Below are 72,089 nucleotides of genomic sequence, written 5' to 3' on the forward strand. Positions count from 1 at the left end.
TCGGTAAACTATTTTGAAAGATATACAAAGATTTAACATGCCCGTTTGATTTTTTGATGACATCATTCTTCTCTCATGTTTATTTTGGTCCTTTTATTAACCTTAAATATTTACTTTGATTCATAGTCCCATTTATTGAATCTTAATGAGTTATTTTCAATACTTGTTAAATAATAATTTTGTATTAACTATTCAATCTGAATTGATATCTTGTTGATCTCTTGAGGGGAGTTAAACTCAATAGGACTTGGTATTAGATTTTAACCTAATCTTAAATGATGCATACTTCATCAAAGTGATAATAGTTCATCTTAGATAGATTTACTGATTGTCTCTTAGGATTGCATTAACATTTTAAGTGATTGATAGGAATATGATAAATAATCCATTGGTTAAGGCACTAGTCTACTGATTTTTGGTTGAGTGTTCATGTTGATTATAGAAAGGAAACTGATCCAGGTGACAAAGATCTTTGTGTTGGAAATATAGATGAAGTAACTGAGAGGGGAGGGGTGAATCAGTTACCACAAAAATAGTTCCAAAAATCCCTTAGACATCTATAATATTTATTTACTGCTGATACTCGATAAATAGTGCAGGAATACTGTAACTTGGTAGGTTAACTAATTACTAATCATCTAACTTTCATAGTTATTATTATGCTTGCAAAGGTTAAAATAAATGAACACAAGAGACACCAGATTTAACGTGGAAACCCAATATGGGAAAAACCGCCAAGTAACTAGTCACCAATTTTCACTCTTCTGAAGTGAGCCATGTTAGGAGTCAACCCTATTAAAGGTTATAATGCACACTGTTAGGTGTGACCTTGTTAGAGGACTTAATCACCCTGTTAGGAGTGGCCTGGTTAGAGGTCTTTAGAACAATTCAACTGAACTGTCACCTTGTTAGAGGATTTACAAAATGGTTGTTAAACCAACTCTGTTAAGAGATTCTAGATTCACTATTACAATGATTAGAAAGCAACAATGAGGTGACCTGAATGATATGCAACTTATCTTTTGCTGATTACAGATCTCTATTTAACTTCACTGGATCCTTACTGATCGAATACAACTTTGCAGCTCCTCCAAGATATCTAATCCTTCATCAGAATTTGCTCAATATTTGCTTATTCCATCCTCATCCATATATTCACACTCTTTTTTTTAATTCACAACTTGAACATCTAAATATATACCTTTCAGATTATCAAGTCAGCTCAAATATAAGTTGCAACAACTGAAAAAATTATTCCATCAGTTAGCTGCATGAAATAATTGAACTTAATACCAAAACAATAAAATCCTTCGCTGGCCGACCCAGCTCGGTGATCACTGCTCCAGAATGGTTTTCTAGTGTTAACCAAGTGAGGCTCGGTGAACACTGCAAACCTTGCAAAAAATCCTTTGGAGATCGAGTGAACTCGATTAGCACTGACCTTCCTTTGCTGACCTTGTGAGCTCGGTAGACGTTAACTTTTCTTTGTTAACCTTGGGAGCTTGGTTAACACTAACTTTTCGCTACAAAATCCTATGATGCCCAAGTGAGCTTTGGTAAACATTAACTTTTCTTCATTAACCTTGGGAGCTTGGTTAACACTAATTTTTTGCTACAAAATCCTTTAATGCCCGAGTGATCTCGGTAAACATTAACTTTTTTTCATTAACCTTGTGAGCTCGGTTAACACTAACTTTCTGCTACAAAATCCTTTGATGCCCGAGTGAGCTCAGTAAACATTAACTTTTCTTCGTTAATCATGGGAGCTCGATTAACCCTGTAAATTGCTTTGTTGATCATATGAGCTCGGTAGACTTTGTCTGATGACTAGTATGACATTTGTGTAACATCAAAGACAATACACAATTAACAATTGTATCCAACAATCTCCCTCTTTGGAATTGATGGCAACACAACATGTCATAGCAGAATGAAATTTGAAAACAAGTCTAACAAGCCTTTTTCTATCAGAACAACTTTCTCTATTAGATAGCAAATTCTCCCTCTTTCAGTAATCTCCCTCTGTGAAAGAATTTCATAGCAAACTTTTCTTCTCAAACAAATTTCAAAAAGATATGATAGTAAAACTCTCCCTCTTTGACAACATGTGCCAAAGACAACACAACTTAAATAAATTTTAATGTACCTTTAGTACTGATTCATATGCAATATTTCTTGATTGTGCTGCATCAACTGATAGATCTTCAACTTGGTATGCATTGATGCATCACTAAAACTTCATTTTAGTGAACTTCAGATAGGGGAGTGACCCCTAACTTACCTCTTAGATACAAGAATGCATCCTTAGGTAATGGCTTTGTGAATATATCAGCAACTTGTTCCTTTGTATGAACATATTCCAATCTGATCTCCTTATCTTGCACTAATTCTCTGACAAAATCATATTTTATTGCAATGTGCTTGGTTTTGGAATGCATCACTAGATTCTTAGATATGTTTATTGCACTTGTATTATCACAGAACATAACAACTGGTTCTTTGATTTCCACCTTCATGCCTTCCAACAACTGTTTAAGCCAAACAATATTAGAATAGTTTACTGCAGCAGCAACATACTCTGCCTCTGCTATAGATTGAGATGTACAATTTTGCTTTTTGCTTGTCAAAGAAACCAACCTCTTTCCAAGAAAGAATGCTCCTCCACTTGTAATTTTTTTGTACTTTTTTTGTCATCAAGGTTTTCCACCCAATCAGCATCAGTAAACACTTTCAAATCTAGATTACTTCCAAATTTGTACGATAAACCATAATCTTCAGTTTCTTTCAAATATCTCATTATTCTTTTGATTGTCATCATGTGATTTTCTCTTGGTTTTTCTAAAAATCTTGCTACAATACCGACTGTAAGGGCCCTATCTGGCCTAGTATGAACTACATACTGCAACTTTCCAATCATATATCTATACAATGTTTGATCTACTTCTTTTGATTCATCTTCCTTGGTAAGTTTTAATCCAGTACACATAGGAGTCCCAACTAGTTTACAATCTTCCATACCAAACTTTTTCAATATCTCTGTGATGTATTTTGATTGAGTGATGTAGATACCATTTTTATTCTGCTGAATTTGAAGATCAACAAAGAATTTGATCTCTCCAAATATAGACATTTCAAATTCCTTATTCATTTGTTCTGAAAATTCTTTGTAAAGATCATCATTCCCTGTGAAAATAGTATCATCTACAAATATTTCTGCCAAGAAAATCTTATTATCTGGTCCTTCCTTTATACACAAGCTACTGTTATCATTAGTTCTTTGAAAACCAATCTGAATAAGATAGTTATGCAATCTTTCATACCATGCTCTAGGGGCTTGTTTCAGACCATACAATGACTTGTGTAATTTGCAGACTGTGTTCTTTTTATCTGGATCAACAAAACCTTCAGGTTGTTCAATGTAAACCTCTTCATCTAGTATACCATTGAGGAATGTTGACTTGACATCCATCTGATAAACTTTAAATCTTTTGTGAGCAACATATGCTAGTAAGGTTCTGACTCCTTCCAATCTTGCAATAGGAGCAAAATTTTCTCCATAGTCTATTCCTTCTTCTTGAGCATATCCTTTGCATACTAGTCTAGCTTTGTTTCTTGATACCTTACCATCTTCATCCAACTTGTTTTTGAATACCCACTTAGTTCCAATCACATTTTTATCTTCAAGCCTGGGTACAAGAGTCCATGTCTTGTTTTTGTCTATCTACTCTATTTCTTCATTCATAGCCTCAATCCAACTATCATTTCCCAATGCATCTTTGATATTTCTAGGTTCAAAATTAGCAAGTAAACAAGTACCTTTCAACTTACTTCTTTTCATGGTTCCTTCAAATTTGTCTCCAATGATCTGATTTTTTGAATGATGTCTCCTGATATATTTTGCTAATACAAGTTCCTTGCCTTTTGAATGAATTTCATTGTTATCCTCTTGCACTTCAACTTTAGGTTCTTGTTGTTCTGGCTCACTAGATATTGGCTCGGGTCCTTTAGACTTGGTAGACACTTGCTTGGTAGCATCAGAATGTAACTCGGGTTGCTGTAGCTCAGTTTGAACTTCCTGTAACTCAGTTACTGATGACTCGGGAGTAGAAGATTCCTGATTGACTGGTACTGTATCAGGTTCAGTGAAAACAAACCTTCTATAATCTTCTAGTTCCCTTTTGCTTTCTTCTTTAGTCATTTCTATAAACTCATCAACTTTCACATGTGCACTTTCTATGACTTTGTAAGTAGACAGGTTCAAACATCTATATGCTCTACTTTTGCAAGAGTATCCCAAAAATATTCCTTCATCACTTTTACATCGAATTTTCTTTTTCTAGATTCTTTCAAAATGTAATATTTACTTCCAAATACTTTTAGATAACTTACATTAGGTTTATAGCCATACCATAGCTCATAGGGAGTTTTGAATGAGTCCTTTTTAAGTTGTACTCGATTCAAGGTATGAACTGCAGTGCTGATAGCTTCCTTCCAGTATTTGATAGCAATGTTCTTTTCAATCATTAAGGTTCTTGCACAATCCACGATAGACCTGTTCCTCCTTTCAGCGATTCCATTTTGTTCAGGAGTTCTAGGGGCTGATACCTATCTTTTGATTCCTCTTCCAATGCAAAAGTTATTGAACTCATGTGAAATGAATTCTCCTCCTCTATCTGACCTCAAGAATTTCAATCTTTTTCCTATTTCCTTTTCTACTCTTGCCAAATACCATTTGAATTTCTCAAATGCTTTTGATTTGTTCCTTAGATACATGATAGTCATCATTCTTGAGTAATCATCAACAAAAATAATGAAGAACTTTTCTCCAGTATATCTTTCAATTCCAATGGGTCCACATAAATCAGTATGCACAATTTCTAATATATCTTCAGACTGATAGTTTTTACTTTTAAAACTAGTCTTCCCCATTTTACCAATCTGACAATTTTTGCATAGACCGACCTCAGGTTTCTTTATATTTGGAATGCCTCTTACTTTCTAGAATTTTCTTATCGTCACCAAGTTATCAAAATTCACATGACACAACCTTTTATGCCATAACCAACTTTCTTCAACTTGAGCAATAAAACATGAATACTCACCAAGTTCAAGATAAAATAAGTTACTTTTTGTTTGAGTGCCTAATCCAATCAGTTTTCCTTTGCCATCCAACAGTTTTGCTTTTCCATGCATGAATTCTACTTTGAATCCATTATTGAGTAGTTGTGCCACACTCAACAGATTATGCTTTAGTCCTTCTACCCAATAGGCATTGTCACATATAAGTTCTTTGGTTAGAGAGATTCTTCCTCTTCCTTTTATACAACAAGGTTCATTGTTACCAAATCTTACACTGCCACCATCATAGTCTTCAAAGTACTCAAACTTAGTTTTATCACCAGTCATGTGATGAAAACAACCACTATCTACGATCCATGTATCATTTTTGCTCATATGAGAAATGAGTGCCATTTCCTCATCATTATCAGACTCATCTTTCATAGCAATGTAGACAATTTCATCTTTTTCTTCATCATTAGAATCATTAGAATCTTTAGCCATAAAGCATGTTTTCTTACCTTTATCCTTGAATGATTTGAAGTCTTTCTTTCCATTGTACTTGTAACCTTTCTTCTCATCTTTGTTCTGCTTGTTTGGGCACCTAGCAGCAATATGACCAATTTCTTCATATGAAAAATAGATTAGAGGAACTTTACCTTTATATTTTCCTCTGCCTCTAGAATATTTTCTTGCTAGTAGAGCTTCAATCACCTCAAGATCACTATCTGAACTTTGGTCTAATTCATCCTCACTTCTTGACTAAGATTCCTTTTTCTTTTTACTTTTCTCCTTGAGTGAAAGCTTGGCTTCAAATGCTGATTCAATGTTTTTGGAAGCTGGAACATAGTTGTAAAAGTTATCTAGTTCAAATGCAGTTAATCTTCCAACTATGGCCTCTAGATTTATCTTATGATTTGCTTCACATTTTCTTTCTTGAATTGCAGAAACTCTGATTGAATAAATGGGAAGTAGAGTTCTAAGAACTTTACTTATAACTGTCTCCTCCTTGATATCTCCTCTAGATGCTTTGATTGCACTAACACATGCTTTGACTCTTTCAACATATTTTGCAGTGTTTTCATCCTCTCTCATCCTCATCTGATCAAATTGTCCTCTCAAACTTTCTGCTTTGGCTCTTCTTACATTATTATCTCCTCCATAGATTTCTTTCAGCTTTTCCCACATTTCAAAAGTAGATTTTTAGTCCTTGATGTCATCAAATTCTTCATAACTCAGAGAAAATGCTATATCTATCATCATAATCTTGTGCGTCTTCTTTTCAGCAATATCACTGACAGATAGTGTACCAGCTGGTTTTGCATATTTTTCGTCAAGGTATTTTAGTCCTGTATCTCCAATAGAAGCTAGATGAAGTCTCATCAACCCTTGCCATGCTGAGAAGTTGTCCCTATTAAGTCTTAGAATTTCTCTCTTATAAGACATCCTGATCTTTGACTTAGATCCTTGAAATCTTGTCCTGCAAGCACCAAAAGCTCTAATACCAATTGTTGGAAATATAGATGAAGTAACTGAGAGGGGAGGGGTGAATCAATTACCACAAAAATAGTTCCAAAAATCCCTTAAATTTCTATAATATTTACTTACTGTTGATACTCGATAAATAGTGTAGGAATACTATAACTCGATAGGTTAACTAATTACTAATCATCTAGCATTCATAGTTATTATTATGCTTGCAAAGGTTAAAATAAATGAACACAAGAGACACCAGATTTAACGTGGAAACTCAATATGGGAAAAACCACCAAGTAACTAGTCACCAATTTTCACTCTTCTGAAGTGAGCCCTGTTAGGAGCCAACCTTGTTAAAGGTTACAATGCACACTATTAGGTGTGACCTTGTTAGAGGACTTAATCACCCTATTAGGAGTGGCCTGGTTAGAGGTCTTTCAAAAAATTCAACTGAACTGTCACCTTGTTAGAGGATTTACAAAATGGTTGTTAAACCAACTCTGTTAAGAGATTCTAGATTCACTGTTACAATGATTAGAAAGCAACAATGAGGTGACCTGAATGATATGCAACTTATCTTTTACTGATTACATATCTCTGTTCGGCTTCACTGGATCCTTACTAATCGAATACAACTTTGCAGCTCCTCTAGGATATCTAATCCTTCATTAGAATTCGCTCAATATTTGCTTATTCCATCCTCATCCATATATTCCAACTCTTTTTTTTAATTCACAACTTGAACATCTAAATATATACCTTTCAAATTATCAAGTCAACTCAAATATAAGTTGCAACAACTGAAAAAATCATTACATCAGTTAGCTGCATGAAACAATTGAACTTAATACCAAAATAATAAAATCCTTTTCTGGCTGACCCAGCTCGGTGATCACTGCTCCAAAATGGTTTTCTAGTGTTAACTAAGTGAGGCTCGATGAACACTGTAAACCTTGCAAAAAATCCTTTGGAGACTGAGTGAACTCGGTTAGCACTGACCTTCCTTTGCTGACCTTGTGAGCTCGGTAGAAGCTAACTCTCTGCCACATTTCCTTTGATAACCGAGTGAGCTTGGTAGATGTTAACTTTTCTTTGTTAACCTTGGGAGCTCGGTTAACACTAACTTTTTGCTGCAAAATCCTTTGATGCCCGAGTGAGCTTCGATAAACATTAACTTTTCTTCGTTAACCTTGGGATCTTGGTTAACGCTAACTTTCTGCTACAAAATCCTTTGATGCCCGAGTGAGCTCGGTAAACATTAACTTTTCTTCATTAATCATGGGAGCTCGATTAACCCTGTAAATTGCTTTGTTGATCATCTGAGCTTGGTAGACTCTGTCTGATGATTGGTATGACATTTGTGTAACATCAAAGACAATACACAATTAACAATTGTATGCAACACTTTGATCATTGCACATCATATACACCTATATACATTATTACAACCACAAACGTTTACCAACTTTTAAAATATTTTAAGACACCTAAAATCCCACAAGTTATCTTCTCAAAGCCTCTAGGGTGCAAGGTATAGACCTACCAGCCTTGGTCCTATAGAGCTAGAATTGCAAAGGTTCACATCCTATTTGGGTGGGACCTATCAATTGGAAAATTGCTACTAGGAATTCCCATAATTGGATCATAATTCCATAGGAAACCTAGTCCATCAATTTTGGCACCAACATGGTGGAAGACCAATATAGGTATCAGGAAGATGAGTTGACTAATAGCCTAATCTGTTATATATTCATAACTAGAGGTTTTGATCAATGTTAAGGAAATGTATTTTACTCATGCTAAAGTTTATATGTTTTCCTAAGAAATCCACATAATTATCAAGTAGATTATGTCATATCTTGGCTTTCACAACTGAAGCATAAAATATAAGAAGATGTCATTACCAAAAAAATATATAACCTCTAGAGGTATGAAGGTGGTAGCCAGCTTGACCCCAATAAAAAATCTCATACTTTGGTTATCATTATAAATAGAAAGGTGATCTTGGATCTCTATGCCCAAGACCCCTACCAACTTGAAATGATCCCCAGACAATAACATAGAGATTGACAGTTTCCAACATTGTTTCTATTAACCTCACCACCTTTCTATTGAAGACAATCCTTCTAAGAACCTCATAAAGAAATTCCCAATCAACCCTATCATAAGATTTTAGAATATCAAGTTTAAGAGCCACACCAGGAATTTTGACCTTATACATTGAGTGGATCACCTCATGCATGGTCACAACTACATCCAAAATTTGTTTACCTCAAGAAAATCCATTTTGTGAGGTACCTATAAAGTTCTATAGAAAAAGTTTTATTTTGTTAACCAATATTTTTAAAAAAAATTATAAATAATATTGCATAAATTGTTGGGTCTAAAATCAATAAGAGTTTTAGGACCCTAAACCTTGGGGACTAGGACAATAAAAGTTCTATTAAGCCTCCTATATAAATTTTAAAAAAGTCTCTATCAACTTTGGTCAAATCTTTCTTGATCATCTCCCAAAAATGTTGGAAGAAAGTAGGGGGAATACCATTCAGTCTAAGGCCTTTGTAGGCCTTCATTGAGATAATTTGCTTCTTCAATTCCTCCTCTATAACCTGACCAATGATGAGCTCATTATCATCCTCTTTTAACATACTAGGCATATATTGGATAAGATTTTTTTTTTAATCACATCTACATTCCTATTTAGACTAGCACAAGCTTCAATACAATAGGTGACAACCCACCTCCCCATCTCCTCTTGTTCTACTAGAGTATTATTGTTACTATCTCATAAGGAAGTGATATTATTTCTCTTTTTATGCTTTGAGGCTGGCCTATGGAAGAAGGTGGTATACCTATCTTTATCCATAATCCATTGGATCCTAGAGCTTTACTTCCTAGATATTTCCTCCTTTATTGAGACATCTTTTCATTGTGTCTTATAATCCTCTTCCTCCTCTAAGGTATCAATAGAAAAGTCTTCCATAGCTATGCAATTATGAAGATCATCTAATTTTTACTTAATCTCCTCAAAAATATCCCCAAATGAGGTCTTACTCCACTTGAAAACATTTTTCCTCATATTCTCTAGTTTACAAGCTAGTCTATACATTGTCATAACTTCAACTCTAATATCCCACCATTCTTAAACACACAAACCAAAGTTAGCATGTGACTACCACATAATCTCACATCTAAATAGTTTGGTACCATAGAAGAAACTCTTAGAATAGTTAAACAACATTAGAGTATGATTAGATACAATTCTAGGGAGAGATATCAAAGTAGAGGAAATGAGATGTTCCCAATCTACTGAAACTAGGATTTTATCCAATTTGACTTGAATTATCTCATGTCCTTTCCTATTATTTTCCAAGGTAAATGGGCCCCCTTGAAAGTCAACATTAATGAGATTATTAAGATTACTAAGTCCTGCATACTCTCTATGAAGTCATTCATCTCTTCCAAATTTTATAGAAGGATAAAGATAATAATTAAAGTCTCCCATGCATTAAAAATTCTTGCCCCTATTATTATTCATGAAGCTAGAGATAGCCTCCCAAGTCTCACATCTTTTGGTTCTCATGTTGGGAGCACATAGATATATATATTTTGGTTAGTAATAGTTTTTATTTTATTAAAATAATAGTTTTTACATCATAAGAAAATATGCTCTCAAGGTTAGCCTTATATTCACATATACACATTTCTTTAAACATCTCCTATCTAAGCTTTTTAAAGATTTATACACCTATTCCACTAAATCCACAATTTCAATTACATTGTTCACTATTTCATCTTCACTTTATAAAAAATAAAAACTTTCCACCAATTGTCCATCTATTCTTTCTCCATTTCTTCCACCTACAACTTGCACGAATCTCCTCCTCTTGCAAGAGGCTTCTCTGCATTTCACCAAATCTTCACTTCTTTTGTCTCTAAGAAAACAAAAAAAAATCACCATGTTCCTTCCTATTCTTCATCTCCAAAAAACTACACAAAAGGGACAATCCTAGAGCTAAGTTGTGGGATTTATTGTTTATCACTTTCCCTTTATCAGTTCCCTTGTCATCATTTATGGGTTGGTGAAAACAAAACAAAAAACCTAGACAACTTTTAGCACCTCTAACTACCACTTTATCCCATCACTCCTCCACCCTTACTGGAAATTTGACATGCACTACCCTCCATCTCCTCCTACCCCCCACACTTCTCCACTACTTCAAATGGGCAATAAGGAAACCCAAGACCTTCCTTCCCTTCTTTTCATTAAATTTACTAATTTCCTCCACTAGCTTGGCCCAAGCCACTTTGATCTTAGCTTTATAGGCATCTTTGTCAACCCCTGTTTGCCACCAAAGAAACCCAAATCTCCCAAGTTTCCTACCCTCGTCTATATTTTCATAGCATTCACTGTAGTCAAAACCCTTACCTGGCCATGTCCACTCTAGAAAGGAATCAATTCCTACAATCAAGTCTGTTGAAAATAACCTCTTCATTGCCCACTCGACCTCTTCCACAAGAAAAGCCAACTCCAAGCCCCATGCCATTACTACCACCTCTATATCAACATTGATCTTCCAATGGTGAGAAGAGTTTTGAAATGACTCCCCCACCATCTCCTTCACAACATCTATGACAACTTATGATGGGCACTTTAGCAACAATTTTAACCTTATATTTTGCACCAGGCCAAATAAAGCTTTTTGTTGCCTATTCATTTTAAAGGTAAAGGTAGCTTCCATTCTTCCCATCTATTCAATCACTTTCAAATCTATTTGATTTTCTATTTAGAATGTTAAAAATTCCTTTTTAACTCCACTATTTAAAGCATGTCATTAGTTTCCTTTCTTGTAAAACATCCCATCACCACTCAAAAAAATCATTTTTTTTTCTTGTTTGCATGCCCTCTCATGATGAATTCATTAATTATAGATCTCCCAAATCTATTCATCTTGCTTTACTGATATTCCTTTATGATGTCAGTCACCTTATGTTCACACCTTTTCTAAAAATACAATAACTTATAAAATCCTTAATCATTTTCACCAAATTCATCCCAATGGCTACATAGTTCAAAAACTGACATTCTATCCTCCACTAAACCTACCGCCCATTTTGAAAGGGTGTCTACTTCTCTATTAGCTTCTCTATAGACATGAAAATTTTGAAATTCCTCCAAAGCATTTAACTCTTCATTTATATACACTAGCAAATTTCCTTAGTGCCATGCAGAAATTGATTTGTTTCTTACAGCTTGCACTACAACCATCAAAGCACCCTCTAAAATCACTTTACCTCCTCCTACCTTTTTCACACATTTTATTTACAAAAGTGTAGCCTAAAACTCTGCTTCATTATTTGTTCCATTCGGTAATCTTAAATCTCCAAAGGCCAAAGTCTCCCCTAAATGATCCCCGATCATACATCCTACACCTGATTTTCAAAATTATTTTTTGTCCAACCTTCTATTGAAGCTTCTCACTTTGCACCTTCCTTCTTATTTGCATTAGAAGGAGATTTCTTCTTTGCTCCTGCTACCCCAATTTTTATCCCAGGCCACTTTTTTTGAATTGCTTTTTCATAACTCATAAACACACATTTTGACATTTTTTCCTAAACACTGTAGCATTTACAACTTCTTCAATTGAATGTTTTAACCTTTTCAATAGCTGGTTAATTATCTCTATCAATTGCTGAAAAATCCTCCTATTCCTTTCCTTCCACACTTCTGATATGACAATTGAGGGGCTCACCCACCGCATACATTCAGACAAGTTTCTCCTTCTCATTCTTGGACACACAATAAAGAAAGCCTTAAGAGAGGGACTCCGAGGTCTGAACCACATCACTTTTCCTTGAAGAACACTCCAACATTTAGCTGCAAAGTCACAATTCAATAGTAGATGATCAACACTTTCCTTATTTCCACATATAACACATTTTGTAGGACCCTGGAAGTCTAATTTCCTTCTTCTATCCCCTATTAGGATTATGCCTTGTATTGCTAGCCATGAGAAAGTTCCCACTTTTGGGAGTATTTCTTTACTCCAACATAAATCCCCAGCTTCAAAGCACACTTCCTAATTATTCTCAATAATTTCATAGCCAAGTTTTACTAAAAACTTACCAGATGTTTTCGTACACCAACTTATCCTATCTTCTCTATTAATGATGCATACCTTCCTTCTATTGAAAATCTCCCTTAGAGATTGTTGTTGTCCTTCAAAGAGACTATCAACTCTCCAATCTTTCCACTCCCACCTTTTACCTAGGATTCCCTCTATTTCCACAATATAGTTTATAACTTTCTTACCCCATAAATCATAGAGTTTCTATTTTAGCTCTATATCAACTCCCTCTTCATCTAAAGATTTATTACCATTCCAAGAGTCCTCCCAAAACTTTGCACGGTTACTATCCCCTACGACCCATGAAATATGGTATGTTATTCCATGCCTACATAATAGTATAAAATTCTAGATTTTGAATCGTTAAAATCCTTATGTTCTCATTAGAGTCTAAATATTTGGCCTTTAGGATCCTAATCCACATTTGATCACCATCATTTTCCATTTTCCAAACCAACTTAGCTCCTACAGAAATGTTCATAAAGTTCCAATCTTTAATGCTAGCTCACCCAAACTTTTTTGGTCTATAAATTTTCTCCCACTTAAGAAATGGCCATTTTTTTCCTCCCCTGCACCGCTCCTAAAGAATTTCCTCATCTGCTTTTCCACTATATTAATCACCTTCTTCGGGATTTTTAAACACATAATTGAGAAAATAGGCACCATCGAGACCACAAATTTTAGCATCAAAATTCTTCTTGTAGAAGACAACCATTTCCCCTCCTAACCATCCCTTTTCCTAAAGCATTTTTTGACCAGACCCTTCCACACTTCACTTCTATTTCACCCTTGAAATAAAGGGATCCCCAAATACCTAGTTGGAAGACATCCCTATGTAATATTCTGAATTCTACCAATTGCTATTCTTTTATTAAAAGGAGTATTGAAGAAAAAAAATTCAGACTTTGCCCAATTTATCTTTTGTCCTAAAACTTTTCCACAGATTTCTAAAGTATTTTTCATCAATCTTGCTTCCTATTCTGAAGCTTCACTAGTTAAAAAAGTTTCATCCAAAAACTGTAGATGTAAAATTAGGTCCACTCCCCTAGCCACTTTAACCCATTTTCGTAGATCTCTCACTCTTTTTCCTTTAATCAACCTCCCTAAAAATTTTACCAGAATTATAAAGAGGAAAGGGAATAAAGGGTCTCCTTTCTTAATCCATTTTTTTAATTTAAAGAAACCTTGGGGACTTCCATTTAACAAAATAGGGAATCTTACAGAGCTTACGCAACCCCTCACCCACCTTATCCATTCCTCATTAAAACTATTTTTTTTTAGAACTTTGAACAAAAATTTCTATTTACCTCATCATAGCCTCGCCTAATATCTAGTTTCACCATCATTTTGCTGATTTTTTTTTCCTTATTGAGTGGATCATTTCATGAGAAATAATATCTCCTTCAAAAATGGATCTCCCTAGAGAAAATCCACTTTGTTTCTCTAATATGATATCATTACGAACCCATCTTTAGCCTATTGGTAATCACCTGTAAAATGATTTTATACCAGATGTTGCATAGAGAAATTGGTCTGAAATCTTCAAAGGTTCTGCACTCTTCTTTTTTGGGAACTAACACAATAAAAGTATTATTTAATTCTTTTAGAACAAACCCCCCACTCCTAGACTCTTCAACCATCCCCCAAATTTCCTCCTCTATACAGTCCCATAGTAGTCAAAAAAAATTACATGTAAATCCATCCGGTCCTTGACTCTTTTGCTTTCCTAAACCCCATAAAGCCTTTTTAACCTCCTCTCTTGAGACTTCAACATTTAACATTAAATTCTACCTATTTGTAACACACCTCAAAATGCACTCCAAAGCCTCCTCTACTAAAGCCTTCCCCCCCCCCCCCCCCATCCTCCATCCTTCCTCTTCCTTTGAAAAACTCTATCACTTCTTTCTTAATCATCTTTGGATCACTTATCACAACCCCTTCCACATTCTTGATAGAGAAAATCTTATTATGAGCTCTTCTGATTTTTACTAAACTACAGAAAAACTTTGTATTCCTATCCCCTTTCTTCAACCAAGTTTCTCTAGATTTCTATCTCCAGAACACCTCTTCTCTCAGAAGGATTTCTTCATTTTATTTTTTCAACCTCTTTTCTTCTTGGAAATCCTCCTCCTTCATCCCCTATTGAATTATTCCTTCATTCAAAGTTTTAAGAGATTCTTTCAATTCACCTTTTCTCTTAAAAATACTTTGGAAAGACTCTATTCTAGACCTTCAACTTGTAGAATTTGATGAAAGCTAACTTCACAGCTCGCGAAGATCACCTGCATGCAAATAGCTTGCTGAAGAGAAACTGAAGGAGCAAGAGCTTGAAGGAAACAAAGCAAGAGAAAATATTTCACAATAGGAAAATAAAATTTCTATGTGAATGATATGAATTTACAATGAGAGGGAGACTGAATATAAAGGCCTCAAGGAAGCTTGTAGAATAAGATGGAAAGAGGTAGAAGATAAGGTTGACAACTAAGTATACATCCACAAAAAGATGGAACATGCTAGAAGGGAAAAAACTCTCGTGTTGTCAACAACTCATCAACTACAACTATTAACTAAATGCATTAACCTAAGTAAACTTAAGTAAAAGAATAAATAATTAATAAATAATTATTTACTCTAACACCTAAAAGGGAATCCCCAAGGTAGGTGTGATGATACTATCATGAATGTCCACTATAGAATCCACCATAGGTGCACTTGGAGATTCGATGAATGGAGCTGGAGGATCAGGCAAAGAAGAATAAGAATCTTGCTAAAGAGAGAAGACCTCAACTGGATGTGGCATGGTAGTCAAAACAAGGATCTTAGGAACAATACAAAGGTTCAAGTATCCTGACTACACCACATGATGCTCCTGTGAAAGAGAAGAGTCATGATCCGAAAATGGAGACGGTGGGAAAAAGTGCAAGAATGTGTAGAGACAGGTGGAAGAGTCAACTGTCCCTATAGCAATAAGGCCTCCTATGGCATGATGTCGAATGAAGACTAAATTTGCAATGAAGTCAACTGTCTTCCCTGATACACTGCATGTAACCTAAGAAATTGAGAGAAGGTTTGTAGACAAAGATGGAATGTATAATACATCATTGAATATACCATCTTAAATGCTAATTGAACCTTTCCCATAGACTAGTAGGGCAGTGTTATTCCCTATGCAAATATGAGGAATGGAAGAAGCCTCAAGAGTAGAGAAGACACCTTGAGAAGATGTCATATGGTGAGAAGTACCTGAATCCAGTATCCAAGGGACCTGTAAAGAGGTTGCAATGGATGCCCATAATGCATGACCCTTTCCAAGATCTGGTAGATGTTGAAGATGTTGAAGAAGATTGAAAGGCAAGCCCCTATAAGGTAGAAGAGGATGGAGAGGGAATAGTGCTCTTTTGAAGAAGAGCTTGCAAATCTACAATTTATTTCTCACAACCATCAAATCTCTTCTGAAAACAATGTGCCTCAACATGAGATCCTTTCTAACAATAGGAATAGGTAGGAGTCTGAGTTTTCTTTTTATCCTTCTTCTTAGAAGAAGATGGTGAACCAATAGAAGGGGAATCTAATATTTGCTTCGGCTTCTACTCTTAAGTATCCTTGGCAAGCAATTCCTACAACTGTGAATCTGAAAGTGAATCCATCTGAGTGATCTTGGACTGTTCATGAGTTAATCGATCACAAAATATCTCAAATGAAGGCATCCTATGTCTATTGCCCAAGGCATCTATAGTGGAGTAGAAAGTGGAAGAGAAGATCTAATACTATCCCCTCAACTTTGAGAGTATCAAAAAGATACACTCATCATCTATCTTGGTTTTCCCACATCGTTGCAAAAGTGTACACAGAGATTTGATATTCGTTAAGAAGTCCTCAATGGTGGGAAAGCTATCAACTATCAAAGAAGTCAACTCTGCATCAAGCTAAAGTGCCCAAAACTCATTCACTATGCCAAACAAAAGTCTAAAATTTGAGCCAATAAGCTCGTGGAGTGGTCAAACCTACCAAGTGAAATAGTAGACTATTTGAAATGTTCAATGCAATCGATCCCATGGCCTCATCCATTTTATTCCTGTGCTGAAGAACCTCAAAAGAGCACGTTAGAGCAGGTTGGTTCTCATCTAGAAATGAACATAAGCCTCTTGACATGAGAAGCCTTGTCATTTGTGCCTTTCAGGTGTGATAGTTGTGTGGCATTAGCTAGGTCACAGAAGGATCCGACATTGTGAGAAGAAAATGGAAGCAGAAGGGTCTATTCTGAGGTAAATTGTAGAAAAGAAAATGCTCCCCCCCATAATGCAAAAGAGATCAATTAACCCCCCCCGCCACCAATGTATGATTTGGCCACTCTATACTTAGTGCATCTACAATAGCCAATTTAGGACCTATTTCTAAAAGTAGTATTTCTATCCACAAAACCTATAATCTAATTGCAGATCTAGAAAGTAGACAAAAAAATGCACTTTCAAAAAAAATGGAACCTAATTATGTGTCCAGATGAGCCTGTACAAAGCATTTAAAGTGGCAAAAATTAGGATTTGTGAGTTGCAAAAAAAATTTAGTAACACAAATCTCAAACCTCCTGCACCAATGTGTAGATCACAAAATTCTACCCCAAAACAAAAAAAAATTGCTCGAAAAAATGAGTCTGTATGAGGGAGATATTGCTATTTGAAAATCACCTCTGTAGTTATTTTTTCTAAAGCGTCACCGTTGCACCTCCAAAAAAAAAAAAAAAAAAGACCAAAAAATGTTAGATTTGTTATTTCAAACCCTCTTTCTCCTTTTTCTCCAAATATTGAAAAAATATTCTTCCTCCCAGTTAAAGAAAAAATTACAAACAAACTAGGGTTTGTGTCTCCAAATTGCGGCTTCAAAAATCCTTCAGAGAAAGAAGCAGCATGATACCATGTAGAAGTTGATGAAAGCCAACTTCATAGCTCACCAAGATCACCTGCATGCAAATAGCTTGCTGAAGAGAAACCGTAGGAGCAAAAGCTTGAAGGAAACAAAGCAAGAGAAAATATTTCACAATAGGAAAATGAAATTGCTATATGAATGATATGAATTTACAATGTGAGAGAGATCGAATATAAAGGCCTCAAGGAAGCTTATAGAACAAGCTAGAAAGAGGTAAAAGATAAGGTTGATAATTAAGCATACGTCTAGAAAAAGGTGGAACATGCTAGATGGGAACAAACTCCCGTGTTGTGAACAAATCATCAAATACAACTATTAACTAAATGCATTAACCTAAGTAAACTTAAGTAAAAGAATAAATAATTAATAAATAATTATTTACTCTAACACAACTTACCCTTTATATGTTGTAGCTTCTTGAATATTTTGAAAGCATTATTTCCTTCCTATTCAAGATCTCAATTCACCATTTTTCTACCATCTCCTTAAACCCATTTGCTCTTAGCCACATAGTTTCAAATTTGAAAAGAAAGTGGTTAGGAGCACATTCTTCCTGAATTCTCTAGCTAATAGGAAAGTGGTATGAACCATAGATAGGGAAAATTTTAGCTTCAACCGACCAGTCCACTCTCGTCTAGTCCCCCCTTAGAAGGAACCTGTCAAGTTTTTTAGCAATATTAACAAAACCTAGCCTCCTCTTGCTCCAAGTAAATTCCCCTTGTTTAAATGGAATATTAATGAAACCATTTTCCATTACAAAGGTTGAGAAATCCTCTTGTTTGGTCGTTCTCCACCCCATTCCACCATTTTTCCTCAAGGTAGAGGATAGCATTGAAATCCCCCCCCCAAATCATAATTTCATCTTGTATAATGTCTAAAATATTTGTTAAATTCTTCCACAATTCTCTTTTCTAACACATTAATCCCATTTGAAGCTCCCTCTACTGCCACCAACTCACTATCCATACTAAACTCCTACTTCACACCATCCAAACCTTCTAATATTATCTTTTTTTCTTGTGCTAAAACCACATGTGATTTTTCTTGATCAAGACCCATCCAAATCAAGGGCATTACATCCCCTGACATTCCATGAAAAGATCTTCATCCTTTTCAGGAGGGGTTCTTCCCCCTTCCCATTTTCAATTTACTCTGGCCGCTTGCACTTCCTACAATTTGGATCAATGAATTTATTGTTCTTCCTCCCTTTTTTTGGCTCTCCCCAATATGGGCTTTATTCTTTTTAATTTCTATTTTTTCAATGGTTCTTTTTTATTTGAGGGCTATAGTCTCCTCCACCCCAAAAATCTTCTCCCCCTTCAGCCTCCCTATTAGACTCTTCCTCGGTCAAGCTTTCCTCCAAGCTTGACTCCCCTGAGCCTCCTTTCAAGTTTCTAATTGGAGAGATTTCAATGTCCTAAAAAATTTCTCCCATCCCTCTTTCTACTTCTGAAACTCTAAAAATTAACATATTTAATCCAATTTTATCATTATCTTGTAGGTCTTCAAATAAAGGGAAAATTTTCATGTCCAATGTGTGGTCCAAAGATGAAATCTCATCATTCCAAAAGTTTAAGAAAGTAGGTGTTTGATGAGTATAGGCACTTCCTCCATAGAAATCATAAGTATCAAAGTGTCAAAAAACATCTTTTCAAGGGGAAAGAAGAGACTACATCAAAGCCACAAAGAATGACACCAAACCTATGGCAATTGGAATATAATAGAATTTGAGGTACTATAACTCCATCTAATTTTTATTTTTATAAATTATATATTTGGATTTTGCTTTGTTGGCTAACTATGTAATTGATGATTGTGAAGGTCATCAAGGCATCACTGACCACCTTCCAAATGGACTAAAATTTTATTCCATAGAATTTAGTAGGCTTCCCTACTATGAGAAGCTACAAAATGTGCATTTGTTTGATACTATGTGTATTGGAAATAATGTAACAGAGAAACTGTGGAAAATATTGGATGGAAGGTGTGACAAAGAAAAACTTGCCAAAATTTGCATTGACATTTATGATTCCAATAATGCAATAAAAATATCATTGAATCAAATAGAAATGGAGATTAGATTAATGCAAGTTCCCTTCCTTAGTTATTAATGGAGCAGTAAAGTAATGCCATAAAAGAAGTCATACAAAAAATTTGATTTGCTATAGGATTTGTTGTGATTATAAGCAATTTCATATCAAAGAAAAGTGAATTTGGGCCAGGGTTGAAAACATGTGATTGGCATACCTTCATCAAGGTAAGTCTCGGTGTTTTGTATTTACAATATATGTATGAAACTACCTTCAATTTTCATTGTATTATGTTAGAAAAAGAATGAAATGATCAGTTGACAATTGTTACAGAATGTGCTACCCCTATTGCTCCCAAACAACTTCGACAATAATAGCAAACAAGTGATATATGATCTTGGAAAATACATGAGGTAAGTAGTGATATTTGTTCTATATATCAAACAAGTATTATATTGTCAAGTCTCGTATTTATATTTTTGTGTGTCTTGAATCCCTTGTAGGTGGTTTTCATCTAATGAAATCCATAAAGAAAATATAAAATATTGGAAGAAGAGAATTCATTGACTAATATGTGAAAGGAAAAAAATTTTACCTTCGACTTTTTTCAATGCACAAGAACACTACCTCATACACCAAATTAAGGAGATTGAATTGTGTGTATCTATACAACCTAGGTCAATGTAGATTGTTGAGAGACACTTAAATTTTTTGAAGGGTTTGGTTTGACAAAGAGCACATCCCTAGGGTTCTATGGTATACTAGATGATGGTGTACCTTACTCAATATCTTCCTAGTCTTGCAGCAAAGACCCATATAGATTGCATTTGGGATCTTGACTCCATTAAAAAATTCAAAGGGGAGTACTTGGTGGGGAATCGTAGATTTAGGAAAGTGAAAGGTAATAAATTATGAGATGTTATTGTAGTTAATTAATTCTTCAACTTCAAAATAAATATGTTGTAAGTCATCTACTTACTATTGTACAGTTGCTAAAGAGTGGGATGCAATACATTTGTTTATTACAAACAATCAAAGATTGGATGACGGTATGGATTAAATGATGTCAACATTATGGTCATGGATTAAAATGGAATTTTTTATTTTCATTGGTTATACAAGCTCATTGTAATGGAGATCCCAATGTTACACAAAAGGAAATGGATTTGGCATATGGTTTAAGAGATCTCTAGGTACTTATAAGTTTGTTAATCAACCATATGTTTTTGAACTCATGATTCAAAAATTTATACATTTTTGACATTATTATAGGTAAAACACCATAAGGCTATGTTATACAATCGATATAAATTTTGCATCAAAAAATTGGATGACACAAAAAGAACTTGTGATTTTGGGATAAGTGCAGTCTTCCAAGTGACCAATTTTTAATCTAGAAATGACTTACATCCTTAGGAGTCTAAAAATTGAAACTATGGCATTTTAGTTGATATACTTGATTATGATTTTAATTCCTTCAAATTAGTTCTCTTTGTCATCAAATGGTATAGACTATGAATCAATCAAAATGATCCTAACAGAATTGTTATTGAGCATGAGAATGGATTTCCAATGATTAATACAAGGTTATTTGAGCAAGTTGGGGATGAACTCTATGTTCTTCCAAGCCATTGTGAGTAGTTATTTTACTTAGAGTTTCCACATAAATTGGGTTGGTCAGTTTTTTTTATACATGATCCAAGAGGAAGGTCGATAAAGTATAATGTGATGGAAGAAGAAGATACTGAGGAAGAGGAAGAAGTGGATCACAATTGAGATTTAGTTGATGATGCTCATGATGCAAATGATAATGCTACTAATCACAATGATGATGTTTCTACTAATGATGATGATGATGATGATGATGATGATGATGATGATGATGATGATGCTAATGGTGATAAAGATGATGATGATGATGATGATGATGATGATGATGACCATGATAGTGATGGTGATGATTTTGACAATGATGATGATCCTGAAGATGAGATGGATGAAGAATAATATCAATGATGGGGGGTTTTATTAGCTAAAATTGAAGGGGGTTTTAGTTATCAATGACATGAATGAAATGTATAGTTATGTGATCAATTCCTATGATATTCAATATTGAGTTCTTGGTAGATCAATGATTAATCTAATTAACTTGTCAATGTAACTTTTAATGTTTATAATTCATGTGTGATGCTAATACTCAATGCAATTTAGAGTATATGTATCATGAATTTTTTAGCTAACATAAGACAATTGATTTACATATGCAGAAACATGAAGCCCTTTCATGAGAATCCCACACAGTTTCATGGATCATCAAGTATAAGTCAATACACCCCATAGAGATTAATGTCTTTTACCATTTGTGAAGTATCTCTCTCATTTCCCTTAGATCAATGATTAATCTAATTAACTTGTCAATGTACCTTTTAATGTTTATAATTCATATGTGATGCTAACATTCAATACAATTTAGAGTATATGTATCATGAATTTTTTAGCTATCATAAGACAATTGATTTACATATGCAGAAACATGAAGCCCTTTCATGAGAATCCCACATAGTCTCATGGATCATCAAGTATAAGTAAATACACCCCATAGAGATTAATGTCTTTTACCATTTGTGAAGTATCTCTCTCATTTCCACTTATCTCTCTTATTTTGTGGAGTGCAGGTACCGACGAATAGGTATTTGTCAAATTTTTCTTCCTCGAGTGAGGAAATTATAGGAATGAAAGAAGAAAGTGAGACATTTAGCATGCCTAAATCAAGGAGATCAAATCAAGGTCAAAATATCATAAATAAATTCAATAATACCCATGAACTTTTCCTTGCTCAAGTAGGATCATGTTCTTATGTTGATGAGAGTGAAGGCAACTCTGATGTGCCCTTTAGGTACAAACATCTACATAAATAATGGATCCCTAATGAACTTCCTCAAATAAACACTAATTTTTGTGTTGGAGAGAGGATATATCACATTGCGACATCCTCATTACATGGTTTGGGCCTATTTTCCATGGATGGCATAAAGGTCTCTTACAACAAGGTTGTTGAATTAATAGAGTATGTCGGACCTTGCTATCATTATAGTAATTGGATGCAAATTGTTAGATATAAAATAAGTATGTGTAGGTATGTACTTGAGATAAATTATATACAACAAAAAGTCAGTAAACAAAGTAATATAGTATCTATATACATTGATGAAAGGCCAAAAGCATCAGGGAATAGTGCAGGTTTTATAAATAGTACATGACCTACATCAACTAAGAAGCAACCCAATTGCATATTTGAGGCATGTGAGGGAAATCACATATTTTTATGTGTGATAAAATCATTATATGGAGGTGAAAAACTTCTTATTGATTACAATTTGAATCATATAGATAAAAACAAAGCCACTATCATGGGTGAGGTAGTATGCACTATGCACATTTAAAATCAACTTCAATCAATGAATCCAACACACCATTAAATTTTTATTTTTATTTTGTTAACTTAGAATAATAACACATGTTTTTGAACATGTTTGAATTTTTTTTTTTATAATATAGGGCTATATTATGGATCGACAATGACACAATACAATGACGATGATGTTTCTCATGGGACTTCTTCTTTTCAACAGGTAAAAATTGTTGTTGTTGTACAAATTAGATACAAGAAATATGTTAATGCATATTTTTAATGTGGATTGATTTATAATATAGTGCTAATAATATTGTTCTCACAAATGATTTTTGATTATGAAAAGAGAAAGGAACAAGTAGTCCATAAGGAGTTGCACGATGAGGAGGATCTGTTCATTATTGATTTTGTGTCAGTCACTGATCCAGTGGTTGCACTGCAAAGGTCATTTGTGCACTATCAAGAGAATTAACTCAATTTGCATCACTTCAACCTTAGTATCCTCAAATATAAATTAGAGAGGATGAGTTGATGCACCTAGCTCAGACTTATACAGTAGGTATTAATGTAGGTTTTAATTATAAGAAAAGTTCAATAATGGTTTTTATAGTATACTCTTTTATTTATGTCATTAAAAAAAATCAATATGTGTTAATTTTATAGAGGATGTAGAATATTTTAAAGGGCCATGCCTCAAATGCAAATACTTTAGGTGGTTCAAGTACATTGCATGTTTTATCCTACACTTGTGTTTTGCTCTTACAAAAAAAAATTAATAGCTCTAAAAATCTTGTTTTTATGCTCTGACAATCTTATTTTTTAGTACCTAGCATAGATCATATGTTCAGTACACCACCTGCAACAAGGAACAAAACCATAGAGGTAATGATGACTACAATTTCAGCAACACATAACATGGCTACAGATGCAATGGAAATGCCTACTGGTAAGTAGATTCCTCCTTTTATCTCTCATTTTTCATGTTTTTATTTCACTTGAACTATTATTTCTTAGGGGGAAATTTGGAATATTGGATTCATTTTATGTAGGAGGTGATGAGGAAATTCTTGGATGTACCCATATTAGATGCACGAGAACAATAAATAATTGTGATCAATTACTTGTGAGAAATGAAGATGGACTTCCCCTAAGATTACCCCAACTTCCAGGTACTTTAAAGATTGATCCTTTCTTTTACTATATAATCTTATACTTATAATCAAATACTCTAACCTCTCGTAAAGTCCCTTGCAATAACTACTAATCTCATTATTATTTTGCGGGGAATAATCTATTTTATGAAAAACTTAATGATGAATGTTTGCACATATTTGGGCTAACCATACGCATAGGGTATCATATTTTGATTTCATTGCTAGATCAGATTTCCTTTGATCCATTTCTTCAATTAAATTAAAAGGTATATTTAATTCATTTATGAATCTAACAATTTTTTTCTTAAAAGGTGGAGTTTATAAACTAAAGAGTTAAAGGATAAACTCATTGATGCTATGACAACACTTTTTGGACCCAACATCTTTCAAAAACTTAGGCTCCTTGAGAAAGTGGGCCAAGATTTAAAGTATATTAGGTACACCTATAGGACCCAAATGGAACACAACCCTTATTATGAGTGGTCCCCCTATATTCCTATTATTGAATGGAAGAATCTTAAAAAGGATGTCACTAAGAAAAGCGCAAGACATGGTGGAGAAATAGAACCACTTGAGGAAAGAAGGTATGTCATAATATTAAAAATGAAATTATGTACTAATTACTCTTAATACTTATGTGATCTAACATATTTCAAACACCACATAGGTTTTTGAACACATTAAATGCAACCGAAGAAAGAAAATAGAAGTACGGGAAACACAAGTTCAACATGGGTGGATATTCAAAACTTGTTGCATGAATTGTAAGTATAAGTGAAAGAAAAACCATATGCAAATACTTATAAATTGTAAACAATTTGTTCTTGATGAAATTCACTATTAAAAAAATTCATGATACGAAGCAAAAATGTAGGGCTCGGAGTTTTAAAAAAAAAATTCTGAAGAGGACAAAAAAGTAGCCTACAAACAAGGTTCTATAGTTGTGGCTAAATAGCTTTGAGCAATGAGTGCAGAAGGTTCTTCTGTTGGATCTATCAATTAGGTAAATAAGTCAATTAATTTTTATTTTCAAATAGAATACTTTAGCAATTATTGTATTTGATATTAAGTTCCAAAAATATAAGTTGTTATATTTATTTTAGGGAAACAATGATTATATATTTGTTTAAAACTTTAAAGTGAATATATTTATATGTATTAAAATGAATGAATAACATTTCTCAGTATTTGTCTTATATTTTTATGTATATAATGTTGACAAATGTAGTAATTATTTACATTGGATTGTAGCCTGCCAATCCTGATACACCATTTAAGCACCATGGAGGCATCGATTCAAATGTGCATTGTAGTACTCAAGGTATATATTTTCTATTTGAATTTTGATTTATGAATTATTAATACAAGTAAGAATTTTAAATTGAATTTGGTGGAGTAATACAAATTTAACTATAATATGTGTTGGGATTAAGAGAACATCTTGTATTGCAATTGCAGGAGATGTAGAGGTTGTTCTTAATGAGTGTGTTGAGGTTCAAGTCATCAAGTAAGATGATGTGATTGGACAAGGTAAAGAGCACTACACTTATGTTCTTTAAATTCTTTAAACTCTCAATTTTTTAAAATTTAACCCTATATTTATTATTGTAGAGGACCCGCCTTTCCAAAGGATAGTGAGACATGTCCATGGGTGAGAAAAAATGTCAATGATGACATGGATATGCCTCTGCAAAAATATAGGGAAGGACAAAAAAAGAAAAAGACAAAAAAGAAATGATTCTCACTTGTGTAACTTATTTGATAATGACTTATGTTTATGTCTTGATGTTTTAATTATGTGCTATTGAATATTCTAATGAATCTTATGTATTAATGAATTTTATCATTTGATAGTTCATGAATGTTATATTTTATTAATAGATGAATGAACGAATCAATTTTAGATTTTAATGGGGTATTTAGATGTTGGTGGGGGGTGGGGGGCAAATGAGCTTCCACCTTCACATGGTTGGCCTTGATTAGTAGAGAATATTAAACTATTCTCCAAACCAAGTGAAGCTCAACATTAACCTATGATTTCATGACAACTAACTATGTCAATCTCTTGGTTTTAGGTAATACAAAAGGAGGCCATAGTTCAATATGCATTCTCAATTAATATGCATAGGACATCAAATGGAGCTACAAAATGCAACAAGTTTTCATTTTTTTTAGAGGTCTTTAATTTGGTATTTTAAGTTATAGACCATCATGCACATTGTAATTTTGACTCTTATAGGTGAGGGTAATGTCCTCAGCATGCAAGCAAATCAAGACTTTCTATGTGTTGGCTTGCTGAGGACATTCTCTCGGCCATAGCAACTAGATTTTAACATTCATTATGGTCTATAATTTTAAAAATGTAATAGAACTATTAAATAAATGTAAACATGGTGCATTTTTTCAGCTCCACCTATTGTCCATGCATATAGAATGTAGTTGCACGTGCATTCTTGATTCAGAGTAGTAGAATCTTATTTTGGATGTGAGGGGAAAATGACAAGTGTTGGAATCTGATTGAAAAGATCATTGATTATTGAAGAAGTAGGTTTCAATCATTATTTTTTCACTGATGTCAAACCTGTTATTTGTTGGTAAGACAATTGCTTATAAGATCCAAGTACTATCACTTAGTTGATTGATGAAGAGGATTTAATCAATAAGATGTAACAACAACACCTAGAGGAAAGGTTGAGTTATGCTTTTGAAATGAAGTGCAAGGATCAGTTAAGACAATGATGAAATAATGTATTGATAATATACTTGAAGATATAAAGGTTGGCTACACTTAGAAACTTTAGAAGAACTTGTAATACTTGGACTATCTGCAAAGCTTGAACAAAGTATGTAGTGGATGTCGAACATATTATTAGTTGGTGCTGAGTAAATGTAAATTCTAGTGTGTGTTGAGCATCAGAAAGTCAAATAGTGCCAAACTACTACATTATTTAAAAAGTTAAAGATTTACCAGATCTGAGCCAACAAGTTTGTTACCTTGAATTTTGTGAACCAAGTGGAAGTTAATGATGTTGAGTTGGTGGTATAGAATTCTAGGCTAACCATTTTTAGGTGAATACAACTGGATTCTACATAAAGTTTCTAGAAGAAAAAAGATAAGGGATAAATACATTATATCTTACCTAATCCATCTAAACCCTAATTTGGACGATGGAAATTAGAGCAGGAAAAGTATTGTAAATTCCTATTTAAGGAATGTATGGTCATAAGGTGAAGTAGAAGGTAGTCAAGTAGATTGGAGAGTGGTGCCAAGGAGAAGGTATTGAGAAGGTCAAAGAAGACCTAGGAGAATAAAGTATAGATGCTTTGCTTCATCAAAGGACCATTGGAGTGACTACATTGGTACAACAAGCAAGAAGCTTAAGGAGACAAAAGCTTGAAGAGTGAACAAGCTGTTAGAGCTATAGAGACTGAATGCCAAGTATATTTATGAACCAAATTATGATCTAATATCAACAAGTTAAGTTGTAAGTCTTATCAGGTCAAAAGCCCTTATTGTTACTCTCTAGTAATTGTATCAGTTATGGAAAAATCCTTTGGACTAGGGTTGGTTTGACAGCCATTTGAAAATCCTTTAATAGGGTGGAATTCCAAGTGAATGCTCTAAAGTCCTTTAACCAGACTCACTTCTAACAATGTGATTGAAATCCCTTAACCATGTCACATTTAATAGTGTGTGTTGTAGCCTTTAAAAGGGCAGGCCTCTCACAGGGCATCACTTTAGACTAGTGAGAGACAAGGTAGCATGTTACAAGTGGTTTTTCCCAAACTGAGTTTCCACGTAAATCACTGTGTTATGTGTTGATCTTTCATGTTTTATTGCTACATGTTGATTTATCAGTAACCTGCAAGTTTCGATTGATAAGGTTGGATGCATGACTGTTTAATGGGCTCACTAGGATAAGTGAAAATTTTTATTGGACCTTGAGTAATTGATTCACCCCCCAAGTTACTCTAAAGAATTCTAACAATTGGTATCAGAGCCATCTACTGATTTAGTTTGAAGGTACTTGAAGCACAAATATCAAGATGTCTATGAGAGAAGTTCCCAAGCTTAATAGAGGTAACTTCACTTCATGTCAAAGTCTAATGAAGTTGCACCTTGGATCAATAGGTGCTCATGCACAAACCTCAATTGTAGTAGAACATGTTGATCCAGTTGGTGTCCCTACTATTGAAGATATGAAAAAGAAGAAGGAGCACAATCAGGCAATGTTGGAGATTGTCTCTACCCTCATCTGTGCTGAATTTGATGACATCAAGGGATGTAACACTGCATTCAAGATGTGGGATGCCTTGTCAATTATTTCTGGAGGAGATAAAAATGTCCAAAGAGAAAAATCAGAAAGCCTCAAAGGAAACTCTAACGACATGAGAATGGAGAAAGGTGGGAACAATGCTCAATATGCCTCTAAAATAAAGGAAGTTGTAAGTACAATAAGAAGTTTTGCTGGTCATATAGATGATGAAACTATTCTTAGAAAAGTTTTAAGAACCTTGCTACCTATCTATGCTATTAGAGTCTTAGCTATCCAAGAATTGAGGTGCATACCAAGAAACAAACTAACTCTTGAAAGTCTAGTGGGAAGACTCACTACATTTGAGTTATCCAACTTTGACAACTACAAGCCAGAGAGTCTTGAATCTACTTTCAAGGCTAAGTTTTTGCTCAAAGATTTTGATAAAAAGAAGCAAGGGAAGCAGAGAAGGATAAAGCATGTGTCTGGTGACAGTGACACTAAAGAGGAAGATGTTGAACAATTGGAAGCATTGCTAGCTAGGAGATTTCATAGAGGAAAAGGAAAATTAAAAGGTAAGTTTCCCATTATTTGTTTCAATTGCAATGAAGTAGGACATATTGCTGCTAGGTGTTTAGAGAAGAGAAACTTCAAAGGAAATGACAAATACAAAGGCATAAGAAGTGAAGATAGTAGAGAGTACAAAGACAAAGGCAAAAAGCTACATTGCAAAAGAAGATGATTTAGATGAAAATGATGATGAGGTAGTCTATGTTGCTATGAAGGATGAGTCAGATGAAGATGAAGCAAATGTACTTGTAACCTATGTAAACAAGAATGAAAAATGGATCATTGATAGTGGTTTCTCATACCACATGACAAGAGATAAAAGTAAGTTTACTACATTAACTCATTATGATGGAAACAGTGTTAGATTTGGTAATGATGCTACATGTTTAATAAAAGGCAAAGGTTCCATTAAGATCATAGAAAAGATCTCATGTGATAATGCATATTATGTTGAAGGATTGAATTACAATCTACTAAGTGTGTCACAACTAAGCAATATAGGTTGCAAAGTTGAATTTGGAAATAAAACTACCAAGATCTTTGACACAACTGGAAATCTAATAGGAAAAGGAGACCAAACTAGGAGTAATTTGTTCTACCTTGACATTGAAGGTGCTAATTGTCTTATTGCTAAATTTGACAATGTGTGACCATGGCATAAAAGGCTATGTCATGTTAACTTTGATAACCTGATAAGTATCAGCAATATGAAGAAAGTAAGAGGTTTGCCTAAACTAAAAAAGTCTGATAATATAATGTGCAAACAATGTCAATTGGGTAAGATGACCAAATCAAGTTTCAAAAGTAAAACCTATACTTCTAAGGAAGTATTAGAAATTGTTCATACTAACTTGTGTGGATCTATAGAAGTGCAAAGTTACAAAAGAGATAGATATATAATGTTTTTTTTAGATGATTACTCTAGGATGATGACTGCCATGTTCTTAAAGAAAAAGTCTGAAGCTTTTCAAATGTTTAAGTGGTATTTGGTAAGGGTTGAAAAAGAAATAGGTAAGAGTTTAAAATGCTTGAGATCAGATGGAGGAGGAGAGTTCACATCAAAAGAATTTGAGATGTTCTGTAATGAAAAAGGAATTAAAAGATAGACATTAGCACCAAGGACCCCTCCACAAAATGGGATTGCTGAAAGGAGAAACAGATCAGTAATGGACTATGCCAGAACATTAATGATGGAGAAAAATGTTTCTCTAAAGTACTGGAGAGAAGCAGTTAGCACAGTTGTCTACACCCTGAACTGAGTATAAATAAAAAAGGGTACAAATACAACACATTTTGAATTATGGTATGGTCACTTACCCAATGTGAAATATTTCAAAGTGTTTGGTAGCAAATGCTATATTCTTAAAGATTCTAGAAATGGAAAGTTTGATGCAAAGAGTGATGAAGGTATATTCCTTGGATTCTCCACTAGAAGTAAAGCATAAAATTTCTTAAATACTAACACTAACAAAATTGTGGACAGTACAAATGTAAACTTTGATTAATACACAAAAGTTCATGATGATAAACCCATCAAAAGACAAGAAGAATACAAATCTTTTATATACTTCTACAAAGGAATGCCTACTGATGAAGAAGCAACCAATCCAATAGTCAACTAGCAACAAGTTTCAGTATCTACCAAGTCACAATTAGTAAATGTCAAGTTGCATTCACATTTGTTGAAGTAGTGAATTTTTTGCTTGTTTTTGCATTTTCATTTGTGTTTGTATTTCTCTATGTGCAAAATGAAGAAAATGTTTATTCTAATTTTGAAGTCAGTACACATGGAAGAGATGCTAAGTTACCTGAAAGAGATGTGCATGGTGACTCTAAAGCTGAAAGACCAAACATGGAAACAAAGATATAACCAAGGCTATCCAAGTATGTGAGAAGACATCACCATGCTAAACAAATCATTGGTAAAAAGGATGCAAGACTAATAACAAGGAATAAACTAAGGAATGAATCATGTCTGCTAAGCAAGATAGAACCCAAAACAGTGAGAGATGCACTAGAAGATGATGGTTGGTGCAAAGCTATGGAAGAATAAATTGAGTAGATAGAGAAGAACAAAAGTTAGAGTTTAGTTCTAAGACTAGCTGACAAAAATGTGATTGGTACCAAGTGGGTGTTTAGGAACAAGCTAGATGAGAATAGTGAAATCACAAGAAACAAAGCCAGACTAGTTTTAAAGGTTGTGCTCAAGAAGAAGGACTAGACTATGGGGAAATATTTTCCCCTATTCCAAGGATGGAAGGAGTAAGAACCTTGCGTGCACATGCTACTTACAAAGGTTTTAAAGTCTACCATATGGATGTTAAGTCTACTTTTCTGAATGGTATACTGGAAGAGGAAGTTTACGTAGAACAACCAGAGGGATTTATTGATGACAGCAACAAGGATATGGTATAGAAACTACAAAAAGCACTTTATGGTTTGAAACAAGCACCTAGAGCATGGTATGAAAGACTTCACAAATACCTTGTAAAGATTAGATTTGAGAGAACAAATGACAACAACAATCTATGTATCAAGACTAAAAAAGGTAAGGACATTTTGATATCTAAAATTTTTGTTGATGATATAGTATTTAGAGGAAAGGATGTCCTTTGCAAAGATTTTGCTGATCAGATGAAACATGACTTTGAGATGTCAATGTTTGTGGAAATCAAATTCTTTGTTGGATTGCAAGTTGATCAACTAAAGTATGGCATATTTGTGACCCAATCAAAATACATCAAGGAGATACTCAAAACATTTGGACTAGAAAATTCAAAACCAATTAGTACACCAATGATAATAGGACATAAGTTATCAAAGAATGATGTATTAGATTATGGTGAATGATCAGGAAAGTATTGTACATACTTCATAAATTATTAATTACAACCCTAAAGTGGTTAAAATACTTGTATAAAAGGGATTAGGGTTAGGGATTTCTTTATAAGGTGTGATGCAAAATTGGTTCTTGCAACGATATTGAGCTATAAGGGATTACTAATTGTAATCAGGTTGTTATCACTAGATCATAAAAATATTGGACTTGTTGTTTGGTGGACATAACCTAGAGATTGGGTGAACCACATTATATCTTGGTGCCTTGTGTTCTTTTTTGTGTGATCTATTATTTTATGTTATCGGTTATATTTGCATATAATCTTCATTTCTATCTGTGGTTTAATCCTAACAAGCGGTATCAGAGCCTAGTTGTTTTTTAGTTATCCTCTATAGGAAAGTTTCATAGTTGAGTGGGAGTCTCACGGTTGAGTGGGAGAAATGGAAAATGAGGGTAAGCTAAGGGTTGATAGGTTTAATGGGCAGAACTTCCAGTTATGGAAGATGCAAATGGAAGACTATTGGTATCAGAAGGATTTATGGAAGCCATTGGAAGGCAAAGCCAAGAATTAGGGATCTATGTCAAATGATGAATGGGATCTTTTGCATAGAAAGGCACTTGGAAGCATTCAATTATGCTTGGCACCATCAGTGGAATTTAATATTACAAAAGAAAAGACGATAGAAGAATTGATGAAAACCCTAGCAACACTGTATGAAAAGTCCTCCACTTCAAACAAGGTATTTCTCACGAAGCATTTATTTAATATGAAAATGGCAAAAGGTGGATCTATTATAGATCATTTAAATGAGTTTGATACTATTACTAATTAGTTATCTTCTGTGAGTATCAATTATGAAGAAGAAATTAGGGCTCTCTTGATTTTGTGTTCTTTGCTTGAAAGCTAGAATGGCTTGGTAATGGCTATGAGTAATTCTATTCTTGGATCTAGTACCCTAAAATATGATGATGTGATTGGTGTTATTTTGAGTGAGGAAACTCGTAGGAAAACCTCAGGTGGATCTACATCAAGAAGTGCTTTGAATGCATAAAGAAGGGGTTGAACGACTAAGAGAGGAAGTAATTTTGGAAATTGTGAAAAATCAAGAGAAAAGTTAAAGGGGAGGAGGTCTCGATTGAGAGGACCGAATGACTGCTGATACTATGGGAAACCAAGGCACAAAAAGAAAGATTTTTGGAATTGAAAGAAAAATGAAGGAGATAAATCAAATGGAGACAAGGAGGCAAATGTGGTAAGAAACAAATCCGAAGAGGATGCTTTGCTTCTATCTTTAGAAATTTTTGATGATTCATGGGTTTTAGATTTTGGTGCTTCATTTCATGCTACACCTCATAGAGATTATTTCATTGATTATGTCCAAGGGGATTTTGGGCTTGTTTATTTGGGGGATAATGAACCCTATTAGATTGTTGGAAATGGAAAAATTAAGATTAAGTTGCATAGTGGGAATCAATGGCTACTACATGAGGTAAGATGTGTTCCAAGGCTGGGTAGGAATTTAATTTTAGTAGAGCAACTTGGTGATGAGGGTTGTGTAGTTACTTTTAATGATAAAAATTGGAAGGTTTCAAAAGGTTCCCTTATAGTAGCAAAAGGTGTGAAAGTAGGCACTTTATATCTTTGTATGGTCATATTGTTCCTTCTACTTTAATTGTTTCAGAGAAAAATGAATGTTTAGGAACAATTGTTGCAGTTGAGCAAGGAGAACAAATAGCTACTGTTGATTCTAATACAGTGTTGTGGCACAATAGACTTGGGCACATGAGTGAGAAAGGTATGAAAGTACTTCATTCAAAGAAAGTTTTACCAGCTCTAAAATGTGTTAATATGGATTTCTGTGAAAGTTGTGCATATGGAAAACAAAAGAGAGTGAGTTTTGCAAAGACTGGGAAGGAAAATAAAAGGGAGAAATTAAAGCTTGTGCATACTGATGTATGGGGACTGGCTCAAATATCTTCCCTTGGTGGCTCTCATTACTATGTTACATTTATTGATGATGCAAATAGAAAAGTATGGGTTTATTTCCTTAGACAGAAATCTAATGTATTTCGAACTTTTAAGAAATGAAAATACTTGGTTGAAAATGAGATTGGTAAAAAATTAAAATATCTCAAATTTTATAATGGTGGTGAGTATTGCAATCATGAATTTGAAGATTATTGCTCCACTAATGGTATTCGTAGATAGAAAACTATTCCAAGGAGTCCACAGAAAAAATGGAGTGGCTGAATGCATGAACAAGACTATAATGAAACATGCAAGGAGCATGAGGTTATGTTGGGTTGCCCTTACACATATGGGTGGAGGTTTTCAATACTATTGTATATTTGATTAATAGAGGTCCTTCTACTCCTTTGGGCTGTGGTATTCTAGAGGAGGCATGGACTAGTAAGAAGGTGAGTTATTCTTTTCTCAAAACCTTCAGTTGTGAAGCATTTGCTCACATAGATTTTGAAAATAGAACCAAGCTAAAAGCTAAGTCAAAGAAATGTGTGTTTTTTGAATATGGCATTAATGAGTTTTGTTATAGGCTTTGGGATTTTGAAAATCATAAAATTGTAAGAAGTAGGGATGTCATATTCAATGAGAAAGTGTTGTACAAAGATCTATTGCAGCAACATGAGAAGAAAGAAGATGATTATGTAGTGCTGGATGATAATCCAAAAGTTGATGTTCCAACCATTCCTCCTAATGTGCAACAACTACAACAACAAATACCACACACACTCCACAAAGATTTTCTCCCTCTTTGTATTCTATTTTACTTACTAATGCTAGTGAACCTAAAAGTTATGATGAAACTATGCAAGTGGATACTAAGATTCAGTGGGAGTCTGCAATGAAAGATGAAATGGACTCTTTATTGAAGAATAAGACATGGGATTTGTGCAAGTTACCTGTAGGTAAAAAGGCTTTATAGAATAAGTGGGTCTGTAGGTTAAAAGAAGAGGGTGGAGGTAAGAAAAGATTTAAAGCCAAGTTAGTTGTAAAAGGATTTGCACAGAAAAAGGTAATTGATTTTGATGAAATATTTTCTCTTGTTGTTAAAATGACTTCTATCTGTACTATTTTAAGTCTAGTGGCTACTGAAGATTTGCATTTAGAGTAGTTGGATGTTAAAATAGCCTTCCTTCATGGTGATTTGGATGAAGAGATATATATGGCTCAGCCACAAGGATTTATAGTCAAAGGTAAGGAGAACTTAGTGTGAAAATTGAAGAGAAGTTTATATGGCTTGAAGCAAGCACCTCAACAATGGTATCTAAAATTTGATAGTTTTATGCATGAGCATGGTTACAGTAGGTGTAATTCAAATCATTGTGTCTACTTTAAGAGGTTTGATGATGATAGTTACATTATTATATGTTTATATGTTGATGATATGCTTATAGATAAGTAGGATATGCTTATAGCTGCGTCTAACATGGATCACATTAAGGGGCCAAAAAGTCAATTAGCACATGCATTTGCTATGAAGGATTTGGGGGCAGCAAAACAAATCCTTGGTATGAAGATTTTTAGAGATGGGAAAAATAAAACATTGATGCTATCTTAGGTTGATTATGTTGAGAAGGTGTTGCAATGTTTCTCTATGGAGAATGCTAAAGCTGTCAGCACACCTTTACCTAGTCATTTGAAATTGACTAAGGAGATGTGTCCCAAGACACAAGAAGAGGAGGATAAGATGTCCAAGGTACCCTTTGCTTCAGCTATAGGAAGCTTGATGTATGCTATGGTATATACTAGGCAAGATATTGCACATGTACTGGGAGTTGTTAGCAAGTATATGAGTCATCTAAGAATTGAGCATTGGAATGCAATCAAATAGATTCTCAAATATTTGAGAGGAACATCTAATAAGTGTTTACACTTTGGGGGCTCTACTACTGATTTGCAAGGCTATGTTGACTTAGATTTGGTAGGGGATATTGATACTAGGTGGAGTACTACAAGTTACATCTTTACTATAGGTGGGGCAGCCATGAGTTGGGTTTCTAGGTTACAAAAGGTTAATGATTTATCCACTATAGAGGCAGAGTATGTAGTTGCTATAGAGGCAGCCAAGGAGATGATATGGCTTCAATTCTTCTTGCAAGAATTGGAACATCCTCAGAAGGATAATTATTTGTTCATAAATAGTCAGAGTGCCATTCATCTTGCAAAGAATTCAGCCCTGCATTCAAAGACCAAACACATACAATTGCAGTACCATTTCATTCGGTTAGTTTTGGAAGATGCATAGTTAAACCTGGAGAAGATACATAACAATGAAAATCCAACAGATATGTTGACAAAGGTAGTAACAAGGGAGAAGTTGAACTCCTCTTTAGCTTTGGTTGGTCTTCTAGACTAAATATGAATAAAAGAACAGTAGAGTCCAGGGTGGTTTGATCCAATGGGAGCCCCATGCAATAGCCATATTGCTACAAGATGAGTCTCCAAGTGGGAGATTGTTGTTTAGTGTGGAGCCTGATCAGTCCCCGAGTGGGTGGTTATTAGACTGTGGTGACTGATCAGGAAAGTACTGAACATACTTCATTAATTCTTTGGGGTTTGGGGCATCGCATAAAAAAAAAAAAATTGGGCCCTATTTTATCGAGATTTTGAGCTGACATGTAATTATTAATTATAACCCTAAAGTGGTTAAAATACTTGTATAAAAGGGCTTAGGGTTAGGGATTATTTTATAAGGTGTGATGCAAAATTGGTTCTTGCAACGGTAGCTATAAGGGATTACAGATTGTAATCAGGTTGTTATCACTGGATCATAAAAATATTGGACTTGTTGTTTGGTGGATGTAGCCCAAGGATTGGGTGAACCATGTTATATCTTGGTGCCTTGTGTTCTTTTCTGTGTGATCTATTATTTTCTATTATTGGCTATATTTGCATGTAATTGTTATTTCTATCTATGGTTTAATCCTAACATGATGAGTCAACTGAAGTGAATTAGACATATTATAGATCAATGATTGGAAGGCTATAATTGTAGAACAAGAATTAGTATGCAAAGAACATTAACAAATAAAGTAAACATTCACAAACCAAAAACTAAATTCACATAAATGCTTAGACAAAGAAAGCAAACCAGAAGTGCAAACCTCACAAGAGAAAACACTCCATGCTTTCTGGATTCTGTAGATGTGTCCTTTTGCTGTGGATGTATGCTCAAGATGCTCAAAAGCTACTTCAATGGAGATGGGTAATGGAAAATTGGTAGCTTTGTGAGCTCTCAATTTGGCATTATAAGGGTAAGATTGATGGCTTTGGTTCTCAAAATAGCATGGTAACTTTAGCTCAAAGATTGTTGATGAAATGGCTTGGGATGGGATTCAATTTATAGGCTAAGGGGTAGAGGGATGGAGGGCTTAGATGCAAGGATGGATGAAGGCTTAAGGAGGGCTAAGATGCACTCAAAGGGGAGCACATGGATTGTGCTTGTTTAGCACCAATGGGAAGGTGACACTTGTCACAAGGAGGATGAGTGTGAGAGGGTAGGGTAAAGGGTTGGTTAAAGGCATGATGAGTGGGGTTGAGTATGTAAGAGGGATGTAAGAGGAATGAGCGTGGAAGAGGGAAGAGTGTGGAAGATGGGTGTAAGAGTCATGAGTGGGCTTGTAAGAGTCTTTTATGTTTTGTAAGATCACTCATGACTTAGTGGTTGGGCTTTTTTGAGGGGAGACTTTGGTTTGGATTAGGAAAGTCTTAAACTTGTTTAAGGAATGTGACAACATTAGGGGATGGATTAGGCTTGGGTTTAGGATTAGATTAGGAATGTTAGAGATGTGCAAGTGGATGGCATTAATGAGGGTGGTTGAGTTAGTGGCTAAGCTTGGTTAGTATGGGTGGATGGGGTGGATTAGGCTAAATGGAGGATTAGAGATAGGTTAGGGGTTTTTGAATTTGAGGATTTCATTTATCAAATAGATTTATTTAATAAATGGGGATTTTTGGAATTAGATAGGAGAAAAGGATTTAATTGATAAATAATAGATTATTTGATTTATCAAATAGGACTATAGATGATTAATTAAATTAATCAACTAGGGATGGCAAAGGATTAATTAAATAAGAATTTAATTAATGATGCCTTTAGAGATGGCTAAATTAGATTACCAAAGTAGTGTAATCAAATTTAGGTGTCTACAATAATATGTTGTACATAGTAGACCTGACATTGCATTGTCAATTTTGCAAATCCAAGAGAAAATCATCTTATGGCAGTAAAAAGAATAATGAGGTACCTAAAAGGAACAAATGACTTTTGCCTATACTATAAGAGGACCGAAATTTTGAGTTAAGAGCCTACACTAATGCAGATTGGGGAGGTAAAATAGATTACAGAAAAAGCACCAATGGAGGAGCACTCTTTTTAGGCAGAAGATTAGTCACTTGGACTAGCAAAAAGCAAAGTTGTACCTCACAATCTATAGTTGAATCTGAATATGTTGTTGCTGCCATAAATTGTACAAACATTGTTTGGATCAAGCATCTACTCAAAGGAATGAACGAAGAGATAACTGAACTTGTGATACTTTATTGTGACAATACCAGTGCCATCAACATATCAAAGAATCCTGTAATGCATGCCAAAACAAAGCATATTGCAATTAAGTATCATTATGTGAGAGAATTAGTGGAAGACAAAGAGGTGAAGATGGAATACGTGAATTCAAAAGAACAAACTGCTGACATCTTTACAAAGTCATTACCTAAGGATGCATATGGATATCTTAGAGGTAAGCTAGGGATAATACCCCTATCAAAGTTTGTTTGAGTAATAGCAGAACTACCCTACATTAAATAGGTTGATTGTTGAAAGATATAAATTGATGCAAAGGATCTTACTTTAGGTTTTTCCTAAAGTACTTAAAGTGTAGAAATTCCAAAATAGTCACAAGCATGGTGATGGAGGAAAAACTAGAGCTCCAAATTCTATATCTACATGATTGAAGATGCTAAAATGTTATGTCTTTGGCATTGTTGTCAAAGAGGGAGAAATAGCAAGAATTGATCAAATTTGATGAGGGATGAGGGAGAAAATAGCTAGATGATCAAGGAAGAAAGAAAAAGAGGGAGTAACAGTAGAAAGGCAGAGAGGAAGATATAATAGCTAAGAGGGAGAAGCAAAGAGATCAATTAGGATGATAGATCTAAGAGGAAGTAGATCAAAAGAGATAGTGTATTAGCAACTTGAAGGAGTAATAAGAAGTTGAAAGCTGAAGAAAAGAAAACTTTGTTCTTTTTGGCATTGTCTTATTGCTTTAACCTAGTTAGTTTTCATTTAGGTAACTTGGTTGATCATTTTGGTTTTCCATCAATGCCAAAGAGGGAGATTGTTACAATTTGATTGAAAAGATCATTGATTATTGAAGAAGTATGTTTCAATCATTGTTTTGCCACTGATGTCAAACCTGTTATTTGCTGGTAAGACAACTGCTTATAAGATCCAAGTTCTATCACTTAGTTGATTGATGAAGAGGATTTAATGAATAAGATGTAACAACAACACCTAGAGGAAAGGTTGAGTTATGCTTTTGAAATGAAGTAAAAGGATTGGTTAAGATAATGATGAAATGATGTATTGATAATATACTTGAAGATACAAAGGTTGGCTACACTTAGAAACTTTAGAAGAACTTGTAATACTTGGACTGTCTGCAAAGCCTGAACAAAGTCTATAGTGGATGTCGAGCAGATTATCAATTGGTGCTGAGTAAATGCAAATTTTAGTTTGTGCCAAGTATCAGAAAGTCAAATAGTGATGAGCTATTGCATAATTGAAAAATTCACCAAATCTGAGCTGACAAGTTTGTTACCTTGAATTTTGTGAACTAGGTAGAAGATAAGGATGTTGAGCTAGTGGTACAGAATTCTAGGATAACCATTTTTAGGCGAATACAAGTGGATTCTACATAAAGTTTCTAGAAGAAACAAGATAAGGGATAGATACATTGTATCTTGCCTAATCCATCTAAACCCTAATTTGGATGATGGAAATTAGAGTGGGAAAAGTATTGTAAATTCTTATTTAATGAATGTATGGTCATAAGGTGAAGTAGAAGGTAGTCAAGTAGATTGGAGAGTGGTGCTAAGAAGAAGACATTGAGAAGGTCAAATAAGACCTAGGAGAAAAGAGTATAGATGCTTTGCTTCATCAAAGGACCATTGGAGTGACTGCATTGGTATAACAAGCAAGAAGCTTAAGGAGACAAAAACTTGAAGCATGAACAAGCTATTAGAGCTACAGAGATCAAATGCCAAGCAGATTTATGAACCAAATTGTTATCTGATGTTAGCAAGTTGAGTTGTAAGTCCTACCAAGTCAAAAAGCACTTATTGTTACTCTCTAGCAGTTGTATCAGTTAGGCAAAAATCCTTTGGACTAGGGTTGGTTTAACAACCATTTGAAAATCCTTTAATAGGGTGGCATTCCAAGTGAATGTTCTAAAGTCCTTTAACCAGGATCACTTCTAACAAGGTGATTAAAATCTCTTAACCGGGTCACATTTAATAGTGTGTGTTATAGCCTTTGACAAGGTAGGCCTCTCACAGCGCATCACTTTAGAAGAGTGAGAAACAAGGTAGCATGTTATTGGCGGTTTTTTCCAAATTGGGTTTCCATGTAAATCAATGTGTTATGTGTTGATCCTTCATGTTTTATTGCTACATGTTGATTTATCAATAACCTACAAGTTTAGATTGATAAGCTTGGATGCATGAATGTTTAATGGGCTCACTAGGATAATTGAAAAGTTTTATTGGACCTTGAGTAACTGATTCACCCCCCCTCCCCCCCCCCCGCCCTTCTCAATTATTCTAAATAACTCTAACAAAAGCACTAGAAGATGAGAAAATGATGTCACTTTTGCAGGTCTTTAACCTTTTTTGTTATATTTTGTCACATGTATCCACATGAATATGAATATTTAGTCACACATATCATTAAGAATATTGTTTCCTTCATATTTCTAATTGAAATAGGTGTATTTTTCCCATTGATCATCTTGCAGATCCTAGATAGATAAGATAGCCCACTTCACCAAAGGACACATGTTACAAGGTACATTTTCTAGAGTATTTTTTTCATGGATAAATATTTTTCAATATTTTTTGATAATTGCATCAATGAATTTTATTTTTTAATGTGATTTATATTGAATTGATCAATAGTTATTTGTCATTTTTATATTAATTATTTATTAATAAAAAAAGAGACACTTTAAATGTTTCAAATGGATGAATACATGCATGGATTTTTTTGTGCATCATTTTTGAATAAAAGAATAAAATATTGATTGGATGGAATGGCAATGGAAGAATAAATAGACATATATCATTCCTTCTTTATCCTTTTTGATGAGAAAGAATGATTTTCTACTTTAGATGATATTATCTATGAATGAATAGTTGTATCTATTCATTTGTTTTTGTGTGTGCACGTTGTGATTTATTTTTGGTGATTTATTTTCAATGTAGAAAAGCATTCAAACAAAAAAATGTAATTGGCAAATAAAGGTGAATTTGGAAATTTTCACACTACAATTTCTTCATTCCATGAAAACTCTTACAAATATATTCAAAGTAGTCCTTTGAACATAACCTTTCCTCCTTCCTTCTTCCACCATCTTCACATGCATACCAAATGAAGGCCAAATGCACGAGTGTTTAGCTATCCTACAAGAATCTTGGTCACAGTTAGAGGCATAATAAATTTTCCTTTACAAACTTCCTCTAACTCACACACCACCTATTGATTCAACCATAACAAGACTATTTAAATAATTTTCTCCCTCATATGTCAATTACAACTTCTAATGACTATACAACTTCCACTTTGAACTACTAAACTTATCTTCTTCTTTTTTGTGGCAATTGGTTACTTGGTTAAACAAATTTCATGGTTGCATATTCTAAAACCTTTGTCTTTTACCACATCTTATCTATGATATATATGTTGCATCTCTAATGAATTATAATAAGTATACATGTAATCAACTCTTGGACCAAACAACCATACCAAATTTGTTTCATTTAGATTTTTTTTGGTTAAAATGGTCTTGTGCATATTCTCAAGATGTAAAGAAAACAAAGCTACATTTTTAGATATTTCAAACCCAACTATGTCTCAAAATATTTTTAAATATTCATGGATCAATTTTCTATGATACATACATTAGACAACATATTAAGTGTAAAGAATGTCGGTTATCACTTTTAATCTAAGAGTTGATACTTGGTATCTACATGATTTCAACCAATCTAAAATATATAGATTCAATATTTGTGTAAAATTATTTTATATAAAGAAACTATATATATGATGTATTCTAGAAATCTAGTATATTGTTGTGATGTGGTTACATTGCACTAGAAAAAAATATTTATGTTTATTAGAGAATAAATGTTTAAAACCTTAATCCTTGGGTATGATCCAAATGGTTAATGTGAAAATTGACATATAATGAAAACTGAGAAATAATATCCCAACTAATTCATGAATTGTGAGAAAATAATGCATTTAATGTGTGAAGTGTTGACAACTTGGTGTCAATTATAGAGTAAGGAATAGGATTGGAAGTCTTGCATTGGGTCAAATTCTCTTTCACCTATTCCCTTAAAGTAAACATTAGTCTGCACAATGTATGTTTCTCCAGACTTGTTGCCTAAGAACTCAAAGTTTTATTGTACGAGAGCTTTTTAAAATCAATGTTTTGGATCATACACTCTCACATTATGACATTCAATTACTGAATATCATGTGCAAGAGTGGAGATGCATCTCTCTTCAATTTGACTACAAAGTACAAACTCTATGAACCTCAAAATGAGACCTTTGAAAGGTGCACCATATAATGGAACATTCAAAGATATGAGAAAGAATGATAGTATCCAAGAACCTCAAATGAGTATGCAAATGCAAGCTAAAATGAAAGTGTAGATATAAGCTAAGATATAATGCAATGACAAGAAAAGTAAAGCTAATCTAACAAGAGAAAGATTACAACACCTCCTAATTAAGTTATCTAATCTAAGTTAATTGCAATAAAGATGCAAGAAAAGTAAACTAGCATAAACATGAGATGTCAAAGAGGAGAGAGACTCCTTTGAAATATAATGGATGGTGAGAGATTAAGAGATAGAATCTACAGTGGAGAAATATTCTCATTTTGACTTTGTGTACAAGATTCTAAAGAGGCAAAATATGTGTAGAGGAGGATAAGAGGCAAAAGAGATTCCTCTCACCTAGAAAGGTTTGCATTCAATATGTAGTCAAAAAGGCTTTTCTTTTTATTTTTAAATTAGGAAAGTCCTTTTTCATGTGTGCACATAGGATTAAGGGGGTTTCATTTAATTAAAAGGGGACATGTTCTTCTAATTAAATAAAGACTTAGAATAAGATGGTCAAACCATAGGTTATAATCGAATAAATAATAAAATGATGATTTGATCAATGGTAAATGATTGATAAATATGCAAAATTGATTAAGCATAAGATGTACTCTAGTATAGAGATTTAAAATGCTGAAAATGGGGCTTATAGTGTATTGGACCATTTTTTGGGGGTTACATTTTCCCCTCTTTGACTAATGTGTGAACAATCTAGGAACACATCAAGTAAAAGAGTGATGATGTCAAGATAACTAATGGAAATCTAACTCTAAACTTGATCTAATGAAGTACGCAGATATAAATAATCTCAAATTTGATTGAATAAGGACTAGTAAAGATAACAAGATAGCAATGCACAGTTTGAAGCAAAAACTTAACACTAAAACAAAGAAATATAGAAAAGAAAATATCAAAACTAATATGATGCGCTAACAACTGATATGCCCAAGAGTGAATAGGTTAGATCAAGATTATGCCCCAAGCGAAGTAGAAAGCATATAGATAGCAGAATAAATTTGTAGCATTTAAAGATTAAGGTATTCCTTACCCCTTAGGATCAAAATCAAATTGAGGTAGAGGAGATGTTGAAATGAGATATATTTGACTAAATTGAGATAAAATAAGGTCCATGACAACATATAAGAGATTCAAATGTCAAAGAACCAAATTTTGACCACCTTGTGTTGAGAATATGCCCCAGTTTGACCAAAAATATAAATTGTGAGAATTAGGTCAAAATAAGAAGAAAGGTGATGAAATGGAAAAGAAGAGATGATAAAGATGTATAAATTATGAAAGAATGATTGCCTAAAAATATTCAAAAGATTAGCCTCAAAAGGGTTAGTCAACTGTGCATAGAAGAAAATAAATTAAATCACAATTTTTACAAGCAAGATGAAGTTGTATTTTAATTTCGATCCCAAAAATGAATCCAAGATGTCAAAATTAAGTTAGGTACAATTTTTGTGAAAATGTTAGACTTTGAAAAATTAGGCCAAAATTCTATACAAGGGGTCTAAAAGGGTAGATTAGTTAGGATGATATGATCAACCCGTTTGATGACATAATAGAATAAAGATGATGAGAAAAATATCGAAGGATGAAAAATAAATGATTGAGAAGAGAAGAGATAATGGAAAGATGAGTGCAATTGATTAGATGTATGATAATGATTAAGGAGAATCTATCCTAACTCATATGCAAGCTAGAAATGCAAACTAGAATGAAACCCTAAAGTATAGACTAACATGAAGATGAAAAGTGCAAGTTGCAAGGGTTAATTAGATAGGTTCTTGTTATCATCATCGAGCCTTAATATATGAGAACCTAACATAAGAATCAAAGGCATAGAGGTCAAGATGACCCAATGGTAGATTCCCTAGGCTTAATATAGAAACATTATGCTCGGATCAAGATAAAAAAATGTCAAGATGACCATAAGAAAGATGTTGTAGAGAAAACATGATATAACAGACAAGGACACAACTTTGAATCACCTAAGTTTTCAAGGGGTCAAAGCAAGAGATGCCTAGGATCATGAAATTATACCCACAAATAGAAGTCAAAGGAAACCATACCCTATTCCCTAAGTCCTCTATTCGAGCAAAATATTAGGGAGACTAAGGAGGGAACACTCAATAAAAAGCATCAAAAATCAACACAAAAAGTAAATAAGTCATAACATGTCTCAATCATTTTTTCATAAGTGTTGTGTGAAGAGAAAAATAATAATTACTAACTCACTAGGAATCATGTCCATAAGTGAGAAATATTTCACAATCCTTGACTGTATGAAAAGAATCGACTCAACATAGTATATTCTGATAAGTATTAAGAAACATTATTTAGAGTAAGCCACCAATAAAAATCATTGTTGTGATGTAGAGCCTAATTAGACTTAGAGGTTAATTCTCCCCCACTTTATTTAGTGTGGTTTCCCCATATTTTACTACAAGGGTTTGGGGGTGTTGGTACCCATATGGATGTAGTATTTAAACTTTCAGTGTGGAGTCTTGAACTAACTCAAACTAAGGTTTGAAGCAGTTTGAAGTGGTTTGATGGTTTAGTTGGTTCATCATACAGGTTCAGTGCAACATTTAATATTTCTAGTGATTTCATTCCACATTTAGGTTCAGGTTTTCACTCAAAATCACAATATGTTGATGTAGATACTTAGGGATTCAAGTTTAGCATCTCTAATTTTAAGTTTGAGGGTAAATTCAAATGTGCACTACTCAAATTTAAAGGCTTCACATTTCCCACAAATACATTCAAGCATGTTCAAAGTTCATTTTGCTCAAACTAATTCTAGAAATCCATGTGGCCAACCTCTATAATAAATCAAGCTTGTGGCGGTGATCAATTATGTAAACCAAAGACACATTCACATTTCTGATTTCATAAAAATCCATAGTCAACTCTAATTCATTGTTATGGTTGGTTCATATAAGTTCTAGATGACTCTTTCTTTCAAAATAGGGATCACATGTTGACACAATAAGTTCAATAGAATTGGAAACTTTGAAAGTTCAAGCCTCTTATCTATGAAATGGTAAATGTGAAATGAGAACATAATTGATGATTGACACTTGCTAAATACCTCCAATTAAAAAGAGGGGACATTGGGCCAATAGAGATCATGAAACCCAACCATGTTCTCGAGCCTCCCATAGCAACACAATGAATCTAGCATCCCAACTTTGGGTCACACATCACAATTCATTATGTTGATAACTTTCAAGGACAAGGAAAAGTTTGTTTATCACATACCCAAGCCTAGGTGTGTGAATATGGAAGAAGATGTAAAATGTTTAGTAAAAAGATGTTACCATTATCATGACATCAATTATTTAATAACACATGGAGACTCATTTGATGAGAGATGATTTGAGGGATTGCATCTAAAATTCATCCTATTGAATCTCCCTCATATAGCAGCTAGTAGTTTGAACTTATATACACTAGATATATGTAAAAGGTTTGACAAAATGACTCAAGTGAAAGAAATCGGGTTGTTCTAGAAAGGAGTTGAAGAGACCAAAAAAGATGACTCTTGACTTTCAATGAGGAATGAAGACGGGTAGCTTAAGCATATGGCATCGCACCAAGCCACAATGAATCATGCTCAACCTAGATGGTTAAGCACCCCGTGGTCCACATTTGTAATGCAATCGATAGAGGATGTAGTAATTACAGATAATGCTCATAATTAGTTGGACAAAGTGTAGATTGGAAGTGAGGCTCAACCTTCTTCGACAGATTTCCATGACTCATATTTTCCACTTCAGTGATTATCACATGGTCCTAGACCTCAAATACAATCGATGATTCAATTCCAATTTGCAATGATAATCTGGGAGGAGACTCGAAGTCCGCAACATTCAAATAAGAGGCGACATGACGTTGGTACTCATAGGACTATATCCAATTCCAAAGATGGTATGGATTTCATTTAAATGTAGCTATTGTAACAATTGATAATAAACCGCATGGAATCCTTACTTCAAAGAACATCTTGAATCCACGGTAGTTGGAAAGATAATCTTGGCAATCTGGAGGCATGGAGAGAACAAATATGGAGTTAGAGGATAGTCATAATGACTTGAATCAGTTAGAGGAATCGATGATTCATAAAGCATTGAAAGAGAAAATGGGTCGGCATTGGCAAATGCATGAATGGGAAGATGATTTTGAGATTACATTTTGTCATGGTCTGCTACAAGTTCATAAATGGAAGATATGGAATTCAAAGCATTTCATCGCATTTATTAATGCCGATAGGCATTCTACAATGGCAAAATGGGGGAGTGGGACGGTGTGAGCATGTTAATGTTAACTTTTATTCTTCTAGGCTAAATTTGACAACCACGTACATGTCAAAAGTTTAAATCTTATTATAAATAGAATATACTTTAAAAAATAATAATAAATACCACATAAAATATCCATTTAAATTATAATATTTGGAGATATAAATCATCCATTTTTTAAGAAAATAAAATAAAAAGCATAAATTAGTAAAAAACTAAATAAATGGAGATAAAGAAAATATAAATAATTTTAGATGTAGTAAATTAAATAATAATTATTTTGTAGTGGATATCTATCAGCATTTTTTAGATAGATTTATTTAAGATATCTATACTAGTTATATGTGATGTATAGTAACAAAATGTTCACCACAAATTAATGGCATTGAATGTATACACTTGAGATGAAGGCACAAGAGGAAAATCCACATAATGGCAATTGGTGTAAATTGCCTCCATTTCGATCTCCATCATGTAGAGATGTGTTGTGCTTTACTATGACAAGGATTCCTTATTGCAGAAGAGCATGAACATGAATTGTTTGGCAGAGCGCTCTAGTGTGTTTTGCATATGGAGGCAACAAAGTTGGAACATGTACATAATGTGTTCAGTAAGATGCAATCTTTGTGAACTAAGATTTCCACAATCAAGAGATCATCATTCGAATGATGATATGGTACATATGTGAGAACATGCAGCATCTTATGCCCATCATCAATCACTTTGAACATAGGATTCTTTTCGAGAAATGTGTTTGAGACAATGTGCCCACTGTGCATGATCTGTATGCATTGCAACACTATGAGTATGTCATGTCCACACTCAGAAATGGAAAAAGTAGCCCATGTACTAAATCATCAAAGGCCATGAGAGATAGATACTCTTACACTTGTAGAAATATTGTCATGGGATGATGCAACATATAAGGTTCTTCATTAGATAGAGGTTATCATTGGAAGGCTCAGTTTTAAGAGCAATATTTTTCACATGTTAGATGAAGATATGTGGATTGAATCTTGCGAAGATATTGGGAAAGAAGAAAACATGGTTATAATGTTTTATTAAATAGTATAATTACCCTTCACATCCTTATTTTTCCTCAACAATGAGATGTGTAATGCTATGATAAATAAAATTCGGTGAGAAATGGGCATTCTCACGAATTGGTTTTGATAACTGAAAAGATCCCGACAAAGCAAAAAGATAGGAAGAGTTTTCAAGAAATGGTTATAGAGACCAAGTAGAATTTTGATTTTCAAAATTCTATTTAATGGAGGAGATCAAACCAAAGAGGGGTTCCAATTTTTTCCCAATTTTTTTTTCAATCCTTATGAGGGAGAGAAAGCAGACTTTAGGGTTGTAGAAAAGCAGAGCTTTTTTTTTTTTTTGACATTGTCTTAGTAAAAGGAGGAAATTTTGATTTTAAATGTAATGTAAGGGAGGGAATTTATGTTTTCTTCTAGATGTTGATTCTAATCCAAATATGTAGTGAGATCTGTATAATCTTTTAAATTTTAGAGAAGGGAAGTTTGGGAGATAATTACACACCAAAACTTTGATTTTAGCCAGTTTTCTTTCCACTGATTGTTATCTTTATGTGACTTTCAGTTTTCTCTAAATACATTTAGTATTGTCATTTTCTAAATACATTTTGATATCAAGATATCTTTGAAGCTTTGATTCTTCACTTTCTTAAGAGGATGGAAGATTTATTCTCTTTTTTTCATTATGTTTGTTATGTAAAATCTGGATAAATGAACTTTGTGTCATTTGTTGTTTATTCCCTTTTAGCTGCTTAGTTTTTTTGCATCTATTTCATGTTTACAGATAGATATTTGCAAACCTTTTGTGCTTTCTAGTTAAAAGCATCTATATTTTGTAATTCTATGAATTCATTATAAATCATACATGTGGAGCTATACCTAAATAAATTTAGAGGGCGCTTATGCTTGTCAATAGAAAAGTGACCCAACTATTAGTTCATATTTATTTCTTTGGAGGACAATTTGTTCACTAACAGGGGGCAATGCCCCCAAGATGGGGTTAAGGGGTAGCACCCCTTGTAGGGTTCTAGGGTAGAGCCCTAGGAGTGCTCCCTATCGCAATATAGGGTGGGGTCGAGGGGCAACATGCTTGTGGGGGTTTCAGGGGCAGCACCCTTGAAAGATCGACTGACTTTATTATTGTAAAAGGCATCGATTGCTATTTTTCTATTGGATGGCTTATTCTAGCCTTGATTTGTAAGCATAAATAATCTTGTATAAAATGGCTTAGGGTTAGGGATTTCAAGATGTATGATGAGATTGTAGCTTCTTGTGCGAGTACTAAGTTATAAGGATTGTAGATTATAATCAAGTGGTAATCACTAGGTAATAAGAATATTGGACTCATTGTTTGGTGGATGTAGCCTAGGGATTCGGTGAACCACGTTAAATATTTATGTCTTGTGTTCTCTTCTATGTTATTTATTATTTTTTGATATTGGTTATATTGCATGTAATTGTTATTTATTTCTTGTTAATCCTAACAACCATCGCATACAAGAGACCAAAGCGTGATACAATTTGTGCCCCCTAGACCTAGACAAAGACCAATCCCAGACCAAGGAGACAAAAGTGTGAGATGAAAGGGCTTAGAGTGCAAAGTGACAAGCTAGTAGATATGAGTGCATGGATCTCATGTATCACCAGTTTATAGGTTTTCACCACTTAGCAAGATTTTTTTAAGACTTTTTATGATTTTTTTGTATTTTATAATATTTGATTTTTTTGGTGATACAAAAAAGTGCCTATTGATAAGTTTTCACTAAGATGATAATTTTTTAAGGATATTTTCTTCTTTTTAGGATTTTTACAGGACCATATATCATTTTTTTAATTATTTTTCAAGACATTAAAATATGTACAAAGCTCTGGAAAATAAGAACATCATGCATAGAACTTCTTTAGATGAAGGATGTTGATAGGTTTATGGAGATGGTCTCCCTCTGGTGTAGAAAGCTAATATGCATCAAACCCAAAAGTGATAGTAACTATGTAAGGACCTAACCAATTTGGTTCAAACTTTCCTTTTTGTGCTCTATTCTATTAATTTTTAGGATTCTCTCTCAAGATGAGATCTCCAACTTGAAACTCTCTAGAATGGACCCTTTTGTTATAGATTTGCATCATCCTTTAATTATATACCCTCATATGATCAAATGCAACTCTTCTACACTCATCTAGAAGTTCTAATTCTTGTATCTATATGATTCTATAATCTCTATCTGCGATGAGGCCTTTCAAGGAAACCCTAAGTGAAGGTATCTCAAACTCAAGAGGTAAAACAATTTCATATACATAAACAAGTGCTAAGGGCATAGCTATAGTAGGTGTGTGAGTGCTTGTTCTATAAATCCATAGTGCAATGTTGATTTGTGAGTGCCAATCTCTACTTGATTTGTTGATCGTTATGTGTAAGATTTTTAGTAACATCTTATTGGAAACTTCAACCTGGCCATTACCTTGAGAGTATTAGATTGAAGACCAGTGTTGTTTAATCTTAAATTTTTTATAAAATTTCTCGAGATCCTTATTTTTGAATTTTCCTCCATTATCAGTAATTATGGAGGAAGGTATATCATAGTGACAAATGCTATGGCTAAGGATGAATAGAGACACTTGTTTTCCAGTAGCAGTTTAAAAAGGAAAAGCCTTAACTCATTTTTTTTATTAATATCATTTACAAATCTTGTACTCATTCAAACAAAAATATGAGATTTACAAGCTTATTCAAGCTCCTTTTGAGAAACCATGATAGAGACAACAATTGTAAGAGCAATAGTCACAACTTAGAAACCACCTTTTACAATGAGATAAATACAATAAATAGAAGATCACGAGTCACAATTTAGAATTCCACAAAGATGTCCATCTTTGGATTTGAACCAGAGTCTTCACAATGAGAACTCATTGCTTCAACCAACTAAGCTAACCCATTTTATAAAATACCTATCGCAATAATGATAAACTTATGTCCATCAGATGGATTAGGATGGATTTATCCTACCAAGTCAAAATCCCACCGTTTGAAAAGTACAAGGTCAAATAGATGGTATAAGTTATCTTCCTAGAGCATAAATTTAGTTCCCATTTATTTGAAACTTCTTACAAGACTTAGCATAGAAAATGATATTTGTCTGCATAGTAGGCCAATACTAACTAGCCCTTGGTAGCTTTTGAGCTAGCTCAAGACCATTAGAGTGAGACCCAAATATGTTTTCATTGACTTCAATTGGCATACGTTCAAACTCATTTTTCTATAGACACATAAGAAGTGTCCCATCTAGACCCCTCCTAAACAAGTCATTGAACATGAGGGTATAACAAGAACCATTATGAATAAGTTTTCATTTCTCATTGTTGGTTAGGCCATCAAGATATTTGGTCATGTAGATAAGAGTAGATGTTAGCCTATCAAGAGGAATCATGACTAATTACAATGTAAATGACACAGTTATCAGAGGAATCATACACAGGGTGATGTAGCTCTTCCACATGGAATTCAAATATGGACTCATGTTTGTACAACTATAGAATGGAAGCCAAAGTAGTCATGGCATCAAACATCATGTTTCTAGCTCTAAGGATCTGTTGAAATGTAACAAAAGTAAATTAGTTCTTAAGATCATCAATAATTGTATTGTAAGGAATCAATTTCTCATGTTTTGTTTGATAATCATTATTAGTATGATTGATGATGAGCTAAGAGCCTTCAAATATATGCATCTCGGTGAACCTCCATTCAATAGCAAGTTTAATCCCATTTGTCATAGCCTCATATTCTACAATATTGTTTGTGCAAGGAAATAATAACATATATGACTTTGGATTAGTATAACCATGAGACAAACAAAATACAACCAAAAACAACATTCTATGTTTGAGATCGATCAAAGAGCATCTTTCATATTTTCTCAGTCACATATCTAATAGATGAATTAGGAAAGTAAATATGTACAGAAGCATTATCTTGTAATGGAAAATCAACTAGTTGATTTGTTATAATTTGGAATTTTATTTCCTTATGATTGATATAATGAATGTTTAATTTAGATAAAATCATTATCCATTTAGCTAACTAATCAGTAAGTGTAGACTTGCTTAGAAGATACTTTAGTGGGTCAATCTTAGCTTAAAAATGTATGGTATGTGAAAACATGTAGTGTTAAATTTTTTGAGATAAAAATACTATAGTGACACAAGATTTTTCAATGTTATTATAGTTGACATCATGGGATACTAATGTTATAGTGATATAATATATATCTATTTCCTTCCCATGTCCATCTTGTTGTGCCAGTAATTCCCCCAAGGATGTAGTCATACTTAAGATATATAGAATAAGTGGTTTCCCTAGAATAGGAGGCATTAAGATTGGAGGTTTAGCTAGATATTCTTTGATATGATTTAGAATTTTCTCACATTTCTTGTTCCATTTACATGTGGCACCTTTATGTAGATTCTTATAGAAGGGTTGAGCTATGTTAGCAAGTTGGGACATTAAACCTCTTAATTGATTGAAAGTGTCCTTGAAGACTCCTTAATTGACTTATATTTTTGGGAGGTGGGATCTCCATTATAGCTCAGACCTTTTCAACATCAAGCTTAATTCCTTTAGCTAAAATGATGTATCCTAGTAGTTTTCTTAAGGTGATGTCAAAAGAACATTTCCTAAGTTTAATTTAAGTTTGATTTGTTCCATCCAATCTAAGATCATGCTCAAATCTTCACGGTGTGCATTCCTTTTCTTAGATTTTTTCAAAGGTATCATCCACATAATCTTCCATATTTTGATGCATCATGTCATGAAATATGGTAGTTATAACTCTTTGACAGGTACCTCGACATTTTTCAGTCCAAATGACATATGACATTCCAACAAAAGGTTCCTCGTGCACATGTGAAGGCCAAAACTATATGCCAAAAATGTGACACTTCTAGTCTCTAGAAATAATTTTACTTGAGAGAACCCACGGAGAGGGAGTCTCAAGAGGTGGCTTATAGATGTTGGACTAAGGTACATCAACTAGGAAAGTGATAAGTGGTGAACTCAAATATTAAGTTAAAAGATTATGTTTTCATTAATTTGTAACTAGCTAACAATAAATCACAAAGCATTATAAGTGTGACTATCATTATTACACTGGCATATCGATCAAGACAATAGAATGAAGAAGAAGCAAAAAATTTGGAATGGATGTAGCCGAGTCAACATTGATGTGACACTACAAGATAAGGTTTACACACAACATGACATGCAACATAGAAGAGTGACATAATATGGCAGAAGCATGCAAGGTTCTAGGTCTAGTTGTAGACTTGAAGACAAACAAGTCAATATATAAGAATAGGCATGTACAGATAGGTAGTCACAAGACTCTTGTGACTATGATCACTATGCAATTTGAAATTCAAATTGTAGTTTGATTAGGATAACATTAGGGTTTCCATCTATAGTCCATGAGAGCGATTTAAGGATCACTTAGCATTTATTGTAAGTTTTTGTTGGCTAAGTGAAAGTGTAGAAGACTACTATGTGTAAGGGAGAGTTAAGAATGTTGTTATTGTTACAACTACGAAGACCAAAGAATACATCAAAAGAGGCTATTTGTGAATTAGAGAGCTACAACAAGTGTGAAGTCCATGAGAGAAATAAGCGTAGACCATAGAGGAAGCTTGTGCAAGCCAAAGCAACATACAAAGATCAAAGAATCTTTGAGAAGACACAACAAAGGATCTATCAGATAAGGTATGTCATACAGTTTGATCACATACATTAGTTTTTTTTCTAACCATAACATCTATTATAAGTCTTTAATAGGGAAAACTGGTAAGAATTCTTTAAAATCCTCAAACAATGTATCTCTCATAAAGAGATCTAAATCCTCTAGCAAGGTAGCCTTAATAGGTTGTTGTAATCCTAAAATGTTACATGCATTTCTAATAGGATGCATTCTCATAAGGAATAAATGTAAGCCTTTAATAGGGAATCCTTTTTCTTGCAAGGAAATGCTAGTGGGTACATTACTCCCACTATGTTATTTACCCTCATATGAGGGTTTCCATGTAAAAATATGTCTCACTAATGTATTCTTTTGTGTGGAATATTGTGTGGTTTATTTTCATATCATCCACCATTTCTTTGAAAGCTAAAGAGGTACTAAAAAATTTTGTGGTAAGGATCAGTAAACTAATCAATAGATTTTGTCAAAGTGTGTGTACTAATTTACCCACCCCCCCCCCACCCCCAGTAATAGTTGGGACCAATAATTGGTATCAAAGCATAGACCCTGATAATGACAAGTCTAATGACTTAAAGGAAGATCCAATGGAATCAATCAAAAGATAGATAGAAGAAGCATTAGACAAGTGTGTTATCAAATATATGAAGGAAAAACTAGGAGAATCTCTAGCTAAGCAAAATAAGAAAACCAATAGCTATTAGAAAATCTCAAAGAACTAAGTTGTTTTGAAGAATTAGAAGAAGCTATAGAAGAACTCATGGCCAAGAATGATAAGCTATAGAAGAGGATAAAGGTCTTGAAGAAGGAACGAGAACATTTTGTAGTAATATTACATGAAGCTACGGATAAGAAAGGTGGCACCATATTAGCAAGAAATCAAGCCTATGAAGAACTAATATTGGCCAAGGAAACATTACAACAAGATGAGGATCTAGTGAGACAAAAGGAGAATGAAATAGCTCTTATGGAGGAGGAGCACAAATATGTAGCACAAGAAATTAGAATACTACATGAGTATGATCGCGAGAAGACAAAACAACTGAATATTCTAACTGACAAAGCCAGACAACTAGAAGATCAAGTTCATCAACTAATGGATGAACTCAAGTTGGTTAAGGAAGAATGTGATAGACTTACAAAGATAAGTGAGAACACTCAAGAGATGGATAGACAATTAGACATTCAAGAAGAAATAACAAACTCAACTGATTAAGGATTCTAAGGAATTTTAATACCTAAAAGAGGAGATTCTTCAAAGGAAAAATGACACAAAGCTTACAAATAAGAAAGGAAGAACAAAATAAGGCATGTCATCAAACAAACCTACTTGCCTTTACTATGGTAAAATGGACACAAATTGAATGAATGTTGGAAGAAGCAAAATGAAGTTGGTAGACATGACACAAATAGAAAACTATGTTATAGTTGTTATCGGTATGGGCATAGTGCACAAGAATATAGAAAATTTGTGATTAAAGAAATATATGAGAAATATTTTTTCTACTATGACATGTATGGTTACAATGAAAGAGACTGTGGGTCTATTATTGGATCACATTGATCATCTCCCAAGAACAAGAGACATATTTATTTTCTTGTGGAAATTACATTGCATCATAGTAGAAATCATTGATGAATCAATAGAAACAAGTGAGACCATAGAGCAACATGAGGAAGAAATGCTCCAAATTTCATAAGATAGGTCATGTAGTCAAGAATTTTTGGGCAAGGAAAAGGCCCAAACACAAAATGGTGACGAAGGAAAAGGCAAGGCCATTTTTATCGAGCAAGTCAACAAGGACTTTTCCAAAGTATAGATCAAGAAGAAATTAGAAATTATTGGGGTAAAGATTGGAGAAGCAAAAAGTTTTTTGATAAGTGGTGACTCCTCCCAATTGAATTAAGAGAAAGAAAACTTGCATCAGTCCCCTCAGTTAAATTGGTAAGTTATTATCATTGACTCAAAAGGAAGAGGATGCATCACACTAGAAAATGGAATACAGGTTGTCATCAAAATATGATTGTTGTTCCAATAGTCAGAAGGCATTTATTGCACAAAGGAAAAGGTAGGTAAGAGGAAAGGTTACCATTTGGAATGCAACATTACCTTTTTCAACAAATCTATAAATAGCTTTTTCACTAAGCAAATGTTACTTTTGCAATCTTAAGATCAACAGAGTTTTTTCTTATGAAGCCCTAACCACCAAGAGCTATTATGTGAGTATATTTATGCAATAAGCTATCAATTATATCAAAACCTTAGGATTTACTCAGGGCAATAGATCAAGAGATGAAATATCAACTACAACGCACAATGGCCCAATACAATGACTTATTCAATAGTAAACTTATTGATGGACAATATTTGGACCCATTGATCTATGAACTGATCTCATTGAGCACTAACAAGAAGAATGTGAATGGAGCCCTATCTATTAGAAATAGATAATACTAATAGGGGGATTGAATCAGTATTTTATAAACTTTTTCCCACAACTGTTTATTGTTAATTACTTTATAACTTACATATGAAAGTAAACCAACAAGGTTGAACAATAAATATAACCATGCACATAGATAACTCATAACACCATTATTTGTTACCTAAGGAAACCCTGGCCAAGGGAAAAATTTGGTGAGGATGACACCCACTAGATGATTCACTGAACAATAGGATCCTATTAAGGATATTGACCCTGTTAGGAGCCTATGAAGTACATATAGTGTCTCAAGTTGCTATTAGGAGACTAGGCCTTGTTAGAAGCCTCAACCCTATTAGGAGTTGGTAGATAAAATACAATGTATGCAAGAAGAACCCACTACCCTAACATGCAATTATAAAATTCAATTCTTCACAAGATAGGTATACATACATTACTTTCTTTACTAATGTAACTCATATTTGTTCTGATCATACATTAGATATTGCATCACATAAGGCTTTCATAATAGTTCACATCACATCAAAACATTGCATGAATTCTCCAATAATTGCATAATATAAGAACTCTACTTATATCTTACACATTTACAAAACTATGCTCAGTCAGTCTTCATGTGTTTACATGTTTGACATAATATAAAATAATGTTTATAAATTTGGCTCATCATAACTTAGTAATTATTTTGGAACCAAAATAATTCCTAAGGCTTTACAACTCTGATTATTGATATGCTTTGTTCTACTCTGTTAAATACTCACACTGGTATTTTAATCATAACTTGCATCATATTGTTCGTACACATGTATGCACTTAACCACATCATCATGATAGTGCTACATAGATTTTTTTAATTTTGCATAAGCTAACTATCAAAAAGTCATCTATACTCTTAAGATATGCTCTCTCTACTACTGCAAAATGTCTAACACTTAGACAATTTTCTATCTCTAAATTCATAAATGAAATGTTGAATACATGTTACCATAAATGACATGTTAACCTCATAATGGTTTTTGACAATTGAGTGCCAACACACTTAATTACATTCTACATTGGAGCCAAGTACATCATGTATGTCGAGCCACAACATGAGCCAAGTCAGAAAAGACATCAGGTGTCGAGTAATCTTCAGGTTTCGAGCAGCCTTCAAGTGCCGAGTAATCTTCAAGTGCCGAGCAACCTTCAGGTGCCGAGTGAAGATCAGGTGCCCAGTGAGTATAGGTGTCGAGTCTTAAAGGATGTCGAGCAAGACAGGAGCATATATAGAAGCGGAGTTACAGTAGATGTTGACCATCAAGAAGCAATAAGTGCTAAGTAACTCAGATTTAGCATATGAGTTTGAAACTTCACAAACTCAGATGTAAACCATTTTCATAGCCGAAATAAGACAAATCTTGAAGGATCTAAGTGATAAGATCAAATCATTTATATTTCCTATGCAATCTACATGCAGCCAATAAGAAAAATGGAGAAGGCATGCAACCAATAAGAGATGTGCAAGGAATAAGAAAAAATCAGAGATTAAATATGGATCGTAGATCCATACCTAACCCTAAGTCTTTGAGTATCTTTATAAAAAAGATGAAATCAGATTGAGATTAGAGAGAGAGCATAAAAAAAAATGTATAAGGAAGTCTAATATCAGAGAAAAGAGTATCAGATCTCAAAGAGGATCAAGATCACAAAAGAGCAGATCAAGTGCCTGTATTCATCAATCGAAGGATTGTAAGCCACCTAGTTTATCATACCTAATACTCTTTAGCCATTGTATTAGAAAGTAAACCCTATGATGATAGGTTAGCTTACTAGCTATTTTGTAAATCCTTTCAATAGGTGTTTAAATCCTTTAACAGGGTAACACTTCATGTAAAGTGTTTGAAATCCTTTAACCAGGTCACTATTGATATAGTGTAAAGCCTTTGATAGGGTAGACCATCAGAAGTGGTTAAACATTATTACTGTAGTGATTTTGTGAGTATCATCCCCACCCCAGTTTTACCTTCTTATTTCTGGAGGGTTTCTAGGTTACCAAATCTTAAGTGTTATGTGGTGATGCATATTTGTTTCTTATGATTGCTTAAAAGTTTATATGCATGCATGCTCATTTCAAAATTATGTTATTAAGGATTTGAAACAGTTAAAAAGGCTAGTTCTTTTGATTCACCCCCCCCCCCCCCCCCCCCCCCCCCTCTCAGAAGCATTCTTTCTAATAAGATAATCCAACATGACAACCATCAAGAAATCTATGTGACCATATTGCCAACAATCTCCTCCTTTGGCATTGATGGAAAAATTTGGGGAAATTGGTTAAGTCCAAAAATGATGTCATACATAACAAAACACATAAAAGTAGCTACACAAAATTTGTCTTCAAAACATAACAATTTTATTCATGTTTTGATGAATCATTACATTACTTATGACTCCTTCACATTGATACATACATAAATTCCCTCTTACATATACATTTACATCTATACAATTATCTTTACATAATACTACCCCTTTGACATCAATGACAAAGGTGTCAAAAACTATATCACAAAACTTGCTAGCTACTGATAATTAGCTCATCATTCTAGATATACAATCTACAAAATCAATCTTCAACCTGTCTAGGTCCTTCTTCAAGTTTCCTTAGACTATATCTAATATACTGATGAGTGCATAAGATGCCGCTTAAGTCAGTATACGAAAATTTGTCATAGGATTTCTTTGTTGCAAGACATTCCTTCAACTACCTCTACAAAATGACAACTGTGGGTGACAAATATTCTTTGAGAATAGATAATATCCTTAATACCTTATTCTTTTCAGACTCAATGAATTTTATAGCATTGTGAATCTTCTCAATTTTAGTTTCAAAATCTTTAATTCTAACCTCTTGTTGCTACAATCTAGTAGTGAGTATCTAGAGCTCACTCATATTGCCTTTGATCTTTGCATCAAAATTTTATAAGTAATTGTACGACACTATGCATTATCCATAAAACTTATTACCATCATCTAATCTCTTCATTAGCTCCTTTATACATACATCTATGGCTTTCATATCATTCCTAACATTTGTGCATACTATGTCAAATAGTAATGCATCATGATGTGTTTGTGCTTGCGTTGCTACAACTTCAACTAAAGTTGTGAATACCTTATCAAAGTTCTTCACCAACTATTTTGCCTTAACCCACAAATCTGGATTTGCTATAGCTATGGAAACTATCGTCTGCATCTGATCCAAGAGTTTAGCAAGAGTCTTCTCCAAAGACTTAATAGATTTTTTTTTTCTCAAACAATTTTCTTAAGGTGCCCATTAGTTCTTTCTGATCTTCATCATTAGATGGAATAGGTACTATTTTTGATGTTCCAGCTGCTAATACTACTGAGGTTATAGTAGCCTTAATCTTCTTTTCCTCTTCTTTTTGCTTTTCCTCTTCCTTCTTCCTCCTCTCTTCTTCTTCCTTCTCTTCTTCTCTCTTTTCCTCCTCTTCTTTTTATTTCCTCTTCTTTTCTTCTTCTTCTTTTCTTCTTCTCTCTTCTTCCTTTGTTCATCTTCTCCCCATTTCTTTTCCTCTGTTTCTTTTTTTTTTTTATGTTTTTTTCCTTTTCTTTTCTTCTGCTTTTATATTTTTTGCATGAATAAATCCAGTTGGCACAGAGTTAACCCTTGATCCATGGTTCAACGTGTACCCTAATATCTTAGTTAACAACTTAACTCCTTTATTCTAAATAGGTTCAACCTTCATATTTCTTCTGTCAAACTTTTTTTTTAGGTTCATCTCAACCATTTTCCTGACATTCTTCTCATTAATAGGATTACAACATTCATTGCTTAATCTCGTGGCCTTGTGAATTAAATCATTCTCAATGACAATCAGCACATCACCTAACCAAAACATATCATCATGTACCCTACTCAATATGATTTGGGTCCATTCATGATTGCTGAATTTTGCATAAAACATATACTTCACTAAATTCAATTCCTCCAGGTGTGCATACTCATACCTCAGTCTATCACTAACATCATACACTCTCTAACTAGCCATAGTTCTATAATCTATAAATATTGGAATAAACTAGATTTAATATTTCATAAAATACATCACAATTAACAGCTTCTGCAACTTTCAACTGCTCAAATTTTAGTTCACACTTCAACTCATTGTCAAATTGCTCTTCAATTCTCTCAAGACTCTTTGAATGAACAAATGGTACACTCAGTATTTCTTACAATCCTTAAATCATTCCAAATCACATTATGCATTAAATATGTATCTACCACAAATTCAAAATATTGTCTCTGTTTACCAGTAAGCTTGATTTCTGAATCCTTGCTCACTTTGATCATATCAAGTCTTACACACTTGACCACAACTTCCTCTCTATGTCTTCTACCTTCTATTAACTATGCAACCTCTAACTCACTCTCTAACATCAGTCCTGGCCAACTAATGCTATGCTTCTACTAGAATTGCTTAATTCAAGTAGGATGAGCCACAAACAATCTGTGACTTTAACTTTCCATTAGGTGCATCAAAGTATTGTTCTTCCAATACTGTATGTGAACACTTTGGATTACAAGATTTCACAAATGCTTCCTTGAACTCATCAACATGTTCTTTAATTACTTCTTTCTGATTGTTATCACTTACATTCTCATTCCTTCTGTTATCTCTATTGGTGTTCCTTCTATCTATTCTACATAATTTTATTGTCTGTCTAAAGTTATTGTATAACTAACATACAGATGCATTTCTCCTCTCACTCATTCCAATCTGATTCTCAGGTGCTCTACAATTCCTTGTAATGTGTCTAGGGTTGTTACACTTGTAATAATTAAACTTCTTCCTTTCACCATCAAGTTTTTCTCCATCATTAGATCAGCTCTGAGATCTACCTCTTCCATTACCTATAGGGTTAGTATTCCTAAACATTCTACTCTTCTCATTATTACCATCAAATTTAGGTTTCTTACAATCTACTACCTTATATCCATAACCATGGCAATTATAACAATATAAATTAGTAATGGGTTTAAAAGACTTACCTATGCAATATCTCTTCATATGTCCAACTTCATTACAAATGAAACATCTACCTCTAAACTCATGTCTTACTTCTTTGGGTGGTTCATCTTTCGTAGATTCATCAACTTGCTTCAGTTTCCTAAGTTCATCAAGTTTAACTGTTGAATCAATCAAGTCAACTTCCTTTGATACTTCAGTAGATGTGCTTGATTCTACCTTACTTAGATCAAATTCCTTAGAGGATTCAGTAATTAGATCTATTCTCTTCTAATTTCAACTTTCTTGGCTAAATTCTCTTCAATCAAATATCCTAGTCATGTCTTGTCATAAGAAGGTCTTTGAGGAAATATTTGTTGATCTATCTTCTCACTACTAGAACAAAGTTTCTCTAACTATTGTTTAGCTTGTGTCAATTCTCCTTTCACAATAATGTTTTATTCCTCTAAATCAACATGTTCAATCTTGATAGTATCTAATTTAGATGTAACTTTACTTAACTGGGATCTACGATCTGCATTCTCAGTTTTCAGTCCTAGTTCATGAATGCCACCATTTTTCTTAAGAGTGAACTTAATCTCAACTATTTTCAGTTCATGTTTCAAGATCTCATTTTCCTTCTGAAGATCTCCTACTATGTCATTATCACTAGTTTGTGTAATTGGTTCCTTGCCAAATTTTAGATCATCAATCTCATCTTTAAGTTTGCTAATGTACACTTTTGCATCATTGTATCTATCATTCAAGGTGTCTCTTTCTTCGTTTTTCTCCAACTATTTCATATTCACTAGGATCTTACTTAAGTTGTTAAGCCTCTTCAAAGTACCTATGCTCTAATACAAATTGTTAGAAAAAGATAATACTAACAAGGGTGTGAATCAATATTCTACAAACTTTTGCCCACAACTATAAATTGTTAATTACTTTATAACTTGCATATGAAAGTAAACCAAAAATGTTGAATAGTAAATATAACCATGCACATAGATAACTCATAACACCATTATTTGTTAACTAGGGAAACCTTGGCCAAGGGAAAACTCTGGTGGGGATGATACCCACTAGATGATTCAGGATCATATTAAGGATATTGACTTTGTTAGGAGTCTATGAAGTATGCATAGTGTCTTGAGTCCCTATTCGGAGACTAGGCCTTGTTAGAAGCTTCAACCCTATTAGGAGTTGGTAGAACAAATACAATGTATGCAAGAAGAGCCCACTGCCCTAACATGCAATTATACAATTTAGTTCTTCACAAGATAGGTATACATACAATAATTTCTTTACTATTGTAACTTGTATTTTTTCTTATCATACATTAGATCTCACATCACATAAGGCTTGAATAATAATTTGCATCACATCACAACATCTCACGACTTCTCCAATAACTGCACAATATAATTACTCTAGTTATACCTTGCACATTAAACTCTTCTTAGCCAACCTTCATGTGTTCACACATTTGAAATAATATAAAATAATGTCCATAAAGTTGGCTCATTATAAATTAATAATTATTTTGTAACCAAAATAATTCCTAAGGTCGTACAACTCTTATTACTGATATTCTTTGATCTACTCTGTTAAATACCTACACTGGTATTTTAATCATAACTTGCATCATATTGTTCGTAAATATTTGCACACTTAACCACGTCATGAGGATAGTTTCATGAAGCTTCCCTTAACTATGCATAAGCTAACTCTCAATGAGTCATCCTTATTCTTAAGATCTATTCTTTGTACTAGTGTAAACTATCTAACACTTAGACAATTTTCTATCTCTAAATGTATAAATGAAATGTTAAACACATGTTACAATAAATGAAAACCATCTAGACATCTATCTAACCACATTTGCAATGCTATCCTCACTCCCAAGAAATGTGTTGCTACTAGAAGATGTTGGAAAATATCTTAAGACTAAAATAGTCAAAATGGGAAATGCATTGATCAAAAAGCTATACGAGGAGATCTGTGCAAAAGGAATAGGGAAAGATGATCTCAAAGAGCTAGAAACCACAAACCAAGCTCATGCAATGGAAATTCTAAACTTCTTCAAAAAGGAATGGGTGAAATTTATGCTCAAATAAGTGCATGATGAGTTCATGTGGTTGGATAAGTGATGCAAGATCATGAAAGAAGTGATCAAGAGGGTAATAGGGTTTAGTAGAGCTAGAGAAAATATGACCACTAGACTACACACAAAAATTGAAGTGACTAAACTGACTAGATACCACTCAGGTGGAAGGAAGTGCATGCTTAAAGATATTCGAGATATGAAGGTGCAATTTTCTACAAGGGTGATTTCTCATAGATATTACTAGTCCATTCAAGGAAACAACATACTAGTGGGGAAGTTTATGAAGCACATCAACTAATGATAAAGAAAACCAATATGGATCTAAGTGGTTGGTTCATGGGTAGATGATGGAGAGTCTTGAGAAAAAATTGATGGAAACTATAGCACACTCTTTCAAATGTATGTACATTTTTCTATTTCAAAGGTGAATACAATAGATACAAGGAATTTTAGCAGAAATCAAGGAGCAATATCACCACTCAAATAACGAGCATGCACAATAGGTTAGGAAATAAAGGCCTAGAGAAGCTTGAAATTTACTTCAAGAAATTTCAAATGAACATGCAGAGTAGGAAAATGATACCTATATATTTGGTAAATTACTATAGGAGAAGCATTTTCTTCTTAGCAAGCAAAGATCACTACATAGTGCAAGAAATCAAACCAAGAACTCATTAGTTGACTGAATTCCCTTATGAGATGAAGGAAGGACCAACTATGAGCCTCATCATGAAGCTAATAGAGAAACATGTTAACAAGGAGCAACAAAGGTTTGGGACAACTAAAAAGATAACAAAAAGTATCATTAAGCAAGAAGTAGAAGCTTCAAAGAAAATAAATCTGAAGAAGAGGAAAATAAAAATGCAAGTTGTGAAGCGAAAAGAGGAAGATACAGCTCAAGAGAGTGGATATAGCCCATAATATGACATAGAAGGAAGATCACACCAGAACCTGAGTTAAAAGAAGAAGAAGAGGAAGAAAGGAGCAAGAAGAAACTAACAACAACCAAGCCTCAAATAGTAGAGATCTACCAAAGGTAAGGTACCAAAAAGGAGAAGAAGAAACTTCCTACCCAATAGGAGGAAGATGAACAAGAGAAAGAATTAGATACTGAAATCCTGAACTCCACAAAGGAAGGTAATAATCTTTCACTACAAAATACTATTGATGAAGTTAAAAATAATCGAAATTATAGTACCATTAGAGATATATTTTTGAAGTTTAGTAAGTGTTAAAATATTACATGTCGTACTAGTAAGCTTAAGAATGTTTAGTAGAATGTTAACAAATGTAAAGTCTACAATTCTAGAGGAACTATTTGAGATGATCAAAGAGAAATTGTCCAAGGGAATAGTCAAATGGAAAGGTCTATTAGATGAGGCCCTCATAGACATAAGATATGACTTCAGAAGGCAAGAGGTCATGGATCTTGTAGATTCATGTAGATAGAACACCAACCCACCTGAGAATGTGGCATTAATAACCATTGGGTTGAAGAGAGATGCACTCACAAATGAAAAAAAGTTTTGGTAACAATTGTATGAGTAGGAAAAAAAACTCTTGATACAATAGGAGAAAAAGGCCAGATAACCAAAGATGCAAACCTACGAATGGAGTGACCTAAGACCATAGGTCCCAAGAGTGCAAAGAAGAAGCCAACATAGAATCCTCTTATACAAGTCAAATGGAGGACTTAGATAAGTCAAGACCTGAACAAGGAACCCAAAGAGAGTAGAGAAACACAACAGGCCTCTACTACACCATCTATAACAATAGAAAATCCCAAGGGAAACATTAAGGTAGCCAAAGAAAAACCTAGTGTCATTGATGTAACTAAATGGGAAAAGGAAGCATATGAAAGAACAATTGGTTCCACTAAATTAGGCAAACAAGAAGAGAAATGAGTGATAATCTAGGAAGTATAAATAGGTAATGAGATGGATTATAGTCAATTTCCTACAATAGAAACATAAAATATTGTAGGAGATGGGCAGGCACAAGAAACAGATGCAATGCAAAGGCAAAAATCCTCATTGTATACTCATCCACAAAAGAGACCAACAATAGAACCATCCTCAACATCGTCCAAAGGAAAAAGGAGTGTCAAAAAGCTAGAGAAAAGAAAGAGAGATTCAAAGGAATCAAGAAGAAAAAAGAAAAGCAAAGGGATAGAAGAGTCCTAAGAACTGACATAATTAAACATCTTAGAGGATGAGGGAGTTGGTGCAGCCAAATCTATGAAGATGTGGAGAAGAGTCCCCAAATTATATCAAAAAAAATTCACTTAAAGGTGCATAAATCCACTTCACCAATACAACCTAGGGCTCTGACAGTGATTCCCAAAACCCACACTATCTAGACTAGATCTACTTCAAAGCCTAGAACACCTTTTTTAAGGCTTAACAAGACACAATATTAAGAAAAAATGTTTTAGGGATGTAATATGGTCTTTTTCAACACTAAGGTACAAATTTCAAATGTTTGAAACACAAATTCCTCAAGAATTGCTTTAGAACTTCAAATTACACACCTAGACCTCCAAATAGGGCTACAAGGAGAACTCATGGATTTATGAAGGAAAAATTCATGGAACTCCACCAATGAAAGTTTTAACCACCTCTAGACCTTTTATTCCACTAATCAAAAACCTTCACCAAGTTAGGATTCTTGACCAAACCCCTAACTCAAGTTGCTCACAGTTCTCTCCTAGGCCTAATAGGGCTAATTAGGTCACTTTTACAAAGGAACTACTAGGAATTAAAATCACATTCCAACCAAACCAATTGGAACACCTTAGTAACATTTCAAAACATCTAAATACAAGGATTTAGTTTTCTACTCCACCCTTGGGCAAAGTTGTGTCTTAAAAACCCAAAACTGGACAGTCACACATAGATGCATGTCTAGAGGGTTTAGTATTTTCTCCCAACATCCCATGCCTCCTAATATAAGACCAAAAAAATATTATAATAAATCCTCCCCACATTCTTTCCACCAAGGTTCAAATTTTTCCCATGGTGGAATCTCTAGGAAAGAGAGATTTTCTCTTGAAACCCTAGTTAAGGCCTTCCTGCAACCAACAAGCACAAAAAAGGATATCTCTCATTATATCTAACTTGAAGATCTCAAAAAAATTGAAAATACTTCATAATAAATCTAGTAAAATTTTCTGATCCTTCAGTGGTTCACATGCATCTATACAATTGAAATTTTAGACAGTTTTTGTAGGAAACAATAGAATTTTTATTGATTTGAATGCAAAACATGCATTAGATTCTCCCCCTTTGCTAGATAAAGGTTTATCAACCTTATTTATAACATTATCAATCAGTTCTAACTGAAAAATATGGTTGTGAACTTTGGGATTCAAAACTTGCACTTTTTGCACATAAGTCGCATTATGCAACATTGACAACTTTGACAACTTTTTGAAAAAGTTATCAAATGTAACAAACTCTTCCAAAATTTAAACCTAGACTCTACATAGGAACCTATATTGGTTATGATCATATTATAATCATTATTAAACCTTATAAACTATTGTTTCCCATTTCTATCTTATAAATCACCCATACAATGACTAAGGGAGACAACTAGGTTTATAACACACTTAATGTCAACTTGCCTTACAATTTGGACATTATTTCTAACATTGGATTCTAGATCAAAGTACTATGCTAACACTTTGTATTTAATCCTCTTGATTTTCTTGCAATGGATGAATTTGAAGGTGCTCCTACACCAAGATGCAAGATCTCAAAGAAAGGGTTAGTGAAATGACCAAGAGAAAGCAAGGAATTAAATCCAAGGAAATCAGAAAATACACCTGATTGATCAAGAAGTACAAAAAGATGAAACATAACAACAAAATATTATGAATGAGTAAGCACATAGGGGAACTCTCATGAAATCTTGAAGGGACTTACAGAAGGAGTAACTTGCAATGAAGATGAATATTTTATTAGTCAATTAGAGATTTTGTAGAACACCTTCATGATAAGATTATCAAGCTTCCAAGGATAGAAAAACAACATGTTCAAAGAAGACCCCTCGAAGAGAAGAAGTAGATTATCGAAGATAAGAAAGGGGAACTTAAAAAACTCAAAGAAGATATTTTAGAAGCTTTGAAAGGCTTCACCCACTAATCCAAAAACCTATCTCAAGACATACTCTAACAAGTGATCTAGAGTAGAAGAGGACAAATGCACAACAAGAGCTTGACACAACTGCTTAAGAATTTTATCCACTCCCTGGATCAATAAAAGAGCATATCACAAAGATACATGACATAATGTATATGACACATTAGTTACACACAGAATAAGAGAAAAGAGCTATCCAACTCATGGAGCTTCAATACTCCTTAACTCGAATGATTGGATTCATCAACTCAAGACTAAAGGGCACAGATGATCAACTATGCCACTAGAAGAAATGAAAGAAGAAATATATATGCAACTAGCATAATTAAGGAGTGTAGTGCTCATACTCAAATAAATAAAAGAGTAATGGGAGACTCTTTCAAATTCCACTAGAGAAAAATACAAGGATATATTTGCAAATTTATAAATCAAAGGAGTGGCCATCATAGGGGGAGCAGACAACAAAAACTAGGTACCAATACCCCAGTCATTCCCATTATCATTGATGACAAAAAATGGGGAGAAGATACAAAGATACCTCTAGGGGTGTATACCAAAGATAATACAAAGATACCTCAAGGGGAGTATAGCCGAGATATAGAAAGGGGGAGCATGAGAATATGAACTCAAGATAAATGGAGAATGAAGAAAGAAATTTGACACAAGAAATAGATAGAAAAATTCTAAGGCTACAAATAAGCATAATGAACTGACTCACAAGAAGATAGTTCAAGTCTCAACTTATGAGTTTCGTTAACCTATGAAGAATTGTAGAAGGTTTCTCATGTTGATCACTAATCCTAAGTTGTCTATTAGTGTCTAACAATTAGTAATTTCCAAGGCAACATTGGACAGTCATCACCATGACTAAGCCATCTAGAGAAGGCCAAGCTACAAAGGACTTGTTTATATTTCATCATAAGCTGAGAAAGTCAAAGGTTCCAAACACCCCAGTAGAGACCGAGTCAACATACATGATGAGTAACATAGAAGAGACCAAGCATTTGGGAAGTCAGTTAATGCTGAGTGATTTAGTATAGAAGTTGAGTGACAACATGAATGTTAGTTATGACTAAGTGTCATAACATTCAAGTATCGAGTAAACCAATTTTGACATATGAGTTTGTAATTGCACAAATACTTATGTAAATCATTTTATCTGACTTCTACATGATATTCAAATACTATAGAGATAATTAAGGAGAAGATTACACATTTTGTTAGAAGGCATTAATCCCTATGAAAGAAGATTAACCAATCAAAAAATTAGAAGGGTAAAATGACAAAAAGATGAAATAAGGAACATTGATCATAATATAGAACTTTCTATGAGTATTTATTTAAGAAGGGTTCCTACCCTAGGATCAATGTAATGAGTTGAAGTAAAGGAGTGAACAAGCTAAGTACAAAGTAAAGGAAGGCTAAGTCTAAAAGGCATTCATATAGAACAACCTAGCAGTGAAGGACAAAATAAAGCTATTAGATAAGGAGATTAGATTGAGATTTTGAAGAGAGGAGATTTCTAATAAGCTTTCAGAGAAAATTGAAGGATTAGGTACTGAATCAATTTTAACAGATTGAATTAGGGAAAATCTCTTAATAGAGTAGTTCTAATAGACCTATTTCAAATCTCCTAATAGATTCCTTACTTTACTATAAGTTTAAAGTCCTTTAGTAGGGTAAGACCTAACAATCTTAAATTCTCTTAGTAGGGCAGACCCCGCATAGGGTAGATTGTCTAATATGATCAAATTGTAGCCCTAATAAGAAAAATTTGTTGTTGCAACAGTATTTTTTTGTGAGTTTCATCCTCAACCTAGTTTTACCTTCAACTTGAAGTGTTTATGGGTACCAAAATCACTATGTTGTGTGTTGATGTTTTACATGGTTGTTATTCTTAGATAGATTTCATTTCAACATTACAAGTTTATGTTTATATGGTATGATATCTGAGATATGAGATGGATTCAGTGTGAATATAGTTAAATTTTTTATAGATCTTGTTAAACCCCCCCCCCCCCGCTCCTCAATATCTTTTTTCCCATTAAGATTTCCAACAATTGGTATCAGGGCTCAGTTCTCTTAAATGAAGTCTAACAACTTGAGAGCACAAGATCTTGAAATGGAGGAATACAAAATGGGAATAATCATTGAGAACCCTATGATTGAATTATAGGTCATACTACAACAACTTGAAGGAGAAAAATATGAGGTAAGGAAATCCTTAAAGAAAGGGAAATATATGGCCAGTCAATGTAATGAAAAACTTTATAAGAAAGTCGATACACAAAGATTGCTTAATAATGGGAATACTGATGATAGTGATGGAACAGTAGCATATCTACTAGAGAAGAACAACATTATAAAAAAAGAAGTCAAAGAACTCAAGAGAGAACAAGAAATTCAATCAGTAATACTATGTGAAGTGACTAAAAAAAAGAAGAAAGTTGAAGAAGAAAAAATCATGGCTGAAGAAGACAAAAGACAAATTGCTAACAGACCTGAGGAACATGATGAATCAATTTTTAATTGCAAATTAGGAGTTGAGAAGAAAGGACATGGAGATCACAAATATGAGATTACAAAGTGAACAATTAAAGAATAAAATGAGATTTGAGAAAGAACTTCTAGAAAGAATGAACAAACCAAGTGAAGCTATTAGAAACCTTGAAGAGTAGATGAGATCATCAAGGTCATCTAGTGATACTTCTAGTTTAGGACATGTCAAGCACTCTTCATCAACTGAGGAATGAGAATCATCAAAGAGTGGTGAGCAAAGAAATACAAAATTCAAAGACAAACCTTCTTGTCATAATTGTGGTAAACTTGGACACACTAATAACATATGTAGAAACAAGAATGGTATGCAAAGCCCTAAACCTAATTTTACTAGTAATTATTTTAATTGCAAAAAGAAAGGACACCAAGCACATGAATGTAGGTCAAAGAAAAGTGACACACCTAGATTTGGAGGACATTATTATAACTGTGTGAAATATGGAGATAGAGCTCATGAATTTAGATCCAAGGAAAAATCTAACTGGACATCTAAAAATAAAACACATGCACCTAAGCAAGGTAATTCTTACAATTGGGATTACAACACATATTATAACTTTCATTATTGTGGAGAGTATGGGCACATTCTAGAGAATTCCATTAAGACACATTATAAAGTTAACTATAAGAAATGGTTAAATGGAAACCTAGTTTGTTTCAGTTGTCTTAAGATTGGACATGTTAGTAAGAACTGCAAGACCTAAGCACAAGCCCCAAACAGTGAAATAAAAAAAGGAAAAGGAAAAGATGAGATGAACAAAACATGGAAAGAAGTAGTAGAAGTTGGCAATAGTGGAGAAATAAAATCTAAGATCACTCAATCCAATGGATTACGTGATCATATCTCATCCTGTTAGAATATATATTCTACTGATATAACTAAGAGGGGGGTAGGTGAATCAATTATATAGCTATTATCACAATTTTCAACCTTAAAAAAACTTAATCATATGAGTAGTATAAACCTAAACCACAAAAAGATACTCATACACAATAACACTAGATATGTTAACTAGGGAAACCCTTGATAAGAGGGAAAACCCTAGTGGGGATGGTGCCCACAAGATGATGTACTAATATAAATACTCCTTGTTAGAGGATAGACCCTGTTAGGAGTCTGTTACAACATTCAATACATATGAGTCTCTGTTAGGAGACTTTGAATCCCTATTAGGAGATTCCAACCCAATTAGGAGATGTGTCAACCTTGTTAGGAGTTGTGGAACAAAGCTGGACCCACTACCCAAATAGCTTCAAGGGAAAGACCAATGAATCCACCATCCAAATGATCTTTGTATTATTCCTTGTAGAATAATAGAATGGTGTTGTATTATTCCTTCCTCTTTCTTTGCCCTATTAACTAGACCTCTACTCTTTCTGATCTTGTATCCAGATCTTGAATCTCACATCCAATAATCCCTTGGATCACTTATACACATTCAATAAGCACTCTGCTTCTTTTTGCACTTTGTACTTCAACAATGATCTCAATGCACATCATACACTTTATCAAGCAAGGGAAACATCTTTCCTTTATACTATATCTTCATAATAATTCCTTGAGTTGGCCTTAAGGCTTTCCCAATTAATTATAGTAAGATAATTAATTAATTACAATCACAATATCACTATCGGCTCATAGTTTATACAAAACTTCACATATGTGATACTAAGGCTTTCATACTTACTGACATCATCAAATTACTATTCTCTATCACTTCTTAATTGTGCATCCCTTCATTACATCTAAGATTTAAGATAACCAATAACTATCAAGAACTACTTTCCCAATACTTTGTCTCTGAACTACTCTTTGTAAATCAAGTACATCTTTTGTATGTCTTTGACTCAGACTCTGTGCACTTGACTAGATCATTAGGACACTATGCCAAACATGTCCATAATTGCACATCACTAGACAATTAAACCATTTTCCATACCATTAGATCTCTGTCTTCTCCTAAGCTAGTCTTTAAAGAA

The sequence above is a fragment of the Cupressus sempervirens genome, chromosome 3, assembly GCF_028749045.1.
Source record: "Cupressus sempervirens isolate cs-2001-9-10 chromosome 3, ASM2874904v1, whole genome shotgun sequence".
Taxonomy (NCBI): Eukaryota; Viridiplantae; Streptophyta; class Pinopsida; order Cupressales; family Cupressaceae; genus Cupressus; species Cupressus sempervirens.